This window comes from Macaca nemestrina, chromosome 7 (genome assembly GCF_043159975.1).
Source record: "Macaca nemestrina isolate mMacNem1 chromosome 7, mMacNem.hap1, whole genome shotgun sequence".
NCBI classification, from domain to species: domain Eukaryota; kingdom Metazoa; phylum Chordata; class Mammalia; order Primates; family Cercopithecidae; genus Macaca; species Macaca nemestrina.
The window spans coordinates 1,445,630-1,517,718 of record NC_092131.1 but is presented as its reverse complement, the minus strand read 5'-3'; the positions used below and the strand labels follow the sequence as shown (position 1 = coordinate 1,517,718).

The window sequence follows — 72,089 nt, the reverse complement described above, 5'->3', positions numbered from 1 at the left end:
AAGATCAGTAAAATGAAGGTTGTTTTTTTAAAAGATTAACTTTAGCCAGATTAACTAAGAAAAAGAGAGAATACTCAAATAAAGTCAAAGATGAAAAAGAAGACATTACAACTGATACCACCTAAATAAAAAGGATAATCAGAAACTACTGGGAACATTTATATGGCAACAAATTGGAAAGCCTAGAAGAAATGGATGGATTCCTGGACACATAGAAACTACTAAGATTGAATGAAGAAGAGAAAGAAAATCTGAACAGATCAATAATGAGTAAAGAGGTTGAAGCAGTCATAACAAGTCTACTATCAAAGAAAAAATCCAGGACTGACGGTTTCACTGCTGAATTCTACAAAACATTTCAAGAAGAACTAATTCCAATTTCTCGCAAACTATTCTTTAAAAAACGGAAAGAAGGGAGCTCTTCCAAACTCTTCTAAGAGACTGACATTACCCTGATGCCTCAACCAAACAAGGACACAACAAAGAAGACATATTACAGGCCAGTATCCCTGATAAACATAGACGCAAAAATCCTCAACAAAATACTTGCAGTTATAGAATCCAACAACACATTAAAAAAGGTGATGCACCATGATCCAGTGAGATTAATCCCAGGGCTTCAAGGATGTTTTAACATATGCAAATAAAAATATATGCAAATATATCACATAAACAGAATGAAGGAAAAAACCATATGATCATCTCAGTAGATGTAGAAAAGACATTTGACAAAATTTAACACCCATTCATGATAAAAACTCACCAAAAACTAGGTATTTATCACAATGGAATGAATGAAATGATGAGGATAATTTTTTACGACTTTTTGTCTTGAAACATTGCTAGGTTGTTTAATGTTTTTTCCCAACTGAATTTAAAGAAACTTTTTTTCTCTTTTATCTTAAACTGTGTGTAGCTTATAGCAATTGGCAAAGTATACCTCTGTGAACAAAAATAAAATAATTACATTTTCTCATTACTTGATCCCTCCCGAGTTTAGAAACCATTGGTGAATATTCTTATTTTTATTACAATATGGTTATTTAAGAATGTGGTCAATAAGGTCAATAAGAATCTGTTCTCTGTGTAACAGGATGCAAGTAGAAACACTGGTTATATTACTGAGACATTGACTGGAATGTCATCTTTCCATATATAAGTGTACAACTCTAAGGAACTAAGGTTGACTTCATAGAACCAATAAAAATCCTTGGAAAAAATACTGGCCTGCTGCCTTGAGTACATGACTGCCTTATATGGTTCCCAAGGTTTTCTTACAAGTGAGTAAGGGATGTCACCTCCTGGTTGGCCCCAGAACCTCAGGAGGTTTGGGAGGCCTCAAGAAGAGAAGAATTCATCCAAATCTGTATGTATTCAGGCAAAGTCTGATGACAAGTCCTTGCCTTGACTTCCTAGCCTGGAGAGGCTTTTGAAAATTTAATTTGAGATCTCTTATTAAAAGTTCTGGCAAAACAAACTTAAAGAGAGCCCATGTGGTCAGTCACTCTTCTGGCTACACTTATGTAAATAATCAAGCCAAGTTTAATGAGACTAAACTTACTTTGCAAACAAATTCCCCTTCCTTTGGTTATCTTTGATGGCAATGGCAATGATCAGGGACTAGTAAAGCCTCTAGGTGGTATGAGGGATGTTAGGGAGAAAAAGCCCCTGTTCGTGAGGTTGCAGAGCAGTGTCCCAGTGGGATTTAGATTGCAGTTAGAATAGGCTGGTATGAGAGCATGATCACACGTGAACTTGAGGCTGTATGAGACTTGTGTTCTTCCTTGCTGAGGACTGTAGAAGGCACAGGAATTTAGAAAGTGGGAGAGCCCAGGAGGGAAGCAGGCAAGGAGTCCTGTGTGTCTTGTGAGTGTGAGATCCCTGAGGAAGGGAGAGTTCATGGGAAATCCTGGGCTTTTGGGGGACAGTCAAGGACAGTGGAAATGCCTGGTGAATAGGTCATGATAGTCCCAACTCAGAAAGATGTAGTGAGGCTGTGAGTCTGGGGAGTGGAGAGAGAGCAGGTCTTTCCAGGACCTCAGAGATTTCTGGGCTCCTGGTGAGGAGGCCTGAAACTGGGGGAGGGACCTCAGTGGGGTTTCAAGCCCTCTGGCCTCCTGGCTGAGCTGCTGATGCTGGTTGAACTCCATGTCAATTTTGGGGAGGGGTTGGTTAACAGTTACAAAATTACAGGTAGATAGGAGGAATAGTTCTAGTGTTCTATGGCATCGTAGGCTCACTACAGTTAACAATACTTTGTTGAATATTTCCAACAGGCTGGAGAGGATTTTGAATTGTTTCAATACAGAAAAATTATGAATGTCTAAGGAGATGAACATGCTAATGACTGTGATTTGATCACTACACATTGTGTACATTTCTCGAAATATCAGCCTGTACACCATAAATAGGTAAAATTATTATGTGTCAATTACAAATAAATATAACAAATGAATTCAGGTACTAAGACTTTCTGAAAGAGTTTTAGTATGTTTAATAATTAGGTTGCTAATTACTGTGATATTTGGGGAGTTTTGTTTCTTAAAGGATTTGAAGCATTTAAGAAAATCTGGTATAATGTATTTGTTATTTTACAATGTAAAGAAGATTAAATAACCTCAATCAATGTCTTGAAGATTAAAAATTTCACTCAATGAGTCATTAATTGGGGAAATTGAATTTAAGTCAATAAAGTTTGATTTACAACCGTGTACATATTGTGTCAGCATCTGGAGAAATACAAAACATTTAGCGTTAATGGAATGTCAATCATTTGATGTATTTGAACATTAATAAGTGAATCATTTAACAAAGCACAAGAGTTATAATTCTCCACCCTTAGAAGCATTCAAACATTAAAAGACGTGTTTATGCATTAAAAATAAAAAGGCTATTCTTCTACATACATGGTTTATAAAACTCATCCCCTTCTCCAAACACATCTTGGTATCCTGCCTTTGAGTCTTCAAGATTTCTGTCATTCAGCCTACATTTAAGATACTTGTAGTCCATCCATGTACCTCTCTCAATATATTTCATTATTTTCTGAGAAAATATAAACTAGGCACTTAAATATGAGGTCTGATTAATAAAATATCCCCTCACTGTCATGTCTTTCAGATGTTAGTTTATGTACATGCATGTATATGTACCTGTTATATATGTATGTGTTATATGCATGTATGTGTTATATGCATGTATGTGTGCTTGTATGCATTTATGTTGGTAGGTGTTTATGCGTATATGTATATGGGCACTCAATTATTTTTTAAACATAATGGTCCTCTTAGTGACCAGGCTCGACCCAGGAAATAGTAAATCACATAGGGATTTAGAGTAAAGAGCAGAATGAGTGGGTCAGTGGATGGAAATTACTCAGAGCCATCAAGGATAAGAGGCTTCTGCTAAACCCACTTAATGAGATTCTTGCTGAAGGCAGGCCATTGTGATCAGATATGAAGTGTAAAGGATAAGGAATTTGATAAGATATGGAGGATGATCAGATGTCAATGTGGGTCATTTTCTCTAAACTGACTTAGTATGATTCTTGCTAACTCTAGCACCCACTCTAAGGACAGAAACAGAAGCCCAAAGTCATAGGCCTCATTGAGAAGAGAGCTCAGATGAATCTGACTAGAGTTTGGTCAAGGAGAGTCTTCAGACCAGCTATCAAACACAGTGCAATGCCATTCCTAGCCACTGCGGTATGTAGACATTATTTTGCTTGTTTGAGGTGTGATTATGTTCACAAATGTTTAGCATGGAAGGGACGCTAGAAGACATGAGGCATAAATTATCCCTTTTTTTGAGAGAGAGTTTCGCTCTGTTGCTCAGGCTGGAGTGCAATGGCATGATCTCAGTTCACGACAACCTCTGCCTCTTGAGTTCCAGTGATTCTTCTGCCTCAGCCTCCTGAGTAGCTAGGATTACAGGCGCCCACCACCATACCTGGCTAATTGTTTTGGCTCATGCCTGTAATCCTAGCACTTTGGGAGGCCAATGTGGGTGTATCTCCTGAGGTCAGGAGACATAAATTATCCAAATGACTCTGTGTTGGGAGCAGCCAGTCTGAGAATCCTGCCATTCTACCTGCCCTACTATGAGGCAAATCATTTGGAAACTCTGAACTTGTTTTTGTACTTTGTTTATGTCTTAAAAGATTGAAAGTTTCTTAGCAAAGCAGTGTCAGTTTAATTTGGACCCAAAGTACCGAATTACCTAATTACCCATTAGCTTAATTACCTAATTACCCATTAGCCTAATTACCCATTTCACACACTAAATTGTGGATCCAATTGAATTTAGGGAGATTTTAAAAATCACAAACACGTGACATGACATGGAAAGAAATAACCACTTCCAGTGAAAGAATCTAGTCAGATGGTCACAACCTTACCACAGGTTGATCTCAGCCACAGCCTCCATCTCTTTCCACTAACAGCCATAACTCATGAAACACACGGGAGGAAACTGAAACAAAATTCTGGTGCTCATGTGCTTCCTTAGCTGTTTTCTTTCTTTCTTTTCTTTTATCATTTTGCTAAAGGGGTGAATTTTATTTCATTCTGAAAGCTGAGAGTAACATGTTTGTAATTCTTTTCCAATAAGGAGTATTAATATGAGAAACATATTTTAGGTATATTGTTGAAGAAGAATCTCAGTGGACATCTCACCTTCTTAAATCTCCTAACCTGGTCTTCCAGTACCTGCATATGTGAATATGGGGCTGTGTGTAAATTCATGAGATGCTTTAAATCTCATTTGTATGTGGTAGATGGGGAAAAAACTGGTTTCTGCCAAATATATTGTTAAAGAGGCTTATTTTGAGCCAATATGAGTGACCAGGGCATAGGGTTACACAATCTCAAGAGGTCCTGAGAAAGTGCACCTGAGACGGTTGGGTTGCAATTGGGTTTTATGCATTTCAGGAAGACAGAAATTGCAGGTAAAATCATAAATCAATATGTGGAAGGTGTACATTTGTTCATCCTGAAAAGCTGGGACATCTCAAAGTGGAGGCTTACAAGTAGGTGGGTTTCAGGGATTCTTAATGGACCATTGGTTGAGAGAATTAAAATATTGTGTAAGACTTGATGTCAGTAGAAAGAAATGCCTGAGTTAAGATAAGGGGGTTGTGGAGGCCATGGTTCCTGTTATGTAGATGAAGTCTCCTAGGTAGTAGTCCTCAGAGAGAATAGATGATAAATTCTCTTTTCAGACACTAAAAGATGTCAGGCTCCCGGTTAAGCTATCCTACTTCCTGGATTGGCCCAGAAAAGGAAGCCCTGCCTGCATTATTGGGGGTTCTCTCGAGATGCAAATTTCCTGCACAAAAGACAGCTTTGCAGGGCCATTTTAATCTGTGGGTCGTGTGGCAGCCATCTCAAAACATGTCAAATAAATATATATTGGGGTAAAATATTTTGATTTACATCAGGGTCTGCCATCTGTCATGCAACGCTATACCAGAGTCAGGTTGGAAAGTTAGCCACATTATATCAGGTTAATAAAAACCCCTCTAATGAGATGTTATGGCTTGTAGGTCATGGCTTCTCAGACCTCTCAAATAGGAATTTGGGCAAGATAAAAGAAAGGTGAGAGTTTAGTCCTCAGTTTCCACTCTTGGCCAAAGATCATTCCATGGAATGCACATGCAGACCAACACCAAGCAGGAGGTCCTATGGTGCTAGAAAAGCCCATTCCTGGGGTTGTTTATTGGTCATCGGTCATTGGTAATGGTAGTTTTTATATCAGTGATGTCAAGTCATAAGGAAAGGACATGACCTGGCCTGATTTAATAGCCAATTGTTTAAGAGGCGAGAGAGTTAGGCCTAGGATTCAGTCTGAACAGAACATTCTGGATCAGATCTACGCTGTAGGCCACCATGATGTGGATCTTTGATTGTGTCTTTTTTCTTTTCCTGTATCTGACATAGCATTTACAAGAGGCACAGAATTATAAAATAGAAAGACGTGCCACGAAAATAGTGAGGATTAGGTGCCAAGAAGTTTAAAGGTAGAATCAGAGAGCAGTAAACAACCTCCTAGCCAAAAAGTCCCCTGTCTGCATCATCATATTCTTTAATCCGACCTATAGGCTGTTTATCTTTCTTATCAATGGGCATTTGAGCCTATGGTAAATCTTACCTGAGGGTTGTAGGACCAACACCAAATAAGAATCCAATAAATTTAAGTTTTATTCTGGCCAATTGGTCTCCATAGGTAAAGCATCCCAAGGAGATTATGAATCTAATTTGAGCAAATCTGGTCCTCCATGTCTAAATTGTCACAGGACTTGCTTACAGTTGACAAATTTATTTTTCCCACCGCTTTTGTATTGCACCATACACTGATACTTAGGACAGAAAAAGGTTTTACTATAGGAGAAGTCATATAATTCTATTGTGTCATTTTGTTGTTCTCCCCAATAAAATGCCTCTTTCCCACATACCAAATGTTGTGTCCCATTGTGGTGAATATTAGGGAACAAATTAGGGAGATATCAGGGTTCCAAGTGGTTTGTGAGCATAACCATTCTCCTTTTCTATTTTTTCAATCTGAGAGAGGAATGGGGTGCCATGTATCTATTACTAGCTAAAATAGCCCCTGGCTTCCCCTGGGGAGTATCCTCATATTATTTCCCAAACTCCCAATGCCTACTAGTTGAACATCAGAATTCTTTTGAGCCTCATTCAACTTTGGTACCTGGGCTTTAAGAATATAGTGTCTGGGATCCCATTTGCCATTGAAAATTTTCCACAAATTTGGGGGAAACGCTACACCTTCCACAGGTGTTTGGACTGTGCCTCGGCACTGAGGATGGCAGGCCATTGCTTCACAGCCACCTCAGATTCTATTTGTAATATTAATAACATGGACATGAGCCCTTGTTAGGTGAGAGCACATGCCTGTTCCCACCATTGAGTTTGGGAGTATGTTTTCATGGTTTGTCTGGCTTATATCCATTAGATGAGAGCTGCATCATTTTTTAGGGCAGCTTCTCATCCCTCTCACTCTTCCTGGAGTAGCATTCCTTCTCTGTGAATTATTTTGGGCAGGGGAATTTTCTCTAAGGAATGCCTTTCTTCAATATCTGTGAACTCAGCTTTCCCCAACACATGTAGCCCAGTTTTAATTCCTCCAATGAGTTTGCGTTTTAGCTTTTTGGGTGGCCTCTTTTGTTCCATCCACCAGAAGTGCAGTTGCCATCATAGGCTAATGGCATCTGTATAATTTGAGTAAATGGAGTCAGCCTAGAACTGTTGAGTATCCCAAGCGATTGTCAGGTGAGCAGAGGTTACGTCTATGTATACCCTTGTGTGGGTATTCCATAATGCTTCCCAGAGGCATCCTGACCTTAGGTTGGAATTTGTGCTCTCAGGGTCCTCTGTCCACCAGCTGACTCCCATAAGCAGTGGTTCCCTTAGGGCAGTGTCAGTGTTGTTGGTGCAGGATAAAGGCATCCACCCCAAGCACAGAATTGCGGTCATTTGGGTAGAGTTTGCTGCAGCAGTTTACACAGAAGGCACCTAGATTTCTTTCACCATAGCTAGGCAATTGTCTAAGCCTGTCATCACCAATATCTATTGTTAGACAATGTCCTCTGACTAGCCTCCCTCAGTAATTATCCTGAGGCATCGTTAGGCCAATATTCTTGCAGGGTGTCATAATTTGTGAGAGCCTTATCATAGAGAAACCCTGAAAAAGGGCACATTGGGGAACGTTTAGGGTGGAACTGTCCCATTTAGTAGCCTTCAGTTATCCTGATCTATGCCCACTAAATTGTGTGGGCTCTATCTGCAGGCAAGTCAGTGAGGTTTTGGGAAAACCATGCGAAGTTTTCAGGTTTGAAGAGGAAGGGAGTGTGGGGCAGGCAGTTAGAGGAGACTGAGTGATATGGTTGGCTGTTTTCACCCAAATCTCATCTTGAATTGTAGCTCTCACAATTCCCACATGTTGTGGGAGGGACCCAGTGGGAGATAATTGAATCATATGGGCAGTTTTTCCCATACTGTTCTTGTGGTAGTGAATAAGTCTCATGAGATCTGATGATTTTATAAAGGCTTTTCCCTTTCACTTGGCTCTCATTTTCTCTCTTTTCTGCTGCCATTTAAGAAGTGCCTTTTGTCTTCCACCATGATTGTGAGGCATCCCCAGCCACCTGGAACTGTGAGTCCATTAAACCTCCTTTCCTTTATAAATCACCCAGTCTTAGCTATGTCTTTATCAGCAGCATGAAAACGGACTAATACAGTAAATTGTTACTGGTAGAGTGGGGCATTGCTGTAAAGATACCTGAAAATGTGAAAGCGACTTTGGAACTGGGAAACAGGCAGAGATTGGAACAGTTTGGAGGGCTCAGAAGAACACAGGAAAATATGGAAAAGTTTGGAACTTCCTAGAGATTTGTTGAATGGCTTTGTCCAAAATGCTGATAGTGATATGGGCAATGAAATCCAGGCTGAGGTGCTCTCAGATGGAGATGAGGAACTTCTTGGGAACTGGAGTAAAGGTGACTCTTGCTATGATTTAGCAAAGAGACTGGTGGCATTTTGCCCCTGCCCTAGAGATTTGTGGAACTTTGAACTTGAGGGAAATTATTTCGGGTATCTGGTGGAAGAAATTTCTAAGCAGCAAAGTATTCGAGAGGTGACTTGAGTGCTGTTAAAGGCATTCAGTTTTAAAAGGGAAAAAGAGCATAGAGGTTCAGAAAATGTGCAGCCCAAAGATGCCATAGAAAAGAAAATCTCATTTTCTGAGGAGAAATTCAAGCTGGCTGCAGAAATTTGCATAAGTAACAAGGAGCCAGATGTTAATTGCCAAGACAATGGGGAAAATGTCTCCAGGGCATGTCAGAGACCTTTGCAGCAGCCCCTCCCTTCACAGACCTGGAGGCCTAGGAGGAAGAAATGGTTTCTTGGGGTCAGGCACAGGGCCTGGCTGCTCTGTGCAGCCAATGTACAGGTTGAGCCATGGCTTCAGAGGGTGCAAGCCCCAAGCCTTGTCAGTACCCTTGTGGTGTTGAGCCTGCAGGTGCACAGAAGTCAAAAATTGAGCTTTGGGAACCTCCACATAGATTTCAGAGGATGTATGGAAATACCTGGATGTCCAGACAGGAGCTTGCTGCAGGGACTGAGCCCATATGGAGAACCTCTTCTAGGGAAATGCAGAAGGGAAATGTGAGGTTGGGGCTCCCACAAAGAGTTCCCACTGGGGCACTGCCTAGTGTAACTGTGAGAAGATAGCCACCATCCTCCAGACCCAGAATGGTAGATCCACCAACAGCTTGAATCATGCACTTGGAAAAGCTGCAGACACTCAACATAAGCCCATGAAAGTAGCCAGGAGAGGGAGCTGTACCCTGCAAAGGCACAGGGGCAGAGCTGCCCAAGATCCTGGGAACCCTCCTCTTGCATCAGCGTGACCTGGATGTGAGACATGGAGTCAAAGGAGATCATTTTGGAGCTTTAAGATTTGAATGCCCTACTTGATTTCAGACTTGTTTGGGGCCTTTAGCCCTTTCATTTTGGCCAATTTCTCTGATTTGAAATAGGTGTGCTTATCAAATTCCTGTATCCCCATTGTATCTAGGAAGGAACAACTTGCTTTTTGATTTGACAGGTTCATAGGCAGAAGGGGTTTGCCTTTTCTCAGATGAGACTTTGGACTGTGGACTTATGAGTTAATGTTGAAATGAGTTAAAATTTTGGGGGACTGTTGGGAAGGTATGATTGGTTTTTGAAATCTGAGGACATGAGATTTGGGAGAAGCCAGGGGTGAAATGATATGGTTTGACTGTGTCCTCACCCAAATCTCATCTTGAATTGTAGCTCCCATAATTCCCACTTGTGGAAAGAACCTGGTGGGAGATAATTGAATCATGGGGACAGTTTCCCCTGTATTGTTCTCATGTCAATTAATACGTCTTATGAGATCTGATGATTTTATAAGGTATTTTCCCATTCACTTGGCTCTCATTTTCTCTCTGGTCTACTGCTGTTTAAGATGTGACTTTCACCTTCCATCATGATTGTGAGTCCTCCCCAGCCATGTGGAACTGTGAGTCCCTTAAACCTTTTTTTCTTTATAAGTCATCCAGTCTCAGGTATGTCTTTATCAGCAGTATGAAAATGGACTAATACAGAAAGATATACCAAGAGAGATTCCTTCCATAGATTCCAAACTGCCTCTTGAGTGTCTTGGATAAAACATTGAGGGTTTTGAACCATGTATTTGATAGCAAGAAAAGTAAGACTGAGAATTATTCAAGGGTCATGAGGACTGGCCTGGTCAGATGTCTCTGGAAGAATGTCTGCTCTGGTTGTTGTACTATAGACCAGCTGATTCTTGGGTGTTTTCCGAAATTGCAAGTGGGTGTCAGAGACTGGATTGAAACTCTAGGTTCGGTCAGGAATGTGGTTGGGCACCTGTTTTAGGTGTGAAATATGAAAACAAGAGGTGACTTCCTTTTATATTGCAGAACAAGAGTTGGTTACAAGCACCTGTTGAGGTCCTTTCCAGCGGGGCTCTAGAGGGTCTTTCAGTTGGTGTCTTTTCCATTACTCAAAGTCACCTGGCTGTGATCTGTGATCCTGGGAGTCTTCGGCCCCCACACACTCACTGGGGAAAGACTCTGCTACTGGCTTTTTTTTTAAAACTGTTTATTAACATTTTAAGAAGTCTCTGGCAATAATGCAGCATTTACCCCTAGAGTAAGGCTAGCTCGTGTGAGCCCTTGTCTAGCCTCATAGGTCTTCCTGTTATTATTTCATTGGAAAGCAATGTTTTCCAAAAGGAGTGGGCCTAGGATTAAGTAGGACCAGTGGGAGGGCTTTTGGCTAAGGGAGGTTCAAAGCCTCTGTTAACTTAGCTATTTGAATTTTTATTGTACCATTTGTCCCTACTACCAACCTGATTGGTTTTGAAATCTGAGGACATGAGGTTTGGGAGGGGCCGGTGCAGAACTATATGGTTTGGCTGTGTCCCCACCCAAATCTCATCTTGAATTTAACTCCGATAATTCCCACTTGTTGTGGGAGGGACCTGGTGGGAGATAATTGGATCATGGGGGCAGTTTCCCCATATTGTTCTCGTGGCAGTGAAAACACATCTCACGAGATCTGAGGATGATATAAGGGGTTTTCCCTTTCACTTGGCTCTCATTTTCTCTTTTGTCTGCTGCTATTTAAGATGTGCCTTTTGCCTTCTGCCATGGTTTAAGAGGTTTAGGGATGATCAAGACAATGTTAATGTTGTATTATCAGCCAGACTTTGCAAATGGATTCAACGAGGTGTCCAGTCAAATGAGTCCCACAATCACTGTGTAGCTCAGAGAGAAGATTCCCTAAACCGGAATGATTCTAACAAAACTTTGCCAAGCATTAAGACATCCCTACAACAGATCAATGCTTCCTCTCAATGAGAAAACACAGAAATCAAGTTCAATACATATTTAGTATTTTGAGAAGGCAGCATCTTGATAAAATTCAGTTTCCATGCTTAAGAGGGTCCTGTTGGCAAAGCACAGGGACCTTGGGAGCCATGTAAATGCTTGCCAGTGCTATGCTTTGGGCATATACTACACCAAGAGCACACCACTTGGGCTCTAGTGGGAGATGGTGTCCAGAAATATTGACTTCCCCATGCTACAATTTTTTCAAGGGTCCAAGGAGTCATTTCATGGATAAATTGAAGGAGGGGTAACTGTGCACCTCTGGGAACTATGGTTTTGTTGTTGTTACAGCCTACCCACAATTCTCTACTTGGGTCAAAAGGGAGATCCCTTTTGCTATCAGATTTGTTTCTCTTGAGGGATTGATACCTGGTATTGTAAAAGAATGTTGGTGAGGGCAATGGTAAGAAGAAGGGAGCATGCTCGAGTGCACAGGCCATCTTTCCTAGGGTGGCATTCTTTGCTGTAACATCAGCTCAGTTATTTCCTTCTGCTTCTTCTGTTATCTTTTGGATGTCCAGGCATCTTGATGATTGTCAGCTGCCTTGGCATGTGAACTGCTTCTAAGGACTCCGAGAAACTTGATGCTTGCTGCCTATAAGTTGCCCGGATGAGGTGAGAAAGTCCTTCTGTTTCCACAGCATGAAAACCACGGACTACTCCAGAGGCATATTAGCTCTCAGTATATATATTTGCCACCTTTTCTTTAGCCACTTGTCAAGCTCCAGTTAACACTACTAACTCAGCCATCTGGGCTGATTGCACTTCTTTGCAGTTGGTCATTTTGATGGTGTCTACCGTGGAAGTGGTGGCATATACTGCCTGGTAATGCACATGCACTACTCCCAAATGAGAACCCTCTGTGAGTCAAATTAATTCAGCATTTTCCATGCAGGGTTCCTGTAAATCCTCCCTAGGGGAGAGTAAGATATCCCTTAGCTGAGCGCAGTCATGTTCCTCCTCTCACTGCTTATCTGGAAGAGGAAGCAGGGAGCAGAGTCAGAGTGTTACAGTGCTTCCGAGTCATGTTAGGGGCAGAAAGCAGGAGCACTTCATAAGAAGCGAGGTGGCTGTCAGAACAGTGTTGAGTGTGGTGAGAGCTTAGGAGAGAGTCCACAGAGTGGGAGACATGGATGGTGAACAGAGACCCTAGGACAAATTCTTCAACATTCTTGCATAAGATGGCTGCAGCTGCTATGCAAGGAAGTGCCCTCTTGCCACCGGATCTAATTGTTGACTGAAAAAAACAATTGGCCTGTGGTCATCACCGTGTTTTTGAGTCAATATTCCTAGAGCATTTCTATTTATTTTGTGTTTGAAAAGGATAAAGAAAAGGCTGTGGTTGGGATGGCTAAGGCAGCCTCTTGGGTGGGAGTCTGTTCTAAATCCTCTACGTGTTGCTTTTTCTTTTCTTCCCAGCAGATTTGACCTGCTGGTTAGTTTTTTATTTAAAGGCTGAGCCACTAATGAGTAATTTGGATACCAACTTCTACAGTAGCCTGTTAATCCTGATAACCCTCTTGTCTTTTTATTTGGGAAGGGTAAATGTCATGATGGTAGAGATTCTCTCAGGGATTAGTAGTAGCCCTCTCAGGGAAATCATATGTCCTAAGTACTTAACTAGAGGGCGGCGAAACTGCAGTTTGTCTCTGGACACTTTGTGTCCCTTCAAAGCAAGCTGTTGTAACAGGTGGACAGCATCTTCTCTGCATTTTGGCAGGAAGGATGAACACAACAACACATAGTCCACATATGGAATTGGGATAGATCCACTGGGATATTCACTGTTGCCAAAATCTGCCCATAATATTTGACAAAATTAGGCAGGACTCTCTGAGTAGCCCAGGGGCCAGACTGTCCATGTATATTGGCAATTTGACAAGTGAATGCTAAACAATATTGACTGTTTCTTCTACAGGTATGCTGGAGAAAGCACTGTGTAAGTCAATGACAGTGATGGGAATATCAGACAGCAAGGTATGGGGGTTAGGAGCAACAGGATGTCTAAGAATTCTTATTTTATTTGTGCTCTTAGGTCTTGAACAATTCTCCAGCCTTTTCTGTTTAGCTTTTTATACTGGGAGGATTAGTGTATTGCAAGATTAGTGGAAGGTGTTAGGAGTCCTTTGTCTAAATAGTCCTGAAAGACTGGTTTAATTCCTAGTAAGACTCCAGGTCTAAGGAGATATTGTTTAAAGTTTGGCAGAGGTTTAAAGTTATCTCTGTTGACATGGAGGGAAGTGCTAACTTAATTCTTCCCATGTCTGAGCAAGAGCTTACCCATAATGAATCTGGTATTTTGAGGCCAGGTGAGGTGGTTCACACCTGTAGGCAGGAGGATTGCTTGAGCCCAGGAGTTTGAGACCAACCTGAGCAACATAGTGAGCCCCTGTCTCTACAATAAATTACAACAATAATTAGCTGGAAGTCCCAGCTTCTTGGGAGGCTGAGGTAGGAGGATCACTTGAGCCCAGGAATTTGTGGCTACAGTGAGCTATGATTGTAGCACTGCACTCTAGACTGGGTGACAAAGAGGGACTCTATCTCTTTTTTAAAAATGTGGTATTTCAATAAGAAAGGCTCTAATTCTCCCTGTTTGAAATATTTTTTTTCCATTTCCAACTTTTTTTTAGGTTCAGACTGAACATGTTCAGGTTTGTTACACGTGTAAATTACATGTCACAATTACAAATGATTTCATACTGAGGTAATAAGCATAGTATGCAATAGCTAGTTTTTCAATCTTCACCTTCCTCCCACCCTTCAGCTTCTAGTAGGCCCTGATGTCTGTTGTTCCCTGCATTGTGTCCATAGGTACTCAAGGTCAAGCTCCCACTTATAAATGAGAACATGTGGTATTTCATTCTCTGTTTCTGCATTAATTCACTTAGGATAATTAACTCCAGCTGCTGCATCCATGTTGCTACGAAGGACATGATTTCATTATTTTTCATGACTGCATAGTGTTCCACAGTGTATATATACCACATTTTCTTTATCCACTCTTCTGCTGATGAGTATCTAGGTTGGATCCTTGCTTTTGCTATTTTGAATAGTGCTGTAGTGAACATATGAGTGCATGTGTCTTTTGGTAGAACAATTTATATTCCTTTGGGAAGAAAGGAATATAAATACTGGGATTCCTGTGTCAAGTGGTAGTTCTATTTCAAGTTCTTTGAGAAATCTCCAAATTGCTTTCCATAGTGGCTGAACTACATTACCTTTCTACAGTGAGCCCCGAATATCTAAGACAGGTCTCAGTCAATTTGGAAAGTTAAGGATGCACCTGTGACACAGCCCCAGGAAGTCCTGATGACATGCGTCCAAGGTAGTTAGGGGTACAGTTTGCTTTTATACATTTTAGGGAGATATGAGACATCAATCAATATGTGAAAGATGTACATTGGTTCAGTCTGGTAAGGCAGGACAACTCGAAGTGGGGGCTTCCACTAGGTTAGAGGTAGATAAGTGACAACATTTTGCATTCTTTTGAGTCCTTGATAAACCTTCCACTGAATATACAACTTAGTCTGGCTCAGTGAATCTTCATTTTTACATAAACATTAGAAAAGAGGAAGTAATCAGACATTCATTTGTCTCACGTGCACCTCAGAGGGATGCCTTTGAATAGAATGGGAGGCAAGTTTGCCCTAAGCAGTTCCCAGCTTGACTTTTTCCTCTAGCTTCATGATTTTGGGATCCCAAGATTTATTTTCCTTTCACACTACTAACAGTACATAAGTGTTCTCTTTTCTCTGCAGCCTCACCAACATCTGTTGTTTTTTTGACTTTTTAAGGATAGCCATTCTGACTGGTTTGAGATGGTATCTCTCTGTGGTTTTGATTTGCATTGCTTTAATGGTTAGTGGTGTTGAACATTTCTTCATATGCTTGTTGGCTACACATATGTCTTCACTTGAGAAGTGTCTGTTCATGTTGTTTGCCCATTTTTTAATAAGGTTGTTTGGTTTTTGCTTGCTGATTTATTTAAGTTCCTTGTAGATTCTTGATATCAGACCTTTCTCACATGCTGATATGGTTTGGCTCTGTGTCGTCAACCAAATCTCATCTCAAATAGTAATCCTCATGTGACAAGGGATGGACCTGGTGGAAGGTAACTGGGTCATGGGGGTGGTTTCCCCCATGCTGTCCTCATGTTCTCATGATAGTGAGTGAGTACTCATGAGATCTGATGGTTTTATCAATGTGTAGTGGTTCCTCCTTCATTCTCTCTATCTCTCTGTCTCTCTGTCTCTCATCTGCTGCCATGTGTCACATGCCTGCTTCCACTTCCACCATGATTGCAAGTTTCCTGAGTCCCCGACCCTAACCACACAGAACTGTGAGTCAATTAAACCTCTTTTCTTTACAAATTACCCACTTTCAGGCAGTTCTTTATAGCAATGTGAAAACAGACTAATATAGTAAATTGGTACCAGGAGTGGGGAACTGCTAAAAAGATAACTCGAAATCTGGAAGCAACTTTGGAACTGGGTTCCTCCAGGCAGAAGTTGGAACAGTTTTGAGCACTTGAAAGAAGACAAGAAGATGTGGGAAAGTTTGGAACTTCCAGAGACCTGTTGAGTGGTTTTGACCAAAATGCTGATGGTCACATGAACGTCCAAGCTGAGATGTTCTTTGGTGGTGAGGGCTAAACTCTGATATTTTTTATCTTGCCCAAATTGCTATGTAAGGAGTCTGGGGAGTCAAGCTCTACAAATCATAAATTCTCATCAGATGGGTTTTATTTAAACCTATATATCATGATTTATTTTCCAAACTGACTCTGGCATAACATTATGAGACAAATAAGAAAATCAAAATATTTTTACCCCAAAATATGTTTCTTTGCCCTAGTCTGAGATGGCCCTGCAGGCCTGGCATGGTGGCTCATGCCTGTAATCGCAGCACTTTGGGAGGCTGAGGCAGGAGGATCACCTGAGGTCGTGAGTTCGAGACCAGCCTGACCAGCATGGAGAAACCCTGTGTCTACTAAAAACACAAAATTAGCCAGGTGTGGTGGCACATGCCTATAATCCTAGCTACTCAGGAGGCTGAGGCAGGAGAACTGCTTGAACCCAGGAGGTGGAGGTTGCGGTGAGCCGAGATCATGCCATTGTACTCCAGCCTGGGCAACAAGAGGAAAACTCCACCAGAAAGAAAGAAAGAGAGAGAGAGAGAGAGAGAGAGAGAGAGAGAGAGAGAGACAGACAGACAGAAAGAAAGAAAGAAAGAAAGAAAGAAAGAAAGAAAGAAAGAAAGAAAGAAAGAAAGGAAGGAAGAAAGAAAGAAAGAAAGGGAGAAAGAGAGAGAAAGAAAGAAAAAAAGAAAGAAAGAAAGAAAGAAAGAAAGAAAGAAAGAAAGAAAGAAAGAAAGAAAGAAAGAAAGAGAGAGAGAGAGAGAAAGAAAGAAAGGGCTCTGCAACGCCATTCTTTGTGGGGGAAAATCTGCATCTGTAAAGAATCTCTATCAGCATAGCCAGATCTTTTTCTTCTAGAACCTCCCAATCCCAAAGAGATGAACTAAGATCTGAAGAGGAAACATTTGTCACCTATTGTCTCTAAGTGCAGCCACTATAAGACTTCAAAAGAACTTTGGACACTACAATCTTTATCTTAACCTGAACATTACCTTTCTATCTATCCCAGGTCTTTAGACAAACTCAACCAATTGTCAACCAGAAAATGTTTAAATTCACCTATAGCCTGGAAGCCCTCACTTTGAGTTGTTCTACCTTTCTGGACCAAACAAATGTATCTCTTAAATGTATTTTATTGATGTCTCATGCCTCTCTAAAATGTATAAAACAAAGTTTGATGGATTTTGTCCCTGCCCTAGAAATCTGTGGAACTTTGCACTTGAGAGAGATGATTTGAACTAGGAACTTATGTTTAAAAGGGAAACAGAGCATAAAAGTTTGGAAAATTTGCAACCTGGGCATGTGATAGGAAAGAAAAACGCATTTTCTAGGGAGAAATTCAAGTTGGCTGCAAAAATTTGCATAAGTAATGAGGAGATGAATATTAATAACCAAGACAATGGGGAAAATGTTTCCAGGGCATGTCAGAGATCTTTGCAGCAGCCCTTCCAATCACAGGCCTGGAGGCCTATCAGGGAAACATGATTTCACGGGCTGGGTGCAGGGCCCAGCTGCTCTGTGGAGCCTTGGGACTTGGTGCCCTGTGTCCCAGCTGCTCCAGCTCTAGCTGTGGCTAAAAAAGTCCAACGTGCAGCTCAGGCCATTGCTTCAGAGGGTACAAGCCCCAATCCTTGGTGGCTTCCACATGATGTTGGGCTTATGGGTGTGCAGAAGAGAAGAGTTCAGCTTTGTGATCCTCCACCTAGATCTCAGAGGATTTATAGACATGACTGGATGTCCAGCCAGAAGTCTGCTCCAGGAGCAAAGCCCTCATGGAGAGCCTCTGCTAGGGCAGTACAGAAAGGAAATGGGGGGTTGGAGCCCCCACACAGAGTCCCCACCGAGGACAGTGACTAATGGGGCTGTGAGAAGAGGGCCACCATCCTTTAGACCCCAGAATGGTAGATCCATTAACAGCTTGCACTGTGCACCTGGAAAAGCTGCAGGCACTCAATGAGAGTAGCCAGGAGGGCTGAACTCTGCAAAGCCCATGAGAGCAGCCACGGGATCAGAGCTGCAAAGCCTGCAAAGTCACAGGGTGAGGGCTTCCCAAGGTTGTGGGAGCCCCCACTTTGCATTAGCATGCCCTGAATGTGAGAAATGGAGTCAAAGGAGATTATTTGGGAGCTTTAAGATTTAATGACTGCCCCACTGGATTTTTGGGCTTGCATGTGACCTGTAACCCCTTTATTTTGGCCCATTTCTCCCATCTGAAATGGGAACATTTATCTAATGTCTCTACCCCCATTGTTTCTTGGAAATAATTGACTTGTTTTTCATTTTACAGGTTCATAGATGGAAGGGACTTGCCTTGCTCCAATGTGACTTTGGACTTGGACTTTTGAGTTAATGCTGAAATAATTTAAGATGTTGGGGTATTGTTGGGAAGGCATGATTGGTTTTGAAATGCAAAGAGGACATGAGATTTGGGAGGGCCTGGGTGGCATGGTATGGTTTGGCTCTGTGTCTCTACCCAAATGGCACCATTCCTCAGGGTGATCAGCCAGCTACCTGATGGCAGGTTAGATTATATTGGACCTCTTCAATCCTGGAAAGGGCAGAGGTTTGTCCTCACTGAAATACACACTGACTCCAGATATAGGTTTGCCTATCCTGCATGCAATGCTTTTGCCAAGACTACCATCTGTGGACTCATGGAATGCCTTATCCACTGTCACAGTATTCCACATAGCATTGCCTCTGACCAAGGCACTCCCTTGATGGCTAAAGAAGTGTGGCAGTGGGCTCATGCTCATGGGATTCGCTTGTCTTACCATGTTCCCCATCATCCTGAAGCAGCTGGATTGACAGAAAAATGGAATGGCCTTTCGAAGTCACAATTATAATGCCAACTAGGTGACAATACTTTGCAGGGCTGGGGCAAAGTTCTCCAGAAGGCCGTGTATGCTCTGAATCAGCATCCAATATATGCTCCTGCTTCTCCCATAGCCATAACTCGTGGATGCAGGAGTCAAGGGTGGAAGTGGAAGTGGCACCATTCACCATCACCCCCAGTGATCCACTAGCACATTTTTTGCTTCCTGTTCCCATGACATGACATTCTGTTGGCCTAGAGGTCTTAGTTCCAATGGGAATAATGCTGCCATCAGGAGATACAACAATAATTCAATTAAACGGGAAGTTAAGATTGCCACCTGGACACTTTGGCCCCTCCTACCTTTAAGTCCACAGGCTAAGAAGGGAGTTACAGTGTTGGCTGGGTGATTGACCTGGACTATCAAGATGCAATCAGTCTATTACTCCACAATGGAGGTAAGGAAGAGTATGTATGGAATACAGGAGATCCATTAGGGCGTCTCTTAGCATTCCCATGCCCTGTCATTAAGGTCAATAGGAGACTACAACAACCCAATCCAGGCAGGACTATGAATGGCCCAGACCCTTCAGGGATGAAAGGTTGCATCACTCCACTAGGAAAAAAACCACGACCTGCTGCGATGCTTGCTGAAGGCAAAGGGAATACAGAATGGGTAGTAGAAGAAGGTGGTCATCAATACCAGCTACAACCACGTGATCAGTTGCCAAAATGAGGACTGTAATTGTCATCAGTATTTCCTTCTTTTTTTGTTAAAAACATGTTTGTGCATGTATCCACTTGTACTAAGAAGATTCCTTCATTTTGTTTCTTTTTTCCTTTATCATGTGACATAAAATTTATTGACTTCATATAAGCATTTAAGTGTTCTTAACTTTACATAATAGCATTTGGGTTGGGGATTGGTGCATTTCTGGTTGTACAAAAGATAGTTGTATTACATTAGGTGTAATTATGACCTTATTATTATCTTTATTTGAAGATTATTTATGATCTCAGGAGATTTGTATGGGTTCAAGTTGACAAGGGGTGGACTTGTGACGGTTAATACTGAGTGTCAACTTGATTGGACTGAAGCATGCAAAGGATTGATCCTGGGTGTGTCTGTGAGGCTGTTGCCAAAGGAGATTAACATTTGAGCCAGTGGGCTGGGAAAGGCAGACCTACCCTTAATCTAGGTGGGTACCATCTAATCAGCTGCCAGTGTGGCCAGGATATAAAGCAGGCAGAAAAACATGAAAAGACTAGACTGGCTTAGCCTCCCAGCCGACATCTTTCTCCTGTGCTGGATGCTTCCTGCCCTCAAATATCGGACTCCAAGTTCTTCAGGTTTGAGACTCGGACTGGGTTCCTTGCTCCTCAGCTTGCTGGTGGCCTACTGGGGGACCTTGTGATTGTGTGAGTTTAATACTCATTAATAAACTCCTATATATATAATATGATATATAATATAATATATGTATGTATGTACATGTATATAATATGATATATATACACATATTAGGGTTCTCTAGAGGGACAGAACTATATATACACACACACACATATATGTATGACAGAACTATATATATATAGTTTCCATAGTCTGTGGCGTAGACTAGGTGAAATGGACTTTACAACCTCCTGAAGGGTAACACCCAGACTCTCACCTGAACTCCCTGAAATCCTGTGCCCTGGGGATTGGAGAAACCTTCAAACCAAAGCCAGTGTTAAGTTAGCTCAGTCTTTGATTGAGCATGCAATCTTCCTATACTTGGCTTCCAGGGGTGGGTGAGGGAGAATTCCTGCCTGGAACAAAGTCATATTACAAAGAATCTTCACAATGCTCATGACATTTCAGACCTTCCATCAGAAGCGTTCAGGATGGCAGGAGACTGGACATGATGGGCAAACATGGGGATAGGAGGAAGGAAAGAGAGAATAGAAGGAGGTGACAGCTGACAAGGCCTTGTGTTCTCAGATGCTGAGCATGAAATGAAGCATTTATGATTGAAAGAAACAGAACAGATGTATGGTACAATATTAAATATACAAGAGTAAATTACAGCAGGTGGCTTCACAGCAGCTTAGACACAGCAGAAGAGAAGAGGATGGAATTGGAAGCTCAATGCCCAGGACGGATGCAGAGTTGCAGACTCTGGGAGTGGACCCACCCCAGAAGCAGAGGAGGAGGGGGATTGGAGGAAGAAGGAATGTTTGAAAGTACCCCACTGAGAACCAGGACACCCCCTTGGACCAAGCAGCCCATGACCCTTGCAGCCTCAGAGGTCCAGACTCCAGCCTGGCCTCACATGCTGGTTGGTCTTCTCCCTGCCAGGCCAGAACCCTCCTCAGAACCCAGAGCCCCCACGGCTCTCCCTCACCCTATGCCCAGGACGTGTCTCCTGGGCACTCTTCCCTGGCCCACAGGTGGGAGTTTATACCTGCTCGGGCGGCCTCGGCATCCACACCAGCAACCTGGTAGCAATTGCCCTGCTGCCTCCACCTGGCACAGCTCGGATTTCCCACAGTGCAGGCCCCGTGGTCAGGAGTGATTAGAACACACAGGAGGGCAGCTCAAGACAACAGGTGCTGAGGCATGCAGATTTCGAGGATTTAAGTGTTGATGCCCTTGGAAGACCATTTCCATGGGGTTAATCATGGTTTCTCTTGGTGAACTGTTGGCTTGTGTTTTTGATATTGTTGTTGCTCTAAATAGTGTTTACCTGACTTCAACATGAACTTGATTGGTCACGTTCTTTGTTAAAATATGTGTCATTCTAAAAGTTCACACGGCATTAGATTTTTTGCTCCAACTACCTATAATATTTCTTCAACAGAATGCACATTTGCCTTTCTTCCATCCGGGGAAGATGGGTCACGTTGGTACACTGCAGTCTTCCACAAAACTTATCTATTCCTACCCAAGCCTGGTACCTGATAGCATTTTGTTCCTGAGTACAATGTCCAAATCGGTGACTTTCAAGATTGATGTCATAGCAGTCCTCAGGAGCATCCTCAGCACTGACACCAAAGATCGCCTTGCAGAGCACATTGCGGTCAGTGCAGTTCCCATGATAGCAGTAGCCTTCTTCAGTGCACGGGGTTCCATCTTGCAAATAAAAGTCTGGGGGGCATGTCAAGGTGGTCCCATGACAGTACTCTGGAAGGTCACATATATTTTGGATAGGTCTGCAGAGAGTCCCTAGTGGGGAGAAGCTGCAGTTTGTACAGCAGTCTCCTAGATGACAGATGCTCCCCGGTGTGAAGTGACAGTCACTTTGGCAGCAATGACTGGCATAACACTGCTTGAAGGAGCCACAGTCACATTCCTCCTTCCCTTCCACGATGAGGTTTCCACAGAGAACCGTTGTCATGGTTTCGTTATACACTGGAGCGAGTGCTTCGAAAATGCACCGGCCTATACTTACAAAACAATTTTGTATATGTCCATAAGAACAGTTACTGAATGCATCTGTCATCTCAGAATATCGCTGCATAATGCAGGAGGTCCTTCTCTGACATGTGCAGTATTTATAATCATAAGCCACACCCATACTTCTCATCAGTATATGGGTTGTTATGACGGCTACCAATAAATAATGTCTGTCTAGAGTACCAATGTGTATAAGGCCTAAATGTGAACAGAAGCTATATCTTCTTGGTTCATAGTTAGATTCATGTGGCGCGTCTTAATAAGTAGTGTGGATGAATGAACACGAAAAGTATCAAAAAAGGTTCTTCTAAAATAGTTAAGTATTGGACTATGATATCGATAGTCATTCACAGGGGCTGGGTCACGACTATTGTATATGGTCAAAATATAAATATAGTACCGCAGATCAATATTTTGAACAATGCTGTCAATGACACTGAACATCTGGACCACCTCTTTGGAACAAGTTGTAATATTGTCATATATACGATAATATGAATTGGAACATTGAACGTGGCCTTTTATATTGCCTCTATGAGAACTATACAGTGAAGGAGATAACCTGGGATTCATGCTGTCATTTGCTTCAGAGAACAGGGGGTCTGTCTCCTCATTGTCACCATCTCTAAATGTGGGCCCCATTGCGTTGGGCTCGGCCACTATCTGAGAAACAACATGTTCAAACCTGCGGGAATCCTGGAGGGGTTTGATTTCATAGGCAAGGTCGTCCAGCTTCATGATGCCTCTGAGGCCCCCATAGCACGTGTCGACGGTGACCATGGACAGAGGCACCTCCTCCAGGTAGCCGAGATAGTAGCAGTCTGGAGGGATGTAGGGGTCATCCACCTGCAAGGCTCCTTGGTCATCCTGAGTTGTCATCAGCAGATGTCTGGGCCAAAGAAGGTGTTTTCTCTGCATGTGAACGACGTGTCTTTGACCCCCAAAACGCAGGCTGTAGGACAGCCAGCCGGGAAACTGAATGCCTTTGCCATGGTGTGTCTCCTTCCTGGGAATCACCACCTCAGAGGATGCGTAGCCACAAGGGACGGCCTTGAGAACACCAGACTGGAGCTAGGAGTGCCCAGAGCCCCAGAAGCAAGACAGGGGCCCTAAGGGTGACCTGCACCTCTGCTGACCTCATGCCCCAGCCCAGGGATAGTCATCCAAAGAGAATGGGAAAGGAAAGGACTGCCCTCGGGGAAGCCAGGACCCAACCAATTGCTGTGACTGTGTCCCTCCCAGGGAGACCCTGACATAGAACAAAGGACCTCCCCAGCCTCCTGCACCACACCCTGGGGGGCACCTGGACTCCTGGAGGGAATGAGGTAACAGTCCCAGGGCGGGGCAGAGGGTGGGCCTGGACAGGATGGCTGCTGCTGTGCTGCAGGATAAGGCTGAGGGTCCTGGCTGTGAGGGCTTATCTGGAAGGGAAAAGGGAGAGGGAAGCAGGGCTCTGTCTCTTTTACCACCGTCAATCTTTTCTGTTGCTTTCTGAATCTGCAAAATACAATGATGTGTTCAATGCCCTCGCATCAGGCGTGTTATTCTCGGTCGCTCTGTGGGTTAATACTGCTCCTTTCTGTGGGTCACATTGCTTACTCCGTTGCCATGTGGAGGTAGACACTGCCAATACTTTCCTTGCGGATTGAATGTTTTTCTCGTCTTAGTAAGTACCCATGTCTTATTCTTTTTCCTGTTGTTTCATTTTGTTTTGGTTTTGAAGTTTGGTTTGAAGTTACCAGACCATGAAAGGGAAGTATCTTGGGCCCTGTCAAGCTGGGAACCACTCAGGGAAAACCTGCCTTCCAGTCTATTTAAAGCTGTCCCTCTGTTCACAGAAATAGATGCATATTCTGAAGGCCTCCTCTGCAAACACTTATCACAAACTCAAAAGAAAGCAACCATCTGTCTCTCACCTACCTGTGACCTGGAAGCCCTAAGTGGGGAGGACTTGCTTTGAGTTGTCTCAGCCTTTCTGGGTGGAACTAATGTCCTTCTTACTTATATTCACTGGTGTCTCATGTCTCCCTGAAGTGCGTCAATCAAGCTGTGCCCGACCACCCTGGGCACATGTCATCAGGACTTCCTGAGGCCGTGTCACAGGCGTGTCCTCAACCCTGGCAAAGGAAACTTGCTAAATTAACCGAGATCTGTCTTAGAGTTCCTGGGTTCACAAGATCAACAGTTGAAATAGGGTAACTCTTTCTTCTGTGCTGTGTAAAACCCTTGTGAATTATGGTACTTTTTACTTAGTCCATCTACTGGGGGCATGAGAGCCCCAGGTGCTGCCCCTCCGATGCTTCTGTGTGGTTCTCTCCTGGTCTTTGGTCATTTCTTCAGATGCACGAGCCAATCAGTTCTCAGGGAAGGACACAGGGGGCCCTCTGTGGGTGTCTCATGTCTGAGAACAAATATTTTGCATATATCTGTCAATTCTGTCATTGCTTATGAGGGGAGGGAAAATCCAAGGCCAGATCGTTATCAGAAACACAAATTACTCTTTCCTCAAAAGTGTAAATATTTACCTTTCCTGGCAAATGTGGTCACTCTATTTAAACTTAACGTGACCGTGGTGTGTTTCGAAGGCTGTGTTGTGTGGCACTTTGTCTTCCAATGTCCCGTACTCCCATCTTCCATCCCTTTGAATCCCGCCATTTTACCACAGATGTACAATTACGGATGAAGCTGGTTTCCCCTCTACAAGTGTGCAGTTTGGACGCCCTTTCCCTGCCCCTTCAGGGTTTTCACAGGGAGGAGAAGGAGGATATTTGACCTTCCTGAAGGAGGCTGCTATGGGAGACTGTGTCCCTCCTAAATTCATGTGTTGAAGTCCCAACCCTTGGTCGTTCAGAATGAAATCATACCTGGATGAGTGTCTTTTAAAGAAATGAATAAGTTAAAGTGATATTTCTGGAGTGGGGCCCTAATGCAATCTGACTGTTGTTATAAGAAGGGGAAGCAGGAGGGAGGGTGCACACGCCCCGACGGTTGGTCATGTTACCACAAAACAGCAGGAAGGCACCGTCTGCACACCAGGGAGCGAGACCTTAGAGGAAACCCACCAGCTGGCAGCTTGATCTTAGGCTTTCATCCTCCACAACTGTGAGGAAATCGGTTTTGTATTGTAAGCCATTCAATATGTGGTATTTTGTTATAAAAAGCCCTATAAAATGAATACAGTAGGTAATAAGAGAGCGTCTATAAATTGAAAAAGTCAGATGGCCAGAGAAACCTGGACCCTCCTTTTCAGACCTGAGCAGGGTGATGGACCTGCTTTGGGACAGGAGAGGGGAAGAGATGAACCCAGCACCCAGATCCAGGTGAGCCATTCCTCAGCAGGCCGTCGCTGGACCGGCCGTTGCTGGGCCGGAGCTTGCACAGGTGTGAAAGAGCGTGTCTTGGTCTTCAGGGGCCCGTTGGAGTTGGAGGGAGGATGCTGTAAACTCTCGCTCACAGAAGAACCCGTCATTGCTGTGCCCGTGTTTATGTGAATGGGGATGTGTTTCCTGGGTGTGCTCATCCCCAAAGAAGAATTAATCAGGTCTCTAGGAGTAGAAGGAGGTTGTGGCATTTGTGTGTATTAAAATCTGTGGCTGGACCATAAATTACATTAAAATGCTCATGGGAAGGCACAATGGAAAGAAACACTTTGTTACAGAAGGGAAAAAATGGTAATTATTTAAATGAGATGCCTTTGGAGTCACCGCACCGAGAGGAGCCGATCACATGAGAGTGCTGGGTTTCATGTTCAGGAGATCAGGAGTGTCCGTCTGCTGGCTTTTACGATACTCAGAGCTGAGAGTATAATCTATGAATGGAGGGCACGTAGAGAAAGGGGAGGCCAAATGTTTGATGGGAATGGAGGGTCACTATTGGAGCCATTAGGAAATATAGAAGCTGAATTATGCTGAAGCACAGAACAGTGTTCCTGGGTAATTCTGTGTTGCTTTGGGAGCTGCTGAACATACAGAAGTTTCACTGTTCTTAGTCCTCGAATTCTCTAGAATCTCTTGAAAGCCCAGTTTTAAATATTGGGAATGTAGGTAAGACACATTCACGGTTAAAAATTCTTAAGAGAGGATGTAGGAAGAAATGTAAAGTAATCAATTTAGGTTATGAAAATTTAGTTATGGCGAACTGTGATGTCCGTTTCTCACTTGGAATAATGGAATGTGAGTCATTAATCATCCCAATGGCTCATTTTTCCATAGCCATCGATTACAAAACTGCTGGATAATTTCCTGAATTGCCCACCCTAGAAGCTGACCTCACATTTCCTCAGTGAGAAACCGCCAGTCCCGTTGATCCAGACTCGTTTTTCCCATCAGGGATTTTGTATTTCTGTGGACCCATGGTACAGTGCTGGTGAGGGCGGCAGAGGGGAGGATCTGAAGAGGGCATTCTTGAGCCATTCTTCAGAGGAGGAGAGAAGAAGAATTGCAGTCTTCCCATTTACCTATTGGCCTTGCATCTGCATATGGCCTCGGGAATGCTGCCAGCCTATCCACGCATGATGAAGCTTATTTAGGGGATGAAGGTGGCATGCTGGGTGTGCCAGTGCCGACAGCCAAGAGAATCAACTGCCTGGTGCATGCTGCTTTTATGAAAGCAAGCCCAGGGTCACTTGCTTTCTTTTGTATTAGATTCTCTGATGAAGCTGTTTCTTCATTTTTGTTAAAATTGCCACACATAGTTACCTAGAGGCATTACAATAAACTGATCTGAGACTTCACTGACTTCCTGATGAGGTTAAAATGAGTTTCAGGTGCACAGCGAGACAGACAGGAGACATGGGTGCATAGCAAGCTTGTGTTCACCATGGTTTGTATCTTAATTAGGGAAACTTCTGTACCTTTCTTAGATGTTCGGATACTCCATTAAGGACCCTGACATAACATGATTTATTGACAGACCATAGCTGAAAATATAGAACTGGATATAACAAGGAGAATGTACTATTACTATTTTATCTTTGTCTTAAAATACACTCTTCCATTGAGGTGAAAATTAATCCAGACGGTAGAACTTATTGCAGTTATCACAGCATTTTCCAAATCAAAAGCCACAGAACAAACATATGGACTGATAGCAGGTATGTTTTTGGAATCATAAACAACTTTGTGATGATTGTAAAACCAAGGGGTGTCTCACGACGGCTGGAAACCTCTCAAAATGAAACAACACACTGAGGATCTTTGAGAAGTACTCTGACCTCCTAGCGAACTGACTGATACAGAGGCTGAGCTCCATGTAGAAAGCCAAAGGAATTTCTGCAGGACGCCGTCATGCCAAGCACAGCCATAACCTGGGTCCCAGCCCTTTTCACACATTCAAGGGTTAGATCTTGGGAGGGAATCAAAGAAACCATTGTAAAATATCAAAATTTAAATTCTGATTTTGAATTTAAAAAGTGTTAAAATATGCTTGTGGCCTACACTCAGAAAATCTGTGTCCTTCAGATGGTTTCTCGGTGGCACCAGATGGTTTCAAGTGGCTGTTTGTTAAGTTCCTCAGTGAAACTACCAGATATAGAATAGATAAACTGTCGCTATCTTAAATCAACCCTTGAGAAAGGAAAACTGTATAAAGACAGCAGAGAGGAACCATTGCTTGAGGGAAAAACAATTTCCAGAAACTGTTGTTAAAGAATCAGAGGCCTCACACTTACTAGAAAAACATATTCTATTTCATATATTATGGGGTACAACGTGATGTTTTGATATATGCGTGCATTGTGAAATTATTAAATCAAGTAAATAAACATGTCCATCACCTCACATACTTATTTTTTATGGTGTAAATGTGTAAAAGCTACTCTCTTCTCAGTTTTCAAGTGTATAGTACGTTAGTATCACTGAAGCCACTATGCTGTGCAGCAGATCTTCAAATGAATTCCTTCTAACTCTGTACCCTTTCACCAACGTCTCAGATTTCTCATCCTCCTGATGCCAGTCCCTGGTAGGCAACATTCTACTCTCTACTTCTCTGAGTTCAACAGTTTTAGATTACATGTATAAGTGAGATGGAGTAATTTTGTATACCAGGCTTATTTTACTCAACATAAAGACATTCAAACCTTCAACATCACTAATCATCAGGGAAATGCAAATTAAAACCACGATGAGATATCACCTCACACATGTTACAATGCCTTAGTCTCAGTCTGTCTTTGTGTTGCTATAACAGAATACCAGAGACTAGGCAATTTCTAAAGAAAAAGAATTGCTACTTTATGGTGCTTGAGTCAGAGAAGTCTAATATCAAGGCGCTGGCATCTGACAAGGGCCCACTCGCTGTATCATCTCACAGCAAAGTGGATGAGCAAGAAACCATTTGTCCGTGAGAGAAAGGAGGCCAATTTTTATTAGAAACTCAATCCTGTAATAACTAACCCACTCCAATGATAGTGACATTAATCCATTCATGAGGACAGAGACTTCATGACCTGATCACATAATAAAGATCCCACCTCTCAACACTGTTGCATTAAAGATTTTTTCCAAATCCTAACTTTTGGGCAACACATTTAAACCATAGCATTTCATTCCTAATACCAAAATTTACGACCTTATCACAATGCAAACTATATTCATTCCATCCCAAGTGTCTCCAAAGAGTCTTATCCAGCATCAGTGCAAAAGTCTGAAGTCCAAAGTCTCATCTAAATCAGATATGAGTGTGACTCAAGGCACAATTTAGCCTGATACATATTGTTTCCATCTGTGAGCCTATAAAGTCAAAACGAGTTATCTACTTTCAAATACAGTGAACGATGGGGCAGGTATGGGATAGAAATTCCCATTTCAAAGGGGAGAGATAGGCAAGGAGAAAGGGGTGCCTAGTGCAAAACCCAACAGGGAAAACAACATTAAGCCTTAAAGCTGGAAAATCATCCTCCTTGACTGCATCTTGTGCACACTTGGGTCGGGGATGGTCACCCAAGGCCTCCGGCAGTCTTGTCTCTATGGATTTTCTGGGTTCAGTCCACTCAGCCGCTCTCACAGGTGGGACTCTCATGCCTCTAGCTCTCCTAGGCTGACTGGAAACTCTTTGTGGTGCCTCCAAACCCACATTTCAGCTTGGCATGGTGCTAAGGGCCCAGTGTGGTGACTCTGTCTCTGCAACAACTCACTGACCGAGACCTTAGGCTGTCCCTGTCCACAGCATTCTTTGAAATCTAGGTGGAGAAAGCCGTGCCCTCACGGTTCTTGTATTCTGCACACCTGCAAAATTAACAACACATGGATGCCATGGAAGTTGATGACTTGTACCATTAAAGTGATGGCTTGAGCCACTCCTAGATCCTCCTGAGCCACAGCATGGGCAGTCAAGGAGTGCTGTGCCTGGACACAGGGAACAGAGTCCTAAAGTGCACGCTAGAAGTGAGGCCATAGATTTACTTCAAATTTCTTCTTCCACCATATATCCTCGTTCATGGCTCTGAACTTCCACCTTACAGAAAGACCTAGGGATGAGAACAATTCAGCCATGTTCTTTGCCACTTTATAGCAAAGATGGCCTTTGCTCCATTTTCCGATGAGCTCTTCTTCCTTTTCTCCTGAGACCTCATCAAAACGGCCTTTATTGTCCACAGTTCTACCAACATTCTAATGGTCACCACTTAAATAATCTCTAAGAAGTTTCAAATTTCCTCACAGCTCTCTTCTTCTGAGTCCTCAAAAGAATCACCCTCCTGTTCTATTCAGGGCAATCTAGACTTTTTATAGCTTGATCCTCCAAATTATTCCAGTCTCTATGCATTACTACTTCCATTTCTACATTTTGGGGTATTTGTTACAGCAACACTCCTACCTCTTGATAATGTTTTTTTGTCTTAGTCCACTTTGTGGTGCAATGAGAGAATACCACAGTCTGGCTAATGTATAAGTAAAATAAATTTATTTTCTCACAGTTCTAGAGGCTGGGAAGTCCAATATCAAGGTGTTAACATCTGGCAAGAGCCTTCTTACTGTGATGCCCAAGTGGAAGGCAGGAGAGCATGTGCAAAGGCTGGAAAGGGGGCTAAACTCATTTTTTAATGAGGAACCCAGGCCTACAGTAACTAATCCACTCCCGCAATAAGTAACCTACTCTGATGGTAATGGCATTAATTGCTCCATGAGGGCAGACCCCTCATGACCGAATCATTTCTTAACATTCCCACTTCTGGACACTATGGAATTTGGGATTAAGTTTCCAATACACATCCTTTCTAAATAGTGGGGGCTTTTTAATAGGTTTACCACCCAAGGCTGCAGAAGGCTCTGAAGCAGTGGCCTGAGGGTGACTGTACTTTGCAAGAATGGAGAAAAGTGAACTGACTTATGGAGGCACAAGTAGATGAAGTAAAGGGACTCATCGCTTCATTACATGGATAGTGAGGGCGATTGAAGGCATTAATGGGTTAATGATGGTGGCAAAACCGTCTGAGGTGGAGACTACGGGGAGACCTTCAGAAATGGAGGACACATCCCAATAAATGATGCTTCATCTCCTTGCAAAGCAGAAGAAAGGAAAGAACAAAACACAACGCCATAGTGTATACTGAGCAGTGGATTGAGGGAAGAGTTTCCTAAGGCGTAACTGACAAAGTTGAGAAGACACACGAATCTTTGCCAGGTGCTAAGATTTGGACTGTGGCTTCATAATTTGTGCCTCCACCGCCCTCTGGTGGTGTCTCAGCCCCTCTGATGGTGCCTGAGACCCCCTGGTGTCTAAGCCCCGCTGGTGGTTTCTGAGCCCCACCTTGTGTCTGATCCTCCCTGGTGGTGTCTGAGCACCTCTGCTAGTGTCTGAGGCCCCCTGGTGGTGTCTGAGCACAGGTGAAGGAAGAGTCCACATGGGGATGGGTGTGCTTGTCTCAAGGAAGGTTCCACATGGAGACAAGTGTGCTTGTCTCAGGGAAGGGTCTACGTGGGGACAGGTGAGCTCCTCTGAGAGAAGGGTCTATGTGCGGATAGGAGTGCTTGTCTCAAGGAAGGGTCCTCATGGGGACAGGTGGGCTTGTCTGAGATAAGTGTCCACCTGGGGACAGGTGAGCATGTCTCAGGGAAGGGTCCATGTGGGGACAGAGGTGCTCGTCTAAGGCAAGAATCTACGTAGGGACAGGTGAGCTTGTCTCAGGGAAGGGTCCAGGTGGGGACAGGTGTGCTCGTCTGAGAGAAGAGTCCACGTAGGGACAGATGTGCTAGTCTCAGGGAAGGGTCCATGCGGGGACAGGTGAGCTTGTCTAAAGGAAGGGTCCACGTGGGGACAGAGGTGTTCATCTAAGGCAAAAATCCACGTAGGGACAGGTGAGCTCGTCTCAGGGAAGGGACCACATGGGGATAGGTGAGCTCATCTGAGAGAAGGGTTCACATGGGGACAGGTGTGCTTCTCTCGGGGAAGGGTCCACATGGGGACAGGTGTGCTCATCTGAGAGAAGGGTGCACGTGGGGACAGGTGTGCTAGTCTTAAGAAAGGGTCCACGTAGGGACAGGTGTGCTTGTCCCAGGGAAGGGTGCATGTGGGGACACGTGCGCTCATCTGAGAGAAGGGTGCACTTGGGGACAGGTGTGCTCACCTCAGGGAAGAGTCCACCTTCTCAGGGAAGAGCTGTGCTCCTCTGAGGGAAGGGTCCAAGTGAGGACAGGTGTACTTGTCTCAGGGAAGGGTCCATTTGGTAGCAGATGAGCTCGTCTGAGGGAAGGGTCCACATGGGGCAGGTGTGCTTGTCTCAGGGAAGAGTCCTCCTGGGGACAGGTGAGCTCATCTGAGGGAAGGGTCCACCTGGGGACACGTGTGCTTATCTGAGAGAAGGGACCACATGGGGACAGGTGGGCTCATCTCATGGAAAGGTCAACGTGGGGACAGAGGTGGGAGAGGGTGTGCCTGGTCTGAACTGGAGTTTGAGGGAAGAACTTCTCCAGCAAGTGTTTGAGAATCCTGAACAATACTTGTTTTTCAGGAAGGAAAGAAGACCACATGGGAGCAGATGAAGGAAAAGGCAGACCACGTGGGAGCCGGATGAAGGGAAGGTTTCTATGAAATTGAAACAGCCTATCTGCCAGTGGAGAAAGTTATTTCATCTTTTTTTGCCTGCAGTGAGAATGGGGGAAATCAGAGCCATGGAGAAGAGAATGAAATGTCCCTGAGGACATCTGAGAATTAGCAGAGGAAAGAAAGCCTCAGACTCTAAAGAGAAGTCCTCACCGCTTCCCATCTGAGCGTACTCTTCAGTGGACCCAAGTGTCCAGTGCGTCCTGCACATCTCAGGTCCCCAGGAGGGAGGGTCCTGTCTGGGCTCCCACCGCATCCCCTCACTGTGTCTCCCACAGGAATACCTGGCTGTCTTGTGCGGTCCTGGACCTCGGCCTCAGGGAGCGCTGCTTGTTGGATGAGTCTCTGGATGGAGATGAGGCTCTTGAGAGGCGGCAGTGGTTTGTGCTTCCCTTACAATCGATGCTCCTCGGCCAGTGTAGCCCCTCATCTAGGGGCCGGTGGACCTGGCCTCCTCAGTAACCACTGGCTGTGATGGAGAATCCGGAGTCGTTCCAGGTGAGGGAGGGGGCGGCCAGGCCTTCTTCAGTCTTGGGCCTCACTCCTGCTGCTGCACCTGGGACAGGACAGCTGGAAACAAGAACAATCGGTCCCTGTCAGTCATGGGACATCACAGTTATCGCCACAGCCCATGTCTGGCATCTGAGATGCTTACCTTCGGGAGCTGTCTCCAGGCACAGGAAAAGGCCCAGCAATCTCATCTTCTTCTGAACCCACCTCTGTCTTCCCCAGAGACACCATCCCAGTCTGAGGAGTGACTGGACGCTTCCACAGCCCAGGGGTGAATTTTACCCCAGAGCTGAAAGAAAAAATTACACAGGGGGGATGACTCTTTATTTATTTATTTATTTTGAGGCGGAGTCTCGCTCTGTCACTCAGGCTGGAGTGCAGTGGTGCAATCTCGGCTCACTGCAACCTCCTTCTACTGGGTTGAAGTGATTCTCCTGCCTCAGCCTCCTGAGTAGCTGGGATTACAGGTGCCCAGCAGCATGCATGACTAATTTTTGTAATTTTAGTAGAGACAGGATTTTGCCATGTGGCCAGGCTGGTCTTGAACTCCTGACCTCAAGTGATCTGCCTGCCTCGGCCTCCCAAAGTGCTGGGATTATAGGCATGAGCCACCGCGCCCAGCCTAGGTGACTCTTTTTATAAGTAGAAAAGAGTTGAGATACGGCCCCACATCCTGGTAGTTGAGGGTTGTGCAGGTGTCTTTCCTCCTACACTCATGTGGCACGCATGTCTGTGTTTGGAGGACACCTTGTCTGCGAGGCCGATGGGAATGGGTAAAGGATGGCCCCGCCATTCTGATCCCAGGGCTACTTTCCTTCCAACCCCTCCTCCCTCCTGTCCTTCCTTGTTTCTAGCGCAGCTCTCCCCATCCACAGGCCCAGGTCTTGCTTCATCAGTGCTGAGCCCAGCACAGCTTCTGTGCTCTTTCCTTGGGCCCCGCCTGTGGCGTGGCTCTCCTCACCTGTGGAGCTTCAGACATCATCACATTATTGTCTCAGGAGCTCTAGGCGAGCCCTGCACACTAACCCATTCTGTGATGCCAGAGACAAGGACCTCAGGACCTACCGGGACTGGCTAAAACGATGTTCTGTGATTTACTCTGGAACTAATTCTCAATAGTTGAGGGAAGAGACAGACACACCCCTTTTTAAGTATCCCATTATCTAGGCATTTAAAACGCATCTAAAATGTGAGGATTTCTAACCTAAATGCATCTCCTCCTCTTGTTCTCTTGAGGCTATTCCTGCATATGAATTCCTCAACTCATTGCCACTTCTTTTTGAAACTCATTCAAAATAAATAACAAGAAAGCGGTAACAAGGTCCTAATATACAACTTCTAAAGTTTGCAGTGTGATAAGAATACCTACCATGAGATTTACTCTCTTAACAAATTTTTGAAGTGTACTGTGCAGTCAAGTTATCTAGAGTCGGGATTCTGTGCATCCAATCTCCAGAACTTATTCATCTTGCATAACACCAATTTTATACACACAAATTAGCAACTTAGAGCTGTTTTGTTTTGGTTTTGCTTTGATGTTGGGGGGCAGTTTTTAGGATTTTCTGTATACAAGACATGTCATCTGTAACCAGTGACACTTTTACTCCTCTCTTTCTAATTTAGACAACTTTTTTTTCTTGCCTAATTTGTCTGGCTAGGACTTAGAATACTATGTAGAATAGAATTGGCGAGATAGGGCATCCTTGTCTTCTTCATCATTTGAGTGGAAGCATGTTCAGTTTTTCACCATTGGGTATGATGCTAACTGTGGGTTTTTAAATAGGGCCTTCAATATATCCAGATAATTTCCCTTTAATTGTAGTTTGTTAAGAGGTTTTATCATGGAAAGATGTTGAAATTTGTCAAATGATTTTTATGCATCTGATGATGCATCTGATGAGATAATATTTTAGTCCTTCGTTATGTTAATGTGATCCATCAGATTTAGGGATGTTTAGATGTTGTACCGTCCTAATATTCCAGACAGACATTCCACTGGATCATGGCAAATGATCCTTGCAATGTGCTGTTCAGTTTGGTTTACCAGTATTTTGTTGAGCACTTTTGCATCTTTGTGTTTCAGGAAGAGTGGTCTGTGATTTATGTTCTTTTGGTGTTTGCCTGGTTTTGATTTCAGGGCAATGTTGGCTTTATAAAATACATTTAGAAGTATTTCCTCATCTTAAAACTTTTGGGAGGCCAGGCAGATCACGAGGTCAGAAGATCGAGACCATCCTGGCTAACACAGTGAAATCCTGTCTCTACTAGAAATACAAAAAAAAATAGCTGGATGTGGTGGTGGGTGCCTGTAGTCCCAGCTACTCAGGAGGCTGAGGCAGGAGAATGGCGTGAACCCGGGAGGCAGAGCTTGCAGTGAGCCAAGATCGCGCCACTGCACTCCAGCCTGGGCGACAGAGCGAGACTCCTCTCAAAATAAAAACAACAACAACAAACTTTTGGAAGTGGTTCCAAGCTCGTTTTTGATTACCGATTCAGTCTTTTACTAGTAATAGTTCTGTTTCTACTATTTCATGATTCAATCTTGGCAGATCCATGTGAGTTCAAAATTAGTGTGTAGTGAGTAGTGAGACAGGCAGGGGGCGTGGCTGAGTATCAAGCTGTGCTCACCACTGTCTCATCTTAGTGGGGAAACTGCCTGCATATTGCTTAGATGTATTACAGACTCCCATTGGTAGTGTGAGCCTCACAATATGTGCTGATAGATCCCAGCTCAAAACTGAAACTGTGTATTATGGAGAAGGAGGTACCATCACCATCAGCTGAAGTAAACCCACCCTTAATAGCAAAATTTAAGGCACTGACTAGAACACGTAAGCTAGCCAAATCTCAAGAATAGACAGACAGACGGATATCTAGAAGGTAAGTGTTGAAATAGTGCATGATTTGGGGAGGTTTTCAGGGAAAAAAGAAGATTTGATGAAATATACACCAATACCAGACAAGAAGGAAGGAGATCGACTGTCATTTACAACAACATGGATAGATCCAAAGGACATAGTGCTAAGTGAAATAAGCCAGACACAAGATAAAAACACAGCAAGTTCTCATTTACATGCAAAATCTTTAAAAATATGAAATCCATAGAAACAGAGTGAAATGATGGCTACCAGGGGTGTGGAGAGGTAGGAAATGGGGAGAAAGAGGTCAAAGTGAACAAATTTGCGGTCACACAGAATCTACACAAGTTAGAGTTTGCAGGTATGCAGAAGCTACACAAGAAAGAGTTTGCAGTTATAAAATCAAGAGCTCTTGCGCTCAGCAGGTGGGCTGTAGTTACATTTTATTGTACACTGAACATTTGCTAAAAGAGTAGAATTTAGTTTCTTCTACTACAAAACAGTAACCATGAAAGGTAATTGATTGGTTAATTTGCTGCTAGGCTTGGTAACCTTTTTACTATGCATGTGTATATTTAAATATCAGGTGGTACGCTCTTAATGTACACAGCAGAAAACACTGAAAACAAGTAGAATATAATCATCACCAAAAAAGATGGACAACGTTAAGGAACCTTTAAACCCACACCTCCTTTCTCTGTGCTGGCTGATATGAAGATTGACATCCACACAAATTAGGTAACAAGGAAGCAAAAGAGCACACTCTAGCAGATTATCATTCAAAACTAGTCCCCACAACCCAGGTTATAATCCTGTTTAAACATTCAAGTGATCAAGCTCTGGAGGCATTCAGAAAGCCATTATAAAATATGAATGTTCAACTCCTGATTTTAAATTTAAAATAATAGAAAAATCTGGTTGTGCAACTAACTCCGATGTTTTCTGAAGCTCTCAAGATACATGCTTGGTGGCACCAGATGAGCTCAAGTGGATGTTAGCTCGATTTCTCCACGAAACTATGATTTCTCCGTGAATCTTGCTGTATGGTAATTGATTATTCTCTCCAATCAACATCTGATGGTAAAATTTGAAGTCACAGCTGTGGTTGTTGTTGGATAATTTGTCACCAGTCAACAACATCATGCTGGTGAAAGAGTGATGGGAACCCTGGGAAGAAACCAAAACTCAAAAATATTTTGAACACAGTTAAAACGATTTAACCCAAGAATGAACCACTTGGGGTTTGGATATGTGTCTTTTATGGTGCATCTATTTTCAGAAAGGTTTGAAGCATTTCCTTGTCAAAAGGCTACAGTGTTTGTTTGTTTGTTTTTTGTTTGTTTGTTTTTTGAGACGGAGTTGCCCAGGCTGGAGCGCAATGGCAAGATATCTGCTCACTGCAACCTCCACCTCCCTGGTTCAAGCAATTCTCCTGCCTTAGCAATCCAAGTAGCTGTGATTACAGGCATGTGCCACCATGCCCAGCTAATTTTGTATTTTTAGTAGAGACGGGGTTTCTCCGTGTTGGTCAGGCTGGTCTCAAACTCCCAACCTCAGGTGATCTGCCTGTCCTGGCATCCCAAAGTGCTGGGATTACAGGCTTGAGCCACCATGTCAAGCCAGGCTACAGCTCTTAGAGTTGCTACAAAGATGTTTGATTTTGTGTTTCCAAACAGGAACATCTCACTTTATCATGCATTTCTGGTGGTGGTATACGTTCCTTTTATTGTGCTGTTGAATTTTATTTGCTGGGTTTTGGCGATTTTTGTACCTATACAAATTAGAGATCTGAACTGTAGTTCTCTTTTCTTAAATGGTCTTTTCCTGGCTTTGGTATCAGATAGTGTTCACATAAAAATATTTTGAAAGTGTTCCTTTTACTTTCTAGGAGAGTTTAGAGTTATTGATTTTAGTTCTTTAAACATTTGGTAGAATTCACTGGAGAAACCACTTGAACTTGATTTTAAAATCCTCTTGATTGGGAGATTTTTGATTACTGTTTCAAACTCCTTGTTCCTTTTTGGTCTGTTCAGGTTTTCTATTTCTTTATAATTCAGTCTTGGTAGAATGTATGTTTTGAGGAATTTACACACTTCTAGATTATCCAATGTGTTGGTGTTTATTCAATAATGATTTATAATAGTTTCCATGTACTAGTCTGTTTTCGCACTACTATAAATACCTGAGTCAGGATAATTTATTAAAAAAAAAAGAGGTTCTGCAGGCTGTGCAGAAAGCATGGCAAGTTCTGCGTCTGGGGAGGCCTCAGGAAACTCAGTCATCGTGGAAGGTAAAGGGGAAGCAGGTACATCTTCCATGGCCGAAGCAGGAGCAAGAGAGAGAATGGGAGGTGTTACATGCTTTTGTTTGTTTGTTTGTTTGTTTGAGACGGAGTCTCGCTCTGTCGCCCAGGCTGGAGTGCAGTGGCACGATCTCAGCTCACTGCAAGCTCCGCCTCCCGGGTTCCCGCCATTTTCCTGCCTCAGCCTCCCGAGTAGCTGGGACTACAGGCGCCACCACCTCACCCGGCTAGTTTTTTGTATTTTTTAGTAGAGACGAGATTTCACCGTATTAGCCAGGATGGTCTCCATCTCCTGACCTTGTGATCTGCCCGCCACGGTCTCCCAGAGTGCTGGGATTACAGGCGTGAGCCACCTTGCCCGACCGTGCTACATGCTTTTAAACAACCAGATCTCAGGAGAACTCACTATCGGAGGACAGCACCAAGGGGCATGGTGTTAAACCGTGAGAAACCCACTCCCATGATCCAGTCACCTCCCGCCAGGCCCCAACCTCCAACACTGAGGATTACAACTGAACATGACATTTGGCTGGGGACACAGATCCAGATCGTATCACATCATGATCATTTTTATTTCTGTAGCATCAGTTGTAATGTCTCCTTGATCAGTTCTGATGCTATTTGAGTATTCTTTTTTCATAGTCTAGCTAAAGTTTTGTCAATTTTGTCTTTTTCTCAAAAGCCCTTAGTTTGTTGATTTTCCTATTGTTTTTCTGTTTTCTATTTCATTAATTTCCACTCTAATGTTTATTATTTCTTTCTAACTTTAGACTTATTCTTTCTCTAAATCCAGAGGTGTGAGATTAATAAGGTTAATTTAGGTTCTTTCTCCTCTTTTTTTTGTTCTTGTTTTTGTTTTTTGAGACAGGATCTCACTCTGTCGCCCAGACTCGAGTGCAGTGGTGCAGTCTGGGCTCACCACAACCTCCACCTCCTGAGTAGTTTGGATTACAGGTATGCATCACCACACCCAGGTAATTTTTGTGTTTTTGTATTTTTATTGGAGACAGGGTTTCACCATGTTGGCCAGGCTGGTCTTGAGCTCCTGACCTCAAATGATCTACCAACTTCAGCCTCCCAAAGTGCTAGGATTACAGGTGAGAGCCACTGTGTTTGGCCCCTTGCTCCTCTTTTAATGCAGGTGTGCATCATTATGAATTTCCCTCTTAGTACTGCTTTTGCAGTATCCCATGTTTCAATGTAGTACGTTTTCACTGTCATTTATTTCAAAATATTTTCTACCTTATCTTTTAAGTTTGCTTAGCTTACGCTTCTTTGTTAATTTTCAGTTTTTTCCCTATTATTGATTTCTGGTTTCAATCCATTGTCAGAAATGATACTTGATATGATTTCAGTCTTCTTAATTTTGTTGAGTCTTCTTTGTGACCTAACATGTGATGTAATTGCTCCTCAGCCTTTTGGCTGAGGTCATGTGTAGTACCTAGCACGTGATCTATCCTGAAGACCGTTTCCTGTGCATTTGGGGAGAATGCATGCTCTGCTGGACTTGAATTGAATGTTCTGTATCTATCTGTTAGGTCAATTCGGTCTCTATGGCTATTCACGTCTGCTGTTGCCCTACTGATTTTCTGTCTGTATGTTCTATCTGTTGATGAATGTGGGGTGTTGAAATCTTCTAGTTGTATTGTATTGCTTTCTGTGTCTCCTCTCTGATCTGTAAATGATAGTTTTATATGTCTAGGTACTTTGATGTTGGATGCATTTGTGTGTGTGTGTATAACTGTGTCTTTCTGATAAGTGAAACTTCGTATCACATATAATAATTATATAAGACAAAGATCTTTGTCTTTTGTGAGAGCTTTTTACTTAAAATCTATTTTTTTCTGATATATATGTAGATACTCACACCTCACTCTCTTTTGGTTAATGTTTGCATGAAATGTCTTCTTTCATTCCCTCTTTTCAGTTTCAGTGTATGTGTGTCCTTTAGTCTGACAGTCTTGAGTGATCTTCCAGGAGCAAGATGGCGGAATAGGACTCTCCAGTGATCGTTCCCTGCAGGAACATTAATCTGAACAATTATCTATGTCCAAAAATACTGTCACAAGAGCTAAGGAAGCCAAGTGAGAGATCCCCATACCTGTTTACAGTCTAAAAATAAGACACACTGAAGAGAATAAGAATAACAGTTTAGCATTACCTGTGTCACTCCTTTCCCAACACCAAGTAGCACAGTGTGGGGAGCGATGCTGTCTGATTGGGAGAAAAGAGAAGGAAGGAGCAACCACTGCCATTTTGTTGCCCATTTTCTGGCAGTTTTGAGACTCCTTTCTCTCTCTTTCTTTCTTTCTTTCTTCCTTCCTTCCTTTCTTTATTTTTCCTTCCTTCCCTTCCCTTCCCTCCTTCCTTCCTTCTCTCCCTCCTTCCCTCCCTCCCTCCCTCCCTCCCTCTTTCCTTCCTTCCTTCCTTCCTTCTTTCCTTCCTTCCTTCTTTCTTTCTTTCTTTCTTTCTTTCTTTCTTTCTTTCTTTCTTTCTTTCTTTCTTTCTTTCTTTCTTTCTTTCTTTCTTTCTTCTTTTTCTTGTCTTTCTCTGCGGTTATGTGATTTACTCTGGTAGAATTTGTTGCTTCTGATTTTTAGTGAATCTGTTATAGGTAATTTGTGCTGTGGTCATCATGAGTCTTAGAAGAAACACATTACAGATATAAGAAGTTACTTAAAGGAGATGACAACTCAAATGAAAGAACAGAAACAAGCAAAGGCAAAAAAGACACGCAAAAATTCTACATTTGGACTCCATCCTCTGGGTTTCTCCATGGCCCTAATTTTACCAGTGGGTTTTATATTTATAAAAGTTTTGTTTTGTTCTTCAGTACTTTTTTCTTTCAGATTTAAGAACTCCCTTTAGCATTTCTTGTAAGACGGGTCCGAGGGTGGTGAATTCTCTCATCTTTTGTATGTTTAGGAAAGTCTTTATCTCTCCTTTGAATTGGAGGGATAATTTGCTGAAGAAAATATTCTTGGATGGCAGATTTTTTTTCTTTTGAGCATTTAAAAAATTTCAATCCACTCCCTCCTGGCCTGTGTCATTTCCATTGAGAAGCCTGTTGCCAGAGGAATTGGAATGCCTTCATATGTTATTTGTTTCTTTCCTCTTGCTGGTTTTATGATCCAATTTTTGTCCTTGCCTTTGAAAAGTTGATTATTGTATGTCTTGTAGTAGTCTTATTTTTGTTGCTTCTGTTTGGTGTTGTAATGCCTTCCTGTACCTGGATATTTATATCTTTCTCAAGTTTTGGAAATTTATCTGTTATTATTTCTTTAAGTAAGCTTTCTACACCTTACTCTTGCTCAGCTCCCTATTAAACAGCAAGAAGTCTTTTGAGTTCTTCCTTGTCTGATGGAGAATGGACTGATTTTTTCCAGCTGGATCACACACTTGTGCCACCCACTCCAGCCTGCTGGACCCAGCTTAAGCTATTTTTAGTGAAGGTGGAACCAGTCTTTACAGAAGGCTCAGAGAATGCCCAAGGCAGACTTGCATGTCCTCGGCCTCCCTCAGCTGAACTTCACAAGGGAGGCCTGCAAGCACAGAGAAAACACACCGAGAGCAGCCCTGTGTGGGGCAGTCACAGGTGAGCCTGCTGCAGGAGGGATGCTCCCTCAATAGTGATGAGCAGGCACAGGCTCCATGGTGGGGATGCTGAGGAGGGACCCAGACATGGACTGGCTCCTCACCAGGGCCTACAGGAAGCGGATGAGCTACTTCTCATGAGCGGGAGTGGAGCTGCATTTCTATGACATTCTCTCTGCGGACACGTGTGTACTGCTCAGCAGGGCTCCTCCCTTCCCTGCCTCTGGATGTTAGGAAGGGCAGCTGGCAAAGGTACCCTGGGACTGGATGCTCAAGGCGTCTCTGCCCATCGGCCTTTCCTTTCCTTTCATGTGGACACTGCCTGGGAATCTGTCTGGATGAACTCTTACTAGCAGTGAAATCCAGTAAAGTCACAGAAAGGAAACTTGCACAAAGAAAGTGGCTATTCAGCTCTAGTCGGCTCTAGTACACTGTAGAGGGCTGTAGATCTCCACTGTCCTCTCCCAGAAGGCAAAGTGCCTGAGTAAAAGGAAAAGAATTGCAGGTCTGTATATAGCCATGACTGGAGCATGTAATTCTAGGAGTCATGAGCTCAGGCTGTCTCCTTTTCCATAACATCCCAGGGTCAGGTCACCCCAAGATACCTCTCTGTATGACCCCCGTGCAGTGTGGGAAGAGGGTAACAAGGTTCACTGCGTCTGGAAGAAAAATATGGGGTCTTCCGGTGACAATGCTGTGACCTACCCTTGATGCTGCTACTGTGGTCTCTCCTCCTGTGGGGACAAGTGGTCCTAGGGATAGAGTCCCCATGTGCCCTGAGACAGCTCACCTGGAATGACCACCACAGATGAAAGAATCACTGCTCAATCTTATTTGAGTCTATGGTGAAAAGAACACTCAGACACTACCAGAAGGGCTCAGGACCCAGCGGGGGGCTCGAAACCAGGGGTCTCAGATGCCACCAACGCGGCTCAGGACCCACCAGGAAAGCTCAGAAACTAATGGAGCTCAGGACACCACTAGCGAGGCTCAGACAATACCAGGGCGGCTCAGACACCACCAGGGCAGCTCAGGCACCACCAGGGGGCGCTAAGGGCAGGCATAGGGGATCAGACTCCAGTAGGGTGGCTCAGACACCACCAGGGGGTGCTCAGACACCAGGGGACGATCAGCACCAGCAGGGGGCGCTCAGGACCTGGCTCAGGAGTAGATGAGAAGTGAAGCTGATGTTTCCTTTTTCTCCTTGGTGATTCCTTGTCCTGTCCTGCAAAAGTCTTGCTCAGCAGCTATTATTGTTTCTCCCCTGTAACTCCTTAGTTCCTCTCATCTGAAAAGGACTTAGAATAGAAATCCCATTTAACTTTTCACACTTCATTTTCAGTCTCCTTCTAGAAATAATATCTCAGTAAAATTGTAATAAGAAATAATGAAGCCACAGTCCACATGTTAGTACCATGCAAAGATTCATATGATTTCTTCACTTTATCAGTTATGCCTTAGGAAACTCTTCCCTCAGTTCACTGTCTGGTATACACTATGGCGTTGTGTTTCACTTTCCTTTCATCTGTTTTGCAAGGAGATGAAGCACCATTTAATGGGATGTGTCCTCTTTTTCTGGTTGACTCCCCATGGTCTCCACCTCAGACGGTTTTGCCACCATCAATAATCTGTTAATGCCTTCAATCGCCCTCACTATCCATGTAATGAAGCAATGAGTCCCTTGACTTCATCAACTAGTGTCTCCATGAGTCAGTTCACTTCTCTCCATTCTCACAAAGGACTGCCACGCTCAGGCCACTGCTTCAGAGCCTGCTGCAGCCTTGGATGGTAAACCTATTAAAAAGCCCCTGCTATTGAGAAAGAATGTATATTGGAAACTTAATCCCAAATTCAATAGTGTCCAGAGGTGGGAACTTTAAGAAATGATTAGGTCATGAGGGCTCTGCCCTCATGAAGCAATTAATGCCATTATTGCCAGAGTGGGTTACTCATTGAGGGAGTAGATTAGTTACTACAGGCCTGGGTTCCTCATTAAAAGATGAATTTAGCCCCTTTTCTCTCCTTCACACATGCTTTCCTGCCTCCCACATAGGTGTTACAGCAAGAAGGCCCTTGCAAGATACTAGCACCTTGATATTGGACTTCCTAGAACTGTGAGAACATAAATTTCTTTTACTTATACATTAGCCAGTCTGTACTATTCACTCATTGCACCACAAGGTGGACTAAGACAAAGAAATCAGTATCAAGGGTTGGGGCTGTTGTTATAACAAATACCCCAAAATGTAGAAGTGGAAGTAGTAATGCACAGAGACTGGAATAATTTGGAGGATCAGACTATAAAAAGTCTACATTGCCCTGAATAGAACACGAGGGGTGATTCTTTTGAGCACTTGGAAGAAGAGAGCTGTGAGGAAATTCTGAAACTTCTTAGAGATTATTGAAGTGATGACCATTAGAATGTTGGTAGAACCGTGGACAATAAAGTCCGTTCTGATAAGGAATCAGAAGAAAAAGAAGAATAGCTTATCAGAAAATGGAGCAAAGGCTATCCTTGCTATAAAGTAGCAAAGAACATGGCTGAATTGTTCTCATCCCCAGGCCTTTCTGTAAGGTGGAAGTTCAGAGCCATGAACAAGGATATATGGTGGAAGAAATTTGAGGCAAATCTATGGCCTCACTTCTAGCATGCACTTTAGGATTCCTGTGTTCAGGCACAGCACTCCTTGACTGCCCATGCTGTGGCTCAGGAGGACCTAGGAGTGGCTCAAGCCATCACTTTAATGGTACAAATCATCAACTTCCATGGCATCCAAGTGTTGCTAATTCTGCAGGTGTGCAGAATGCAAGAACCACGAGGGCACGGCTTTCTCCACCTAGATTTCAAAGAATGCTGTGGACAGCCTAAGGTCTCAGGTAGTGAGTTGTTGCAGAGATGGAGTCACCACACTGGGCCCTTAGCACAATGCCAAACAGAAATGTGGATTCAGAGGCACAACAAAGAGTTTCCAGTCAGCCTAGGAGAGCTAGAGGGATGAGAGTCCCACCTGTGGGAACAGCTGAGTGGACTGAACCCAGCAAATCCATAGGGGCAAGACTATCGGAGGCCTTGGGTGCCCATCCGCCACCCCAGCGTGCACAAGATGCAGTCAAGGAGGATGATTTTCCAGCTTTAAGGCTTAATGTTGTTTTCCCTGTTAGATTTTGGACTAGGCTCCCCTTCTCCTTGCCTATCTCTCCCCTTTGAAATGGGAATTTCTATCCCATACCTGCCCCATCGTTCACTGTATTCGAAAGTAGATAACTCGTTTTCACTTTATAGGCTCACAGATGGAAACAATTTGTATCAGGCTAAATTGTGCCTTCAGTCTCACTCATATCTGATTTAAATGAGACTTTGGACTTCATACTTTTGCACTGATGCTGAATGAGTTAAGACTTTGGAGATAATTGGGATGGAATGAATGTAGTGTACATTGTGATAAGGACATAAACTTTGGTATTAGGAATGGAATGCTATGGTTTAAATGTGTCACCCAAAGTTTAGGATTTGGAAAAAATCTTTAATGCAACAGTGTTGAGAGGTGGGACTTTCTTATGTGATTAGGTCATGAAGGCTCTGTCCTCATGAATGGATTACTGTCACTATCATGGGAGTGGGCTAGTTATTACAGGATTGAGTTTCTAATAAAAGATGGTCTCCTTTCTCTCACAGACAAGTGTTCTCTTGCTTATCCTCCTGTGCTGTGAGATGACGCAGTGAGAAGGCCCTTTTCAGATGCCAGCGCCTTGATATTGGACTTCTCTGACTCAAGTACCATTAAGTATAAATTCCTTTTTTTAAAATATTGCCCATTCTCCATGTGGTGGGCATCTGTAGTCCCAGCTACTCGGGAGGCTGAGGTAGGAGAATGGTGTGAACCTGGGAGGCGGAGCTGGCAGAGACCGGAGATCACGCCACTGCACTCCAGCCTGGGCAACAGAGTGAGACTCTGTCTCAAAAAAGAAAAAAAAAATTGCCCAGTCTCTGGTATTCTGTTATAGCAACACAAAGACAGACTGAGACTAAGACATTGTAACATGTGTGAGGTGATACCTCATCGTGGTTTTAATTTGCATTTCCCTGATGATTAGTGATGCTGAGTGTTTGAATGTCTTTATGTTGAGTGAAATAAGCCTAGTATAAAAAAATACTCCATGATCTCACTTATACATGCAATCTAAAAATGCTGAACTCAGAGAAGTAGAGAGTAGCATGTTGCCTACCAGGGGCTGGTGTCAGGAGGATGTGAAAGCTGAGACGTTGGTGAAAGGGTACAGAGTTTTGGTTAGACAAAAGGAATTCTTTTGAAGATCTATTGCACAGCATGGTGACCTCAGGGATATTAATGTACTACATATACTTGAAAACTGATAAGAGAGTAGCTTTTACACATTTACACCATAAAAAAAGCAGTATGTGAGGTGATGGACATGTTTATTTACTTGATTTAATAATTTCACAATGCACGCATATATCAAAACATCACGTTGTACCCCATAATATAATGAAATGCAATATATTTTTCTAGTAACTGTGATGCCTCTGTTTCTTCAACAAGAGTTTCTGGAGATTGTTTTTTCCTTGGACAATGTTTCCTCTCTGCTGTATTTACGTAGTTTTCCTTTCCCACGGGTTGATTTAAGACAGTGGCAATTTATTTATTCTATATCTGGTAGTTTCACTGAGAAACTTACCGAATAGCCACTTGAAACCATCTGGTGCCACCATCTGAAGGACACAGATTTTCTGAGTGTAGGCCACAAGCATATTTTAACACTTTTTAAATCGAAATCGGTGTTTAAATTTTGGTATTTTACAAAGGCTTCTTTGATTCCCTCCCAAGATCTAACCATTGAATGTGTGAAAAGGGCTACGGTTGTGCTTGACATGACGGTGTCTGCAGAAATTCCTTTGGCTTTCTACATGGAGCTCAGCCAACGTATCAGTCAGTTCGCTAGGAGGTCAGAGTACTTCTCAAAGATCCTCAGTGTGTTGTTTCATTTTGAGAGGTTTCCAGCCGTCGTGAGACATCTTTTGGTTTTAAAATCATCACAAACTTGTTTATGATTCCAAAAACATACCTACTATCTGTCCATATGTTTGTTCTGTGGCTTTTGATTTGCTAAAATGCTGTAATAACTGCAATAAGTTCTACCGTCTGGATTAATTTTCACCTCAGATGGAAGAGTGTATTTTAAGAAAAAGATAAAATAGTAATAGTACATTCTCCTTGTTATATCCAGTTCTATATTTTCAGCTATGGTCTGTCAATAAATCATGTTATGTCAGGGTCCTTAATGGAGTGCCTGAACATCTAAGGAAGGTACAAAAATTTCCCTAATTAAGATACAAACCATGGTGAACACAAGCTTGCTATGCACCCATGTCTCCTGTCTGTCTCACTATGCACCTGACACTCATTTTAACCTCACCAGGAAGTCAGTGAAGTCTCAGATCAGTTTATTGTAATGCCTCTAGGTAACTATGTGTGGCAATTTCAGGCAGAAACAAAGAAAAATCTTCACCAGAGAATCTAATACAGAAGAAAGAGAATTTAATACAGAAGAATTAAATTTTCAACAGAGAATCTAATACAGAAGAAAGCAAGTGACCCTGGGCTTGCTTTCATAAAAGCAGCATGCACCAGGCAGTTGATTCTCTTGGCTGTTGGCACTGGCACACCCAGCATGCCACCTTCATCCCCTAAATAAGCTACATCATGCGTGGATAGGCTGGCAGCATTCCCGAGGCCATATGCAGATGCAAGGCCAACAGGTAAATGGGAAGACTGCAATGCTTCTTCTCTCCTCTGCTGAAGAATGGCTCAAGAATGCCCTCTTCAGATCCTCCCCTCTGCCGCCCTCACCAGCACTGTACCATGGGTCCACAGAAATACAAAATCCCTGATGGGAAAAACGAGTCTGGATCAACGGGACTGGCGGTTTCTCACTGAGGAAATGTGAGGTCAGCTTCTAGGGTGGGCAATTCAGGAAATTATCCAGCAGTTTTGTAATCGATGGCTATGGAAAAATGAGCCGTTGGGATGATTAATGACTCACATTCCATTATTCCAAGTGAGAAACGGACATCACAGTTCGCCATAACTAAATTTTCATAACCTAAATTGATTACTTTACGTTTCTTCCTACATCCTTTCTTAAGAATTTTTAACCGTGAATGTGTCTTACCTACATTCCCAATATTTAAAACTGGGCTTTCAAGAGATTCTAGAGAATTCGAGGACTAAGAACAGTGAAACTTCTGTATGTTCAGCAGCTCCCAAAGCAACACAGAATTACCCAGGAACACTGTTCTGTGCTTCAGCATAATTCAGCTTCTATATTTCCTAATGGCTCCAATAGTGACCCTCCATTCCCATCAAACATTTGGCCTCCCCTTTCTCTACATGCCCTCCATTCACAGATTATACTCCCAGTTCTTTCTAAGTATCGTAAAAGCCAGCAGACGGACACTCCTGATCTCCTGAACATGAAACCCAGCACTCTCATGTGATCGGCTCCTCTCGGCGCGGTGACTCCAAAGGCATCTCATTTAAATAATTACCATTTTTTCCCTTCTGTAACAAAGTGTTTCTTTCCATTGTGCCTTCCCATGAGCATTTTAATGTAATTTATGGTCCAGCCACAGATTTTAATACACACAAATGCCACAACCTCCTTCTAGTCCTAGAGACCTGATTAATTCTTCTTTGGGGATGAGCACACCCAGGAAACACATCCCCATTCACATAAACACGGGCACAGCGATGATGGGTTCTTCTGTGAGCGAGAGTTTACAGCATCCTCCCTCCAACTCCAACGGGCCCCTGAAGACCAAGACATGCTCTTTCACACCTGTGCAAGCTCCGGCCCAGCGACGGCCGGCCCAGCGACGGCCTGCTGAGGAATGGCTCACCTGGGTCCAGGTGCTGGGTTCATCTCTTCCCCTCTCCTGTCCCAAAGCAGGTCCATCACCCTGCTCAGGTCTGAAAAGGAGGGTCCAGGTTTCTCTGGCCATCCGACTTTTTCAATGTATAGAAGATCTCCTGTTACCTACTGTATTCATTTTATATAACAAAATACCACATATTGAATGGCTTACAATACAAAACCGATTTCCTCACAGTTGTGAAGGATGAAAGCCTAAGATCAAGCTGCCAGCTGGTGGGTTTCCTCTGAGGTCTTGCTCCCTGGTGTGCAGACGGTGCCTTCCCGCTGTTCTGTGGTAACATGACCATCCGTCGGGGCGTGTGCACCCTCCCTCCTGCTTCCCCTTCTTATAACAACAGTCAGATTGCATTAGGGTCCCACTCCAGAAATATCACTTTAACTTATTCATCTCTTTAAAGGACAATCATCCAAGTATGATTTCATTCTGAACGACCAAGGGTTGGGACTTCAACACATGAATTTAGGAGGGACACAGTCTCCCATAGCAGAATTCTTCAGGGAGGTCAAATATCCTCCTTCTCCTCCCTGTGAAAACCCTGAAGGGGCAGGGAAAGGGCGTCCAAACTGCACACTCATAGAGGGGAAAACGGCTTCATCCATAATTGTACATCTGTGGTAAAAAGGCGGGATTCAAAGGGATGGAAGATGGGAGTACGGGACATTGGAAGACAAAGTGCCACACAACACAGCCTTCGAAACACACCACGGTCACGTTAAGTTTAAATAGAGTGACCACATTTGCCAGGAAAGGTAAATATTTACACTTTTGAGGAAAGAGTAATTTGTGTTTCTGATAACGATCTGGCCTTGGATTTTCCCTCCCCTCATAAGCAATGACAGAATTGGCAGATATATGCAAAATATTTGTTCTCAGATATGAGACACCCACACAGGGCCCCCTGTGTCCTTCCCTGAGAACTGATTGGCTCGTGCATCTGAAGAAATGACCAAAGACCAGGAGAGAACCACACAGAAGCATCGGAGGGGCAGCACCTGGGGCTCTCATGGGGTCAGGAATAGCGTCTGCCCCCAGTAGATGGACTAAGTAAAAAGTACCATAATTCACAAGGGTTTTACACAGCACAGAAGAAAGAGTTACCCTATTTCAACTATTGATCTTGTGAACCCAGGAACTCTGAGACAGATCTCAGTTAATTTAGCAAGTTTCCTTTGCCAGGGTTGAGGACACGCCTGTGACACGGCCTCAGGAAGTCCTGATGACATGTGCCCAGGGTGGTCAGGCACGGCTTGATTGACGCACTTCAGGGAGACATGAGACACCAGTGAATATAAGTAAGAAGGACATTAGTTCCACCCAGAAAGGCTGAGACAACTCAAAGCAAGTCCTCCCCACTTAGGGCTTCCAGGTCACAGGTAGGTGAGAGACAGATGGTTGCATTCTTTTGAGTTTGTGATAAGTGTTTGCAGAGGAGGCCTTCAGAATATGCGTCTATCTTTGTGACCAGAGGGACAGCTTTAAATAGACTGGGAGGCAGATTTTCCCTGAGTGGTTCCCAGCTTGACGGGGCCCAGGATATTTTCCTTTCACAATCTGGTAACTTCAAACAAAACTTCAAAACCAAAACAAAATGAAACAACAGGAAAAAGAATAAGACATGGGTACTTACTAAGACGAGAAAAACATTCAATCCGCAAGGAAAGTATTGGCAGTGTCTACCTCCACATGGCAACGGAGTAAGCAATGTGACCCACAGAAAGGAGCAGTATTAACCCACAGAGCGACCGAGAATTACACGCCTGATGCGAGGGCATTCAACACATCATTGTATTTTGCAGATTCAGAAAGCAACAGAAAAGATTGACGGTGGTAAAAGAGACACAGCCCTGCTTCCCTCTCCCTTTTCCCTTCCCAGTGAATTCTCACAGCCAGGACCCTCAGCCTCATCCTGTGTGCAGCAGCTGCCATCCTCTCTGGATCCACCCCTGCCCCGCCCTGGGACTGTTACCTCATTCTCTGCAGGAGTCCAGGTGCCCCCATGTGTGGTGCAGGAGCCTGGGGGGAGGTCCTTTGTTCTATGTCAGGGTCGCCCTGGGAGGGACGGAGCCACCGCAGCTGGTGGGGGCCTGGCTTCCCCAAGGACAGTCCTTTCCTTTCCCATTCTCTTCGGATGACTATCCCTGGGCTGGGGCATGAGGTCAGCAGAGGTGCGGGTCACCCTTAGGGCCCCTGTCTTGCTTCTGGGGCTCTGGGCACTCCTGGCTCCAGTCTGGTGTTCTCAAGGCCGTCCCTTGTGGCACTACGCATCCTCTGAGGTGGTGATTCCCAGGAAGGAGACACACCATGGCAAAGGCGTTCAGTTTCCCGGCTGGCTGTCCTACAGCCTGCGTTTTGGGGGTCAAAGACACGTCGTTCACATGCGGAGAAAACACCTTCTTTGGCCCAGACATCTGCTGATGACAACTCAGGATGACCAAGGAGCCTTGCAGGTGGATGACCCCTACATCCCTCCAGACTGCTACTACCTCGGCTACCTGGAGGAGGTGCCTCTGTCCATGGTCACCGTCGACACGTGCTATGGGGGCCTCAGAGGCATCATGAAGCTGGACGACCTTGCCTATGAAATCAAACCCCTCCAGGATTCCCGCAGGTTTGAACATGTTGTTTCTCAGATAGTGGCCGAGCCCAACGCAATGGGGCCCACATTTAGAGATGGTGACAATGAGGAGACAGACCCCCTGTTCTCTGAAGCAAATGACAGCATGAATCCCAGGTTATCTCCTTCACTGTATAGTTCTCATAGAGGCAATATAAAAGGCCACGTTCAATGTTCCAATTCATATTATCGTATATATGACAATATTACAACTTGTTCCAAAGAGGTGGTCCAGATGTTCAGTGTCATTGACAGCATTGTTCAAAATATTGATCTGCGGTACTATATTTATATTTTGACCATATACAATAGTCGTGACCCAGCCCCTGTGAATGACTATCGATATCATAGTCCAATACTTAACTATTTTAGAAGAACCTTTTTTGATACTTTTCGTGTTCATTCATCCACACTACTTATTAAAGACGCGCCACATGAATCTAACTATGAACCAAGAAGATATAGCTTCTGTACACATTTAAGCCTTATACACATTGGTACTCTAGACAGACATTATTTATTGGTAGCCGTCATAACAACCCATATACTGATGAGAAGTTTGGGTGTGGCTTATGATTATAAATACTGCACATGTCAGAGAAGGACCTCCTGCATTATGCAGCGATATCCTGGGATGACAGATGCATTCAGTAACTGTTCCTATGGACATATACAAAATTGTTTTGTAAGTACAGGCCGGTGTATTTTCGAAGCACTGACTCCAGTGTATAACGAAACCATGACAACGGTTCTCTGTGGAAACCTCATCGTGGAAGGGAAGGAGGAATGTGACTGTGGCTCCTTCAAGCAGTGTTATGCCAGTCATTGCTGCCAAAGTGACTGTCACTTCACACCGGGGAGCATCTGTCATCTAGGAGACTGCTGTACAAACTGCAGCTTCTCCCCACTAGGGACTCTCTGCAGACCTATCCAAAATATATGTGACCTTCCAGAGTACTGTCATGGGACCACCTTGACATGCCCCCCAGACTTTTATTTGCAAGATGGAACCCCGTGCACTGAAGAAGGCTACTGCTATCATGGGAACTGCACTGACCGCAATGTGCTCTGCAAGGCGATCTTTGGTGTCAGTGCTGAGGATGCTCCTGAGGACTGCTATGACATCAATCTTGAAAATCACCGATTCGGACATTGTACTCGAGCACGAACAGCTATCGCCTATGAGGCTTGTGCATTAATAGATAAGTTTTGTGGAAGACTGCAGTGTACCAACGTGACCCATCTTCCCCGGCTGCAGGAACATGTTTCATTCCATCACTCAGTGAGAGGAAGGTTTCAGTGTTTTGGATTGGATGAACACCGTGCAACAGACACAACTGATGTTGGACATGTGATAGACGGCACTCCTTGTGCTGATGGAATCTTCTGTAATAACAGCCAGTGCAATGCAACTATCACTTCACTGGGCTATGACTGTCACCCTGAGAAGTGCAGTCATAGAGGGGTCTGCAACAACAGAAGGAACTGCCATTGCCATATAGGCTGGGATCCTCCACGGTGCCTAAGAAGAGGTATTGGTGGGAGTGTTGACAGCGGGCCACCTCCAAGAAGAACACGTTCGGTCAAACAAAGCCAGCAGTCAGTGCTGTATCTGAGAGTGGTCTTTGGTCGTATTTACACCTTCGTAATTGCACTGCTCTTTGGGATGGCCACAAATGCGCGAATTCTCAGGACCACCACAGTTGAGAAAGTGACAGTTACTGACCCAGAATAAGACTAAGTCAGCCTCCCGACCCCGGTAAAGATACAGAGAATATAACAGCAAAATCTATGGAACAGGATCACTGAGGGGGATGCCAAAGCTCAAGTCCACACTTCTTGAAGTCTGCAGGAGGCACAGGGTCCTGTCTCACATCATGGGGAAACGGGAGGTGTTGGCTTCTGTCTCAGGTTCTTGTAGTTCACTGATGCTCACTCTGGAATAAATCTTCAAGAACACGTATTGGTGCTCTCCACATTTTCTTAGACTCTGTTGGGAGCCCAAACTTGGCCAGAGCCTCTGGTCTGGAGAGACCTAAGTGAGCAGGCAGGTCTTGATGTGAGGTTGCTGGTCCCAGAATTAACAGAATTTACCACCAGCTCCTTACAGGGCCCCTTCATGACATTTCTCCAGAAGTGAGCTCCAGAGCAATGAGCCTCCTCACTTCCCCGGTAATCTGTCCTTCTCTGAGCCTGAAGTCAGTTTAGGGTGACCCAGGGCTACTCCTTGTTCCCTGTCTCTCCCTCACGGGGATGCTGTGGGTTTTGCAGTGAGAGGGATTTGGGTTCAAATCCCCCACCAAGCAAATCCCCCTACCTGGGGCTGAGCTTCCCGTATGTGGGAAAATGAATTCCTGAGGTTGATTGCTGCATGCAATGAAATTCAACTAGAAAAATAGGCAGAGGTGCGGGGCAAGCTCTCTGGCATTCAGTGTGAGCTGTGTGAGTGGCAGCTGCCCCTCCCTTCCCGCCCCACATTTCCTCGAACTGAAACGGGAAGGGAAGCTGAGTATGTTGTGATGAGGAAGAGAAACCAGGCTTGTAGCAGCACAGGCTGGTCCGGGTGAAAACAGGGCTAGTTGTGTTGCTAAGTTGTGTTGCTAAGTTATTGTAAAGGAACGTGGAAGTTAAATGTATAAAGATCTGAATGAGATAACATTTTATTTTCAATTGAAATTCAATTTCAATTGAAATTCACAATAATTTTTACTTTTAAAATGCAGTGTAGATATGTCACAGAGAATGTGAAACGCAAAACCCACAAACAGAAGAAATCACACTTCCCATACCGTCCACAGAAAACTGCTGATATTCTAGAGTAGTACTGAGATCTAGCATTCTTCTGAATACACCTGTGGTTCTAGCTGCCCTGCTTCCATAACATTGTTTAGAATTCCCACCCCTTTCTCCAAACACAGCTTGATATCCTTTCTCTCAACCTGCTTAGAAATTTCCTCCATTCAGCCGACATAAAGATGCAAGCAATCCATTCCTGTGCCCCTCTCAGTGTATTTTATTATTTTGTGGGTGAACGCTAATGGACAGTTACCTATGAGGTCAGTGAATATGATGCCCTCCTGCTGTGTGCCCTTCGGGTGTGAGGGGTTTTGCTGATAGAGCAGCAGGCCCCATCCCAGCCTTCTTGCATCTCCACCCCCCACCTCACACTCCAGCTGATCTCTCTCCTGTGGCCCCGGAGGCAATGATATCCCCTCTCTCAAGAGCCCACTCACTTGGTGCCCTTGCAAGACCACCATGCTTGGCACGGCCCCACCTCGTGTCAGGGCCTGTGTCCCCTGCCCCACCCCCTAAGCAGATGGGACCAGCAGGGGCACTGCTCAGGGCAGGGAGCGGAGGTATGCGTGGAAGAAAGGCAAATGTGCATTTTGTTGGGCAAATAGTATAGGTAGTTTGAGCAAAAAATCTAATGCCATGTGAACTTTTAGAATGACACATATTTTAACAAAGAACGTGATCAATCGAGTTCAAAGTCAGGTAAACACTATTTAGAGCAACAACAACATCAAAAACACAAGCCAACAGTTCACCAAGAGAAACCATGATTAACCCCATGGAAATGGTCTTCCAAGGGCATCAGCACTTAAATCCTTGAAATCTGCATGCCTCAGCACCTGTTGTCTTGAGCTGCCCTCCTTTGTGTTCTAATCACTCCTGACCACGGGGCCTGCACTGTGGGAAATCCGAGCTGTGCCAGGTGGAGGCAGCAGGGCAATTGCTACCAGGTTGCTGGTGTGGATGCCGAGGCCGCCCGAGCAGGTATAAACTCCCACCTGTGGGCCAGGGAAGAGTGCCCAGGAGACACGTCCTGGGCATAGGGTGAGGGAGAGCCGTGGGGGCTCTGGGTTCTGAGGAGGATTCTGGCCTGGCAGGGACAAGACCAACCAGCATGTGAGGCCAGGCTGGAGTCTGGACCTCTGAGGCTGCAAGGGTCATGGGCTACTTGGTCCAAGGGGGTGTCCTGGTTCTCAGTGGGATACTTTCAAACGTTCCTTCTTCCTCCAATCCCCCTCCTCCTCTTTCTGGGGTGGGTCCACTCCCAGAGTCTGCAACTCTGCATCCGTCCTGGGCATTGAGCTTCCAATTCCATCCTCTTCTCTTCTGCTGTGTCTAAGCTGCTGTGAAGCCACCTGCTGTAATTTACTCTTGTATATTTAATATTGTACCATACATCTGTTCTGTTTCTTTCAATCATAAATGCTTCATTTCATGCTCAGCATCTGAGAACACAAGGCCTTGTCAGCTGTCACCGCCTTCCATTCTCTGTTTCCTTCCTCCTATCCCCATGTTTGCCCATCATGTTCTGTCTCCTGCCATCCTGAACGCTTCTGATGGAAGGTCTGAAATGTCATGAGCATTGTGAAGATTCTTTGTAATGTGACCTTGTTCCAGGCAGGAATTCTCCCTCACCCACCCCTGGAAGCCAAGTATAGGAAGATTGCATGCTCAATCAAAGACTGAGCTAACTTAACACTGGCTTTGGTTTGAAGGTTTCTCCAATCCCCAGAGCACAAGATTTCAGAGAGTTTAGGTGAGAGTCTGGGTGTTATCCTTCAGGAGGTTGTAAAGTCCATTTCACCTAGTCTACGCCACAGACTATGGAAACTACAGATAGATAGATAGATAGATAGATAGATAGATAGATAGATAGATAGATAGAGACATAGTTCTGTCCCTCTAGAGAACCCTAATATTTATATATAATACATAATATATATTATATATACTACATTATATATAATACATAATATATAAGATATATTTAATACATAATATATATTATATATGTTATATATATATATATATAAGAGTTTATTAAGGAGTATTAAATTCACACAGTTACAAGGTCCCACAGTAGGCCACCTGCAAGCTGAGGAGCAAGGAAGCCAGTCCAATTCCCAAAGCTGAAGAACTTGAAGTCCAATGTTTGAGGGCAGGAAGCATCCAGCACAGGAGAAAGATGTCGGCTGGGAGACTAAGCCAGTCTAGTCTTTTCATGTTTTTCTGCCTGCTTTATATCCTGGCCACACTGGCAGCTGATTAGATGGTACCCACCTAGATTAAGGGTAGGTCTGCCTTTCCCAGCCCACTGGCTCAAATGTTAATCTCCTTTGGCAACAGCCTCACAGACACACCCAGGATCAATCCTTTGCATGCTTCAGTCCAATAAAGTTGACACTCAGTAGTAACCATCACAAGTCCACCCCTTGTCAACTTGAACCCACATGAATCTCCTGAGATCATACATAATCTTCAAACAAAGACAATAATAAGGTCATAATTACACCTAATGTAATACAACTATCTTTTGTACAACCAGAAATGTACCAATCCCCAATCCAAATGCTATTACATAAAGTTAAGAAAACTTAAATGCTGATATGAAGTCAATAAATTTTATGTCACATGATAAAGGAAAAAAGAAATAAAATGAAGGAATTTTCTGAGTACAAGGGTATACATGCACAAAATGTTTTTAACAAAAAAAGAAGGAAATACTGATGACAATTACAGTCCTCATTTTGGCAACTGATCACGTGGTTGTAGCTGGTATTGATGACCACCTTCTTCTACTACCCATTCTGTATTCCCTTTGCCTTCAGCAAGCATCGCAGCGGGTCGTGGTTTTTTTCCTAGTGGAGTGACACAAACCTTCATTCCTGAAGGGTCTGGGCCATTCATAGTCCTGCCTGGATTGGGCTGTTATAGTCTCCTATTGACCTTAATGACAGGGCATGGGAATGCTAAGAGACGCCCTAATGGATCTCCTGTATTCCATACATACTCTTCCTTACCTCCATTGTGGAGTAATAGACTGATTGCATCTTGATAGTCCAGGTCAGCCACCCAGCCAACACTGTAACTCCCTTCTTAGCCTGTGGACTTAAAGGTAGGAGGGGCCCAAAGTGTCCAGGTGGCAATCTTAACTTCCAGTTTAATGGAATTATTGTTGTGTCTCCTGACAGCAGCATTATTCCCACTGGATCTAAGACCTCTAGGCCACCAGAATGTAATGTCATGGGAACAGGAAGCAAAAATTTTGCTAGTGGATCACTGGGGGCGATGGTGAATGGTGCCACTTCCACTTCCACCCTTGACTCCTGCATCCACGAGTTATGGCTATGGGAGAAACAGGACCATATATTGGATGCTGATTCAGAGCACACACGGCCTTCTGGAGAGCTTTGCCCTAGCCCTGCAAAGTATTGTCACCTAGTTGGCATTATAATTGTGACTTCAAAAGGCCATTCCATTTTTCTGTCAATCCAGCTGCTTCAGGATGATGGGGAACATGGTAAGACAAGTGAATCCCATGAGCATGAGCCCACTGCCACACTTCTTTAGCCATCAAGGGAGTGCCTTGGTCAGAGGCAATGCTATGTGGAATACCGTGACAGTGGATAAGGCATTCCATGAGTCCACAGATGGTAGTATTGGCAGAAGCATTGCATGCAGGATAGGCAAACCCATATCTGGAGTCAGTGTGTATTTCAGTGAGGACAAACCTCTGCCCTTTCCAGGGTGGAGGAGGTCCAATATAATCCAGCCTGCCACCAGGTAGCTGGCTGATCACCCTGAGGAATGATGCCATTTGGGTAGAGACACAGAGCCAAACCATATCACGCCACCCCAACCCCTCTCCAATCTCATGTTCTCTTTGCATTTCAAAACCAATCATGCCTTCCCAACAGTACCCAAACTTCTTAACTCATTTCAGCATTAACTCAAAAGTCCGAGTCCAAATTCATATTAGAGACAAGGCAAGTCCCTTCCGTCTATGAACCTGTAAAATGAGAAGGAAGTCAGTTACTTCCAAGAAACAATGGGGGTAGAGACATTAGATAAATGCTCCCATTTCAGATGGGAGAAATGGGCCAAAATAAAGGGGCTACAGGTCACATGCAAGCCCAGAATCCAGTGGGGCAGTCATTAAATCTTAAAGCTCCCAAATAATCTCCTTTGACTCCATTTCTCACATTCAGGGCATGCTAATGCAAAGTGGGGGCTTCCAAACCTTGGGAAGCTCTCACCCTGTGACTTTGCAGGCTTTGCAGCTCTGATCCCGTGGCTGCTCTCATGGGCTTTGCAGAGTTCAGCCCTCCTGGCTGCTCTCATTGAGTGCCTGCAGCTTTTCCAGGTGCACAGTGCAAGCTGTTAATGGATCTACCATTCTGGGGTCTGAAGGATGGTGGCCCTCTTCTCATAGCCCCATTAGTCACTGCCCCGATTGGGACTCTGTGTGGGGGCTCCAACCCCCCATTTCCCTTCTGCACTGCCCTAGCAGAGGCTCTCCATGAGGGCTTTGCTCCTGGAGCAGACTTCTGGCTGGACATCCAGTCATGTCTATAAATCCTCTGAGATCTAGGCAGAGGATCACAAAGCTGAACTCATCTCTTCTGCACACCCATAAGCCCAACATCATGTGGAAGCCACCAAGGATTGGGGCTTGTACCTTCTGAAGCAATGGCCTGAGCTGCACGTTGGACTTTTTTAGCCACAGCTAGAGCTGGAGCAGCTGGGAACACAGGGCACCAAGTCCCAAGGCTCCACAGAGCAGCTGGGCCCTGGACCCAGCCCATGAAACCACGTTTCCCTGATAGGCCTCCAGGCCTGTGATTGGAAGGGCTGCTCCAAAGATCTCTGACATGCCCTGAAAATGTTTTCCCCATTGTCTTGGTTATTAATATTCATCTCCTCATTACTTATGCAAATTTCTGCAGCCAAGTTGAATTTCTCCCTAGAAAATGTGTTTTGCTTTACTACCACATGGCTAGGCTGCGAATTTTCCAAACTTTTATGCTCTGTTTCCCTTTTAAACATAAGTTACTATTTCAGATCATCTCTCTCAAGTGCAAAAGTTCCACAAATTTCTAGGGCAGGGACAAAATTCCATCAAGTTTGGTTTAATACATTTTAGAGAGGCATGAGACATCAATCAAATACATTTAACAGAACCATTGGTTTGGTCCAGAATGGTGGAACAACTCAAAGCGAGGGCTTCCAGGGTATAGGTGAATTTAAACATTTTCTGGTTGACAATCGGTTGAGTTTGTCTAAAGACCTGGGATAGATAGAAAGGTAATGTTAAGTCCAAAATTCTTTTGAAGTCTTTTAGTGGTTGCCCTTAGAGACAATAGGTGACAAATGTTTCCTATTCAGATCTTAGTTCATCTCTTTAGGATTGGGAGGTTCTAGATGCAAAAGATCTAGCTATATTGATAGAGATTCTTTACAGATGCAAATTTTCCCCTACAAAGAATGACTTTGCCGGGCCATTTCTTTCTTTCTTTTCTTTCTTTCCTCTTTTCCTCCTTTCCTTCCTTCCTTCCTTCTTTCCTTCCTTCCTTCCTTTCTTCCCTCCCTCCCTCCTCTCCCTCTCTTTCTGTCTTTTCTCTCTTTCTTTCTCTCTCTCTTCTTTCTTTCCTTCTTTCTTTCTTTCTTTCTTTCTTTCTTTCTTTCTTTCTTTCTTTCTTTCTTTCTTTCTTTCTTTCTTTCTTTTTCTCTCCTTCCTTCCTTCCTTCTTTCTTTCTTTCTTTCTTTCTTTCTTTCTTTCTTTCTTTCTTTCTTTCTTTCTTCTCTCTCTCTCTCTCTCTCTCTCTCTCTCTCTCTCTTTCTTTCTTTCTTTCTTTCTTTCTTATCTTGATGGAATTTTGCTCTAGTTGCCCAGGCTGGAACACAATGGCACTATTCCAGCTCACCACAAGCTCCACCTCCTGGGTTCAAGCAATTCTCCTGCCTCAGTCTCCCAAGTAGCTAGGATTACAAGCATGTGCCACCACACTTGGCTAATTTTGTATTTTTATTAGACACGGGGTTTCCCCATGTTGGTCAGGCTGGTCTCGAACTCCCAACCTCAGGTGATCCACCAGCCTCAGCCTCCCAAAGTGCTGGGATTACAGGCAAGACCCACCATGCCCAGCCTGCAGGGTCATCTCAGAGTAGGGCAAAGAAACATCTTTTGGGGTAAAATATTTTGATTTTCTTATTTGTCTCATAATGTTATGCCAGAGTTACTTTGGAAAGTAAATCATGATATATAGGTTTAAATAAAGCCCATCTGATAATAATATATGATTTGTAGAGTGTGACACCCCAGACTCCTTAGATAGGAACTCGGGCAAGATAAAAAAATCAGTTTAGTCCTCACCACCTAAGACCATCTCATTTTGGACTACACTATTTATGTCACTATCAGCATTTTGATCAAAACCACTCAACAAGTCTCTAGGAAGTTCCAAACTTTCCCACATCTTCCTGTCTTCTTTCAATTTCTTCAAACTATTCCAACCTCCGCCATGGGGAACTCAGTTCCAAAGCTGCTTCGAGATTTTGAGTTATCTTTACAGAAGTTCCCCACTCCTGGTACCAATTTACTATATTAGTCTGTTTTCACACTGCTATAAAGAACTGCCTGAAAGTGGGTAATTTGTAAAGGTTTGTTTGTGGGTAATTTGTAAAGGTAGTTTGTAAAGGTTTAATTGACTCACAGTTCTGTGGTTAGGATTGGGGACTCAGGAAACTTGCAATAATGATACAAGTGGAAGCAGGCATGTGACACATGGCAGCAGGTGAGAGACAGAGAGGGAGAGAGAGAAAGAGAGAGAGAGAGAATGAAGGAGGAACCACCACACATCGATAAAACCATCAGATCTCATGTGTCAGCTTCCCAGCCTCATTCCACCACCTATGCATTTCCCCTCAAAAAGGTGGACATACTTCTCATACAAATGCATGAAAACCTAATCCTGTTTTGAAGTTTTCTGCTCAGAAGACCAATAATAGCACTTATATTTTAGCAAAGTTATTTATAATATGAACATGATTGTATTGCTAGAAATAAAATTTTAAAAAATCATGGCAACAATTTTTTTGAATTATAGTTTAAGTTCTAGGGTACATGTGCACAACGTGCAGGTTTGTTACATATGTATACATGTGCCATGTTGGTGTGCTGCACCCATTAACTTGTCATTTACATTAGGTATTTCTCCTAATGCTATCTCTCCCCCATCCCTCCACCCCACGAAAGACCCCAGTGTATGATGTTCCCCACCCTGTGTCAGAGTGTTCTCATTGTTCAATTCCCACCTATGAGTGAGAACATGTGGTGTTTGGTTTTCTGTCCTTGCAATAGTTTGCTCAGAATGATACTTTCAAGCTTCATCCATGTCCCTACAAAGGACATAAACTCATCCTTTTTTATGGCTGCATAGTATTCCATGGTGTACATTTGACACATTTTCATAATCCAGTCTACCATTGATGGACATTTGGGTTGGTTCCAAGTCTTTGCTATTGTGAATAGTGCTGCTATGAACATACGTGTGCATGTGTCTTTAGAGCAGCATGATTTATAATCCTTTGGGTATATACCCAGTAATGGGATGGCTGGGTCAAATGGTATTTCTAGTTCTAGATCCTTGAGGAATCACCACACTGTCTTCCACAATGGTTGAACTAGTTTAAAGTCCCACCAGCTGTGTAAAAGTGTTCCTATTTCTCCACATCCTCTCCAGCACCTGTTGTTTCCTGACTTTTTAATGGTTGCCATTCTAAATGGTGTGAGATGGTATCTTATTGTGGTTTTGATTTGCATTTCTCTGATGGTCAGTGATGATGAGCATTTTTTCATGTGTCTGTTGGCTGTATAAATGTCTTCTTTTGAGAAGTGTTTGTTCACATCCTTTGCCCACTTTTTGATGGGGTTGTTTTGCCTTTTTCTTGTAAATTTGTTTAAGTTCTCTGCAGATTCTGGATATTAGCCCTTTGTCAGATGGGTAGATTGCAAAAATTTTCTCCCATTCTGTGGGTTGCCTGTTCACTCTGACGGTAGTTTCTTTTGCTGTGCATAAACTATTTAGATTAATTAAATCCCATTTGTCTATTTTCGATTTTGTTGCCATTGCTTTTGGTGTTTTAGACATGAAGTCCTTGCCCATGCCTATGTCCTGAATGGTATTGCCTTGGTTTTCTCCTAGGGTTTCCATGGTTTTAGGTCTAACATGTAAGTCTCTAATCCATCTTGAATTAATTTTTGTGTAAGGTGTAAGGAAGGGATCCAGTTTCAACTTTCTACATATGGCTCGCCAGTTTTCCCAGCACCATTTATTAAATAGGGAATCTTTTCCCCATTTGTTGTTTTTGTCAGGTTTATCAAAGATCACATAATTGTAGATGTGTGGTATTATTTCTGAGAGCTGTGTTCTGTTCCATTGGTCTATATCTCTGTTTTGGTACCAGCACCATGCTGTTTTGGTTACTGTAACCTTGTAGTATAGTTTGAAGTCAGGTAAGCGTGATGCCTCCAACTTTGTTCTTTTGGCTTAGGATTGTCTTGGCAATGAGGGCTCTTTTTTGGTTCTATATGAACTTTAAAGTAGTTTTTTCCAATTCTGTGAAGAAAGTCACTGGTAGCTTGATGGGGATGGCATTGAATCTATAAATTACCTTGGGCAGTATGGCCATTTTCATGATATTGATTCTTCCTATCCATGAGCATGGAATGTTCTTCCATTTGTTTGTGTCCTCTTTTATTTCATTGAGCAGTGGTTTGTAGTTCTTCTTGAAGAGGTCCTTCACATCCCTTGTAAGTTGGATTCTTAGGTATTTTATTCTCTTTGAAGCAGTTGTGAATGGGAGTTCACTCATGATTTGGCTCTCTGTTTGTTTGTTATTGGTGTATAGGAATGTGATTTTTGCACATTGATTTTGTATCCTGAGAGTTTGCAGAAGTTGCTTATCAGCTTAAGGGTATTTTGGTCTGAGACGATGGGGTTTTCTAAATATACAATTATGTCATGTGCAAACAGGGACAATTTGACTTCCTCTTTTTCTAATTGAATGCCCTTTATTTCTTTCTCTTGCCTGATTGCCCTGGCCAGAACTTCTAACACTATGTTGAATAGGAGTGGTGAGAGAGGGCATCCCTGTCTTATGCCAGTTTTCAAAGGAAGTGCTTTCAGTTTTTGCCCATTCAGTGTGATACTGGCTGTGGTTTTGTCATAAATAGCTCTTATTGAGATACGTCCCATCGATACCTAGTTTATTGAGAGTTTTTAGCATGAAAGGCTGTTGAATTTTGTCAAAGGCCTTTTCTGCATCTATTGAGATGATCATGTGGTTTTTGTCTTTGGTTCTGTTTATATGCTGGATTATGTTTATTGATTTGTGTATGTTGAACCAACCTTGCATCCCAGGGATGAGGCCAACTTGATCATGGTGGATAAGTTTTTTGATGTGCTGCCATGGCAACAATTTTTTGTGTCACTTTGTCTAGACTATAGTCTCAGTTATTTAACCACACACTAACCCAGGTGTTGCTCCAGTGGAATAACACAGGTGTTAGAAAAACCTGTCATCAGACTGGGCACAGTGGCTCACACCTGTAATCTCTGCACTTTGGGAGGCCAAGGCAGGCAGATCACCTGAGGTCACGAGGTGGAGACCAGCCTGGCCAACATGGTGAATCCCCATCTCTATAGAAATACAAAAATTAACTAGGTGTGTTGGCTTGAGCCTGTACTCCCAGCTACTCAGGAGGCTGAGGCAGGAGAATCACCTGAGCCTGGGAGGTGGAGGTTGCAGTGTGCTGAGGTTGTGCCACTGCACTACAACCTGGGGATAAAGCAAGACTCTATCTCAAAAAAAGAAAAAAAGAAAAGAAAAGCCTGTCATCATTTTTTCCTAAGTCTGGAAGATTGTCCTAGATAACCTAGGCGGGGTTGATTCAATCAGAGCAATGAGAAGCTGATGTAAGGGTGGACCACAGTTGCTGGTCTTCCCAGGAATTCCAGCCTATCCTTCCTGATGATCAGCATTCTTGACATTGGCGATGCTTAGGCAGGCCTTACCTTTGCTGTCACGAGGAGCTCAAAGCACAATAAAGTGTCAATCCTCAACTCTGCCCAAAGTGGTAGGTGAGAAAGGGGACTCTGTGAGTATGAGAAGCACAAGATCACTTCTACATTAATATCCCATTTGAGAAAACTATCATTATTTCCTTGGTGACTAAAGTCCACTTCATTTCCCAAATGTGTCTATGCACAGAAGACAACAGGAGGGGCCAGGCAACGGTGAGTGAAAAAGTCCCCTCAGCCTTCACAGGTCCTGCAGGAATCACAGCCTGGGCCACACCTGAGTTCCAGGCAACAAACCTGAATCCTAGGATTTAGACCAAAGAATACACACCCTCTGTTTTCAGGAAGAAAAGGAGACAAGGGAACTGTGAGACAAAGTCTGGAGAGAGGAGAAATGGGAAAGAGCCAGCTGGATCTCTTAGGAGTCAGATGTGCTTAGTTTTTAAAAAGGAGAGGGGTTAGCTGTGAAAACTGTCAGATTTTAAAGATTCTGGCCCTGGGTGAGCCTCCCTCTTGGCTCCAATCTGAGACCAAAAGAGATTTCCACAGTGGTCTTCACCCCGAGTCTGATTAGAAAATGGTCCCAAGGTTCCCCTGGGCTTCCTCAGGACTCTGATTTTGATGACCAAGGCAGGGTCATTTCTGCCCCCAACATGGCAGTCTGGCTCCTGTGAAGGTGAGGATGTGTCCTCTTGTTGCAAAAATAAATAAATAAATAAATAGATAGATAGATAAGAAAAGAAAAAAGGAAAACAGTTTTGCATTCAAAGACATCAAAATATTAGTACAGAATTGTAACATTTGGAGATGTTAAATCTGGAGAAGTTACCTAGAAGAATTTGATAATGAGGCAGCCCCAGTCCCTCACAGGAAGACAGCCCTTAGGACCACCTTACTTAACCCTGGGGACAGCCCCGTGCACAGAGACTAGGATGCTCTCTGGTGGTTCTAGGAACTTCTGCAGTGAGGTTTCTCTCTGGGCTCACGCTGACTTCTCCTCACTGTGTCTCTCATGCAGTAATACACAGCCGTGTCCTCCACTCTCAGGCTGTTCATTTGCAGACACAGTGAGTTCTTGGTGGTGTCTCTGGAGATGGTGAATTGGCCCTTCATAGAATCTGGGTAGTATGTGTTAATACCACCATTACTGATAGCTGAGACCCACTTTAGCCACTTCCCTGGAGCCTGGTGAACCCAGTGCATCTAGTAGCTACTGAAGGTGAATCCAGAGGCTGCACAGGAGAGTCTCAGGGACCCCCCAGGCTTTGCCAGGCCTCCTCCAGACTCCACCAGCTGCACCTCACACTGGACACCTGCAAACAAAGAGGCACCATGATCCTAAACTGCCACACACATCCACTGTTTATCTCATTTATATCCACTCACAGCAAATATCCCTACTTCTCCATGAACCACCTTTTAAAATAGCAACAAGGAAAACCCAGCTCGCCCCAAACTCCGTGGTGAGTCCCGTGTGTTTAGTCCCGATCACCAAATGGAAACACCTGGGAATCCCAAGGCTGGGGCTCCTCTCCCGGGCTGCAGGGTCAGGGCTGGACGGTTTTCATCAGCAGAGGAAGTGCCTTATTTGCATGTCTCCTACTATATAGCAAGCTCTGGGGTTGGATGCCTGAGAAGAAGGCAGCACCCCGATAAAATGACCGTGACCTGCAGGAGTTTGGTGAAAATAATGGTTAAAAAAATGTAGCCGGGCATCGTAGCTCACACTTGTAATCCCAGCACTTTGGGAGGCTGAGCGGGGTTGATCATATGTGAGGTCAGGAGTTTGAGACAAGCCTGGCTAACATGGTGAAACCCCATCTCTACTAAAACTACAAAAATTAGCTGGGTGGTAGTGGTGTGCGCCTGTAATCCTAGCTACTTGGGAGTCTGAGGCAGGAGAATCACTTGAGCCTGGGAGTCCGAGGCTGCAGTGAGCTGAGATCACACCTCTGCACTCCAGTCTGGGTGACAGAGTGAGACCCTGTCTCAAAAGAAAATAAAAATGCTGTCTTCTTATGAAATTGTGCTGTAATAAACACTTTGCACTGATCTTCCGGTTTTATTTTTAAATACTTGTGTAAATTATGTTCTGCAAGAGTCAATGTTTTCACCAATTACAAAAGTGGAAGTAAACCCACACATGGAGGGGCTAAGGATGTGTCTAAGAGCTCATGTCTGGGATAAGTGAACCCCGATATCTGGGCATGTGCTCCTCATCACTGGCTCTGACTGCTCCCTAAACCAACTCCAGGACAGAGCTGGATGTGCCTAGTGTGGTTTGCAGGATTCACTTCCGGCATTGAGAACTTGTGTGACTTTGCTGCACTCCAGCACTCACCTGAAAATATGGAGAGAACTAGACTTCAGGTAGATGAATTTTTAGGTATTTCTGACATTTAATATATTTTTATACCTTTCTATCACTCCTTCCTTGTCTAAGTTTCCATGTGTTTCCTTGTAATAAACACTGCGAGGTTTAATTGAAGGATAATAAACTTCACATATTTAAAGTGTACAAATAATAAGCATGATGTAACTGTCATACTTACCAAGAAAATGGATAAGTGAATTCCTCTCAACATTTCCTCTTGTTCTTCTGTATACTTTCTCCTTTCTCATTCTCATCTTCTACCATTTCTTCAGTAAAATACTGATCTTCTTTATACTTCAGATACATTTTTATTTATCAAAATTGGTAAAAATAAAATAATATAGCATATATTATTATTAGGTTGGCTTATTTTGCTCAACATAAATGCTTATGTATTTTACCTCGCTGTTGTGTGTATTAGACATTTATTAATTATAAATAATGGGGAGTATTTGAGTTGACAAGTTTACCTTAATTTGTTTTTCTATTAAGCAGCTGAACAATATTTAGATTCTTTTACTATTTTAGGTCTTACTAACAAAATCTGCCACTCAGCTTGGAAGTGTACATAGATCAGAAATACATTTTTCTTATTTTTCATAGCAACATGAACTATAACATATAAAGAGAGAATACAGCATTTTGCAATTTTTTAATACTTTATATAATGAAGTTTTAAGACAAATAACAAACCTGAAATCTAGGGAGAGGCAAAGTCAGGGTATGAGATTACCAGAGGCGGAGTTTGGCATATGAAATGCAGGTTGTAACAAGATAAAAATACAAATAAATAGTGGGTTGTGTGTTGTAGTGTAAAACTCTCAGGGACAAAATACCAAAGCGATGTTCTACCATCTTTAATATTTTTCTGCTAGAATGGGGACATTCACATAAAAATTTTATTTCCCAAAGTGTCTGAGAGAGAATGAAATCCCACGCTTCCGAAACACATCTAGACCCACCTTCCATATCCCCTCTACAGGACTAATGAATTACTCTGCAGGGACAAGTCACTGAAACCAGAATCCTAGGGATATTGGTGCAAACCCTCAGGTCTTGAGATGGGAACAGAGGTCCCCACTGACGTTCTCTTGAGAAGCAGCTCCCCTCTCTTTCTTACAGAATCAGTCTTAATCTGCAGGGCAGGGCAGCATATCTGGAAGGTGATGACACCGTTGGAGAGCACTGGAGCTGTGGGAGAAAACGACTGCAAACTCTTCCCAAGGAGAAGGGAAAAGAACACATAGACCAGTATCTCATCTAGGTAAGTGTCAGGAACACTCTGATGGTCACAACGAGACCCAGGGCCACAATACCTTCCTAGGAACATAGCCTCATGAGAAGGATGAGAATCTTCTTTTAGTCCAATGCCTTCCACCAATTTCACAATTGTCAGTTAAATACAACACTTTAATCCACCTGAGGAAGTTACAAGAAATCCTCTGTAGAATGGAACAAGGTGAAGATGCAAAGCCAAGCAGGAAAGAAAAACAAGGTGTCACTGGAGTATCTGATGTCTCTGGTGGACATGGAAGAACAGACTTCAACCCTTGACATCCACTGCAAAAGTAAATGTCAAATGTAGCTCTGAGGAGATTCACAGACACCTCAATAAGAAAGGCCCATCAAGACAGGATGTGGTTAAATACAGGCAGAAAATGCATAAAATAAAGTCGTAAGCCAATATCAATTGTTCAACCAAACGTGTCTGGCCAGCAACAAAAATTATAACATATATCAATGAGAAAGACCAAAGTCATAATGAAAAAATCATCAGAATGAGATTTGTAAATAACACAAATAGAAGAACTATCTAATTAAATATGATATTTAAAGTGATTAACATTTATATTTTAAAAATGTGTGAAGTCAAATGTGGACATAACGTAAAATTAGGTAACTGAGAGGTGCAAATACTAAAAACGAATCAAATGGAAATGCATAAAATCATCAAAAGCAATGAAATATGAAACTGAGCAAGCCCTAGGCACGCTCATCAGTAGACATGGCTCAGCTTTTAAATAAAACCATGGACTTAAAATATGTTACTAGAAATTACAGAAAGTTAATTTCAAAGAAAAAAATAGTGAAGATACTAAACAAAATATCAAAAAGTATAGTTTAGATATATTTTAATTATCAAAAATAAAAGTTAGAGATACAGAAAAAAATATTTGAAGAAATGATAGTTAAGAATGTTCCAAATTTTGTGAGAGACACAGAAACACAGAACTACAAAGAACAGAGAATCCCCCAAAAAGTAAATGCACACAGACACACACACCACACATCCTCCATGGGCACAGACTTGTGTACAAGCAAAAGCTCGCACACCACACACCATATACCACCCATGCATTTTCTCCACATTATTGTTTTTATTAGTTGTTTGAAAAGTATTTGTTTTTATAGTATGAAACAGAAAGCTAAAATTGAAATTAAAAATTTCTATGCATAGGCCTTTCTATTCCTACCACAATCAGATTCATGATTTGATGTAAATTAATGTAATTGCTGTTAGGAAATATACTATTTCAAAGAAAACTGGCATTTATTTCTGGCTCTGTGTTTATTCATTTGTAATGTGTGCCAATATCATCCTTTCTAATTAACAGGAACTTTTTCTTAAGTTGGCACATAATAACTGTTAATATTTGTGAGGTACAGTGTGATAGCTTAATACATGTGTGCAATATATGATAACGAAATCAGAGTAACTAGCAAATTTATCAACTCAAATATTAACATTTCTTTGTGTAAATAGCATTGAAAATTCTCTTTCTAGCATCTTGCAAACAAACAATGTAAAATAAATTGTAAATTTAGTCAACCTACCGTGCTGTATAACATTAGAGCATATTCCCCTTGTCTAGCTGTAATTTTGTATTTATAAACAAGTATATTTTCCCCATCACTCAATTTCATCTCCTTTTCAGCCTCTTGTATCTATTATTCTACTTGCTATTTCTATAAAATCAAATTTTTTAGCTTCCACATAAGATTGAGAACATATGCCTATCTTATTTCTCTCAACACAATGGTGTACACTTCCATCTGTGTTGCTGTGAATGCTAGAATTTCATTCCTTTCTTAAGGGTGAATAATATTCCAGTGTGTAAATATACCACGTATTCTTTATCCATTTTTCTGTTGATGGATGTATAGGTTGATTTCATGTAACTATTGTAATAGAATAGTGTTGCAGTGAATATGGGGGTGCAGACATTTCTTAAATATTGGGATTTTCATTCTTTTAAATATATATTCAACAGCTGAATTGCTGAATCGCTGAATCATATTGAGTTCTAACTTTACTTTCCATCATGGCTTTATTAACTTACATTCCCACCAATGATGTATGAGTATCCCTTTCTATGCATCCTAGCCAGTCTTTATTATTTTTCGTTTTACTGATAATACCCTTTCTTTCTTTTTTTTTTCTTTCGTTTTTTGTTTTTTTGTTTGTTTGTTTTTGTTTTTTGTTTTTTGTTTTTTTGAGACGGAGTCTTGCTCTGTCACCCAGGCTGGAGTGCAGTGACACGATCTCGGCTCACTGCAAGCTCGACCTCCCTGGTTCACGCCATTCTCCTGCCTTAGCCTCCCGAGTAGCTGGAACTACAAGCGCCTGCCACCACACCCGGCTAATTTTTTGGATTTTTAGTAGAGACGGGGTTTCACCGTGTTAGCTAGGATGGTCTCGATCTCCTGACCTCGTGATCCGCCCACCTCAGCCTCGCAAAGTGCTGGGATTACAGGCTTGAGCCACCACACCTGGCCAGTAACAGCCTTTCTAACAAGGATGAAATGATATCTCATTGAGGATTTGCATTTTCCTGTATATTATTTATTTTCAGAATTTTATATATACTTGTTGGTCCTTTGTATGTCTTCTTCTGAGAGGTGTTTGGTGGTCTTATTTGCTTATTTTTAATCATATTTTATTACTACTCAGTAGTTTGCATTTCTTTTATATTTTTGATATTGATCCCTTGTCATATAGTTGGTAAATATTGTCTCTCATCCTGCAGGTTGCCTCTTCACTCTGTCAGTTGTTTTCTTTACTGTGCCTGAGCTGGGATTTCTTGATAGAACCTGGAGAGGGGGGCTCAGGGGCTGTGGGACATTGGAGGGGAAGAGACGAACTCAACACCTAGAACCACCTGAGCCGTTGCTCATCATGTGATTTCTGGGTCAATGGTTTGAACAGATTCAGAAGAGTTTTTCTTGGCCTTCTGGGGGCTAAATAATTTGAAGAGAGAATGATGTAACTTATTACTCACAGATGACAGAATATGATAATTGTACACGTATGTATGTGTGTAGGGATGGTTTGGCACTGAACTAGTCTTTTTTTTTTTTTTTTTTTTTTTTTGCCCTATCAAGTCATTTTAGACATTCATGAGAGACCTGCACTGCTCTTGGCAGATACCTCAAGAGATAATTAACCTTTTCATATTCACATGGGGGGAGTGTGAGGCACCAACAGATGTGACATCCACACTACATTTTAGCTGAGATTTCTTGGCCTTTGCATGGCATCAAGGACAACTAATGCTGTGAGCTTTGTATCACAGCTCCTGTCAACAGGACATACCTAATTCCTGAACCAATTCCAGGACAGAGACGGACATGCCTGGTGTGATTTGATTAATCCCCATCATGTAACGAAAAAATAAAATTATTGTGCTGTATACTAGTGTTTCCCTAAAAATAAAAGGAGAGCCAGGGTTCATTCATGTGTATATTCAGAAGGGTCTAATTTTTCATATGTTATATATAAACATAATATATAATGCATAATTATATATTACACATAATATATAATACTTATATATATCATATATATTTATATAATTAATTAAACCTTTAATTCTGTGTTGAGAAATTTAAAAATTTTTCAGGTTGATGAGTGAAATCACCATGCCATTGTTCTGTGATTTTCTTTTTTTAATTTCTCATATATTTTATCCATGTCTGTCTAACTCATTTTCTACCAAATTATACATGTTTGAATTTTTAATATTTTAATGAGGTGAAGTTAACAAATAATAATCTTGCCATAACGTGTCCATTTTGACAAATAATGACATAAACATTACCTTTATTAACACAGAAAGAATCAATTACCCTCAAAATTTCCTCATTTTTCTGTAATTCTTGTTTTTTACATCTTCCCTTCTCACATCACGTTTATAATCAGCAACTGATCTTCTTTATGTAAATTTAGATTAGTTTACATTTTATAGAATTTATAAAAGTGGGATCATATGTGTACTTTTGTTTGGCTTATTTTACTCATCATAAGTACATGCGAATTTACCCACACTGTTGAGCATATCCAACAGTATGTGACTGGAACAGTGCGTATTGTTCCAATGAATGAATTTACCACAGTTTATTTACTGATTAAGCTGCTGATCAATATTTGCATTGCTTTCAGTATCTGAGTATTATAAAGAAAGCTGCTACTCAGCTACTCAGCTTAGAGAAGTACACAGCTTAGAAACATGTTCTTATTGTTTCAACATGAACAGCAGCTAAATTAGAAAAGCTGCACTTGAAACTCGATGTCTTCAGTACATCAGGTAATTGAAGTTAAAGAACTCTGTGTATGTCAGTTTGTGTGT

General features: G+C 43.1%; 2 protein-coding genes across 2 annotated transcripts; one reads left to right on the top strand and one right to left on the bottom strand.

The window, feature by feature from the left end:
• Positions 1-21,649: 21,649 nt before the first annotated feature.
• On the bottom strand, positions 21,650-23,897 carry LOC105489902 (disintegrin and metalloproteinase domain-containing protein 20-like). The gene is given in 3 exon segments (XM_024795413.2): positions 21,650-22,597; positions 22,600-23,378; positions 23,380-23,897. Coding segments are annotated over 3 exon segments (1,758 nt in total). The 5' UTR covers positions 23,484-23,897; the 3' UTR covers positions 21,650-21,722.
• Positions 23,898-50,581: 26,684 nt separating this feature from the next.
• Positions 50,582-53,176, top strand: LOC105489901 (disintegrin and metalloproteinase domain-containing protein 21-like). The gene has a single exon (XM_011755088.3). It carries the CDS (start codon positions 50,750-50,752, stop codon positions 52,946-52,948), a length of 2,199 nt encoding a protein of 732 aa, XP_011753390.2. The 5' UTR covers positions 50,582-50,749; the 3' UTR covers positions 52,949-53,176.
• The last annotated feature ends 18,913 nt before the right edge of the window (positions 53,177-72,089 follow it).

Excerpts from the sequence above, each read along its gene's own strand:
- LOC105489901 (XM_011755088.3), top strand. The coding sequence starts at position 50,750 with ATGAGGTCAGCAGAGGTGCGGGTCACCCTTAGGGCCCCTGTCTTGCTT.